Source organism: Acomys russatus, chromosome 26, assembly GCF_903995435.1.
Source record: "Acomys russatus chromosome 26, mAcoRus1.1, whole genome shotgun sequence".
Lineage (NCBI taxonomy): Eukaryota > Metazoa > Chordata > Mammalia > Rodentia > Muridae > Acomys > Acomys russatus.
This window is the reverse complement of record NC_067162.1, coordinates 44213453-44265548: the sequence shown is the minus strand read 5'-3', so window position 1 is coordinate 44265548 and position 52096 is coordinate 44213453. Positions and strand designations below refer to the sequence as shown.

Genomic DNA, 52096 nt, shown 5'->3' with positions numbered 1-52096 from the left:
AGGTAAGATTGTACAGAGGCTAGAAGCTTCCAGGATTAGGCCGAGGTGAGCAGAAGGAGGCAGTAAGCCTTGGAGGTGACAATTACATCAGGTGAATAAAAATTACTTTAACATAGCTACTGTGCCCAGACTAATTTTTTTTTTTTTTTTCATTTGAGGTAAGGTGCTGGGGAGAGAACCTAGGACATCACAGATGCTGACCACTGGGCCACACCCTCACGCCTAAGGGTTCCCCTGTCCATTGTACATTGTTCCTGGTCTTTTCAGTTTGGGTCTAGGATCTGTTTTAGTTAACAGGCCGAATCAACAATGGCCGCCTTTGATGTCTGCCTTTGCTTAAGCAGATCATTTCTGTTAAAGCGAAGGCTGACTGTGTTGTTCTTACCACGGGAAGAGAACCTTACTCTTGGAAGGGTTTTAGGGCTTGCCCCACGGTTTGGGACTGATAATTATACTAGGTGAAATTCCAGAGCTGGACCTCAGGGCCAGCTTTTCAATTGCCTGTAAGACAGACAGTGGATGAGGAGTGAATGAATGACTCAGTGATGGAGTTAAGGGTACCTCCCCCTCTGGCCCAGGACGGTGGTGCACACCTTTAATCCCAGCACTCAGGAGGCACAGGCAGGTGAATTGCTGTGAGTTCAAGGCCAGCTTGCTTTACAAAGTGAGGCCAGGACAGCCAATGCTACACAGGGAAAAGTAGTCTCGGGGGAAAAAAAAAAAAAAAAAAAAAAAAACAGGTGCCCCCTGTGACTTCAGATAGCCAGGATGCAAAGTCAACAGTGATTCCAAATGAAATGCTTCCTTCCTTCTTCCCAATTCCTCCACTCCGAATCCAAAGAGCAAACACTGGGTTTAGAGGCCAGCCTTGGCCGGAATGGCTCAATTGACTTGCTGACTTAAATTATCCTTCTGGGAGTGAGGGGGTGGCGAGCGCTGCAGCCCGGCTCACTGATGGAGGGCACGAGGGTGGAGGATGATTCAGGAGTAGAAAGAGAGGAAGAGGAAGGAGGCCTTAGGGAGGAGGAAGAAGGGGCTGGGGTGGGATAAACGGAAGAGATGAGAAGAGGGGAGAACACGGTAGAGGCAGAGAGAAGAGAGGGAGGGCAACGGGATGAGGCAAGCAGAAGATGGGAGAACACAGAGAAGGAAGGAAGGAGAGCGAGAGAGATTGGAGAACTCAGAAAGTGGTGGAAAAAGAGAGGGGTTGGGGGCCCACGGAGCGGGGAGGGAAGGAGGCGGAGGGAGGACGAAGAGGAAGAGCCCCTCCTCCAGCCCTCTGCGGAGTTGCGCAATTCGCACATGCTGGGATTGGTCGCTGCAAGTGCGAGACGCCCCGCCTCAGCCCCTCATGACCAATGGCGACGAAGGGGCGTGGCCTCCGTGGGAGTGGAGTACCGGCGCGCGCTCTAGCTCCGCAGTAGCCGCTGGCGCCCCTTGGAGTACCTTAGTTTGCAGCTCAGTGTTGCGGTCTTCTCCCGGCTCACTCTCCGCTCCCGCTGGACCCTCGCAGCCGATCAGGGGCGCGCTCACTGGCTCCGGTAGTGTTTCCGCGGCGGCCATGGCCACGAAGATCGACAAGGAGGCGTGTCGCGCGGCGTACAACCTAGTGCGGGACGACGGCTCGGAAGTGATCTGGTGAGCAAAGCTGCGGGGCCGGGGATGCCCGTAGTGACCTGCTTCGTGCTGCTCGCCGCCGCCACTCACCTATGTTTCTTTTGTTCCTCCAACCAAAAGGGTGACGTTTCAGATATGACGGCGCCACCATTGTCCCCGGCGATCAGGGAGCGGATTACCAGCACTTCATTCAGCAGTGCACAGGTAGGGCGCCCTGAGACCTTTTGGGAGAAGGTGGGCACCCTGGGCAGCGAAGTGATGGGCATCCGGGTTTTTTTTTGTTTGTGTTGTTTGTTTTTATTGTTGTTGTTGTGTTTTTTTTTTTTTTTTTTGAGACAGTGGCTCACTATATCCAGGGTGACCTCCAGTTGGCCACCCTCCTTCCACAAGCGTTTAGTACTGGTACTGGGATGGTGGGCGTGCACAGCCATGCCAGGCTCTGCTTTGAGCTTTCTAAAGTCCCGTGTGTGGCCCTCACCTGCCCCCCACCCCTCCAACTTCTGTGGACATCACCAGCAGCAAAAGTGACCCAGGTAGATTCCTCCCCGGGCAGTGTCCGACTGCTTCTTCCACCCCCTGTGGTTCACTGGGTTTCCAGGTCAGATGGGCAGTTCAAACTCCAGTGTCCAACCCTATCCATCATCCTCTCTGATTGGTCAGTGAACAATCACGGCGAAGCCTCTGGGGGCTGCAAGCTGAAGGCAGAACCCAGGGCCCCACCCTCCTTTCTTCTCCCATCTTTGTCCGTATCTGTTTCTGTATGAGCCTTTAATTTGAAGAGTACAGAACCTCGTATTAAGAACAGATGCCTGATGTTGCTATTACGAGGCCCGGAGAAAGTGAAGCTGACTTGTGAGGTCCAAGTGGCCAGTTTCCTTTGGAGTCAATGGCCACTGGCTCGGGTGGGACATGGCCAGGAAGCTCTAGGATCAGAAGTGGCCCGGGGTTTGGTATGAAGGAGTCCATGCACATGTGTGACTTAGTAAAAACATCATGCCAGAACCGTAAGGTTTGTATGTGTTCTGAGCTTCCCCTGGCATGTGTGAATCATGAAAGAACACGTGGCCTGAGTGGCCACAGTGCCGGGAAGATGATACAAATAAGCACAGTTGGTAATGAGATCTTTTAAGGAGCTGGTGTACAGTGCAGCTCAGCATTCTGGAAACAGAGGCAGGAGGATGGAGAGTTGGAGGCCAGCCTAGGCTGTGCACCTTCTTCTCCCCCTCTCCCCCCAAAAGAGCCTTTAAAGAGATTGTAAGTAGGAGGTCCCAGGTCCTCTGTCCCCTGTTGTCTTTAGCTTTGGAACTAATGTCAGACAAAGGCAGGCCACCTGGGGGCTAGGGTGTGGACTCCTGGCAGATGGCTGTGGGTTTGAATCCCACTGGGGCTGCTTCCCAGCTGGGTGGGTTGGGACAAGTCCCTGTGGGGGGCCACAGTTCCTTACCTGTCAGTCTCTTAGTGCTGCTGTGACATTGACCTACCTGTTTGGGGGGGGGGGCGGGATGGTCTGATGTATTTTGATGCTAATTACTGCTTGTTGTCTCTGTGACCCACCTTTTGATTAATAAAAAAAGCCACCCCACCTGGGCAGGGCAAAGGAGATAGGCGGGGCTTAGAGAAAGGGGAGTCCTGGGAAGGAGAAGAGAGATCGACCCCAGGAGGAAGGAGAACCAACCAGAGGAGAGGGTGGGTCCCAAGAAGGAAGAGAGGAAGGCCTCCATGGGTTAGATGGAGGAGAAGCACATGGCCGGTGTGGATGGAGAATCCAGCCCAGATAAAGAACATTAACAAGTATATGGGATTATGGATGGTAGGTAGCTTGATAGAAATTATTAGAAACAGATGGCATGGAATTGAGGCAGGGATCCCATACCTGCCCCACTATGGGAAGTAGTTTAGAGGATTAATGTCTGCCCTGCCCCAGGTTAACTAAGGCTATTTTTTTTTTTTTTAATATAACAAGTGTCTGTGTCTAAATTGATTGCTAGCCAGACCTACAGATAATACAAATAATTTAAAAACAATACCAATCTCCAACTTTAAGTGTTCAGTGCTTGTCAGCATTACTGGTGATGTACAGAAATAAAGCCAGGGTCATGTGACTTCTTTCCTTAACTGCCTTCTTTTTTTCTTATTCCTTTCTTTCTTTTCCCCCACCCTCACCCCATCCCCCACTGGTACTGGGTATGGAACATAGGGCACTGAATATGCTGGGCACATGTTCTACCTTTGAGGCACATCTTAGCCTTTAAAAAAAAGTTTAAACCATTTTATTCTGAGACAGGTTTATACTCAGTAGTCCAGGTAAGCCTTGAACTTGTGATGTTCCTGCTGCTTCTGCTTTCTGGTTTGTGCCACTTGACTCTTTAATCGCTTTCTGGCCTCAAAGTTGCTATGCAGCTGTGCGCCTGGAACTCCTGATCCTCCCATCTTGGCCTCCGAAGTGCTGGGATTGTAGGCTTGCAGCGCCATGCCCGACTGCATAGCTTTTTAAATTGACTCATCTCTTGCATTTAGTTCATTTCAAAAGGCATTTACTTTGTGCTGTGTGGTACTAAGATTAGTGTGCGGTTGTGTGTTCATGCGTGTAAGTGTTCTCCCAGCTAAAATGGCTTTTGGGAGTTGCATCTAGACCCTGTATTCATCGCTTATGTAAATAATTCACTTAAAACAACATCAGCATAAAGGGCACAGCTGGAGCCCGGGTGCAGGCTTCTGGCTCAGGGGCAGGATCTCAGCGGCTCAAACTGTAGTGCATGCTTCCAAAGCGGGCAAGTGTGGGCTTAACTTCCCCAGAAGTTAGTGCATCCGTCCGTCAGCAAGACTGGCCTCATAGTCTCTGGGGCTGGGTGCTACAGGCCCACTTCCCTTCTCACCAAACCCAGCTTTCCCCTCCTCACTGGGAGCCTGTCTCCAGCCATCCTGCCTCTGTGACTGTTTTCTTCACCAAGCTAGTGAAGGTGACAGAGGAAGGCCAAGCATCCTGCTGGCAGATTCCTAACTGATACTCCTGGCTGTTGGACATCCGGCCTGGATGGTGCTTGGGGAGACACTTCCTTCCTCTGGTGTGCTGTGCCTTTCTGTTCAGATCTCCCTTTGCTCACCCTCTATGTGGATGGGATGGCAAGCGTCTGGCACATGGTCTAAAAATGCTCTGCAGGCTGTTTGTTGGTCCTTGTGAATGGGCCGTGGAATCTGAGGCTTGCCTGCAGCAGCTGCAGTCTGCTTTCTCATCCCGGCCATCTGGTGGACAGTGTACAGATGGTTCAGCTTGCCACATCCGCTCTCCGTCCCTACCCTGCTGAGCCAGGGACCCCACCCTCAGCCACCATGTCCCACCCTCAACCACCATATCTGACCAGCCATGCTTTGCGTGGGTTGATTCCTCATGATTGCAAACCAAAGCCCAAAGAGCTTAAGAGACTTACCTGCCACCACACAGCGAGGAATGATACGGAGCTGGGACTGGGCTCTGGGACCGGATGCTCTTGGCCCTAAGGAAGAGGTTTAGGGTCTTGTTCTTTGTGGGATGGTTTGCAGATTAAACGGTCCCCGTCAGCAGTCCTGGCAGGCCCCAGAAAAGCTTTTTTCTTGTTTCCAAGCACTTCAGAGGTGTACAGAGTCCCACTCTGCCTTTCTTACAGAATTATTTCTTAATAATTGCATATTAATAACAGAACTATATAATATATAAATATTAGTTAACGAAGTTACTTTCATTCCTGTAGCTTCCATCCTGAGAGTCTCAGTGGGTGCTTAGCCCAGCACACAGTGGGTCCACCCACATCCAGTCTGCAATGGCCTCCTGTGGCACTAACCTTAGCCTGGAACTGTTTGCAGTAGCTGCTCAGTCCATGGGGAGAAGCGGTTGCCATGGTGCCGAGAGGCTCCGGCTGTGTCAATGTTCTGGGTTCAGATTCATGTTCCTGAAGCATGCAAGCTGCCCATCTGTTGACCCTTCTGCTACAGTGGAATCAGCAGGAACATATGCTTAGGGCACTGTAAGTTCTAAGTAAGTAGGACTGGCATTTTATTTGGGGATGAAAGTCATGCAGAAATGGGGTACAGGCTGAAAATGACAGAAAGGTGAGGGTGGTAAGATAGGGGAAGGAGTTGAGCTGGGCTAGGGGCTACAGGGACCCCTAGAGAGCCACGTGAAGTCAGACAGCATCACAGCTCAGCCCACAGAGGTGGAGGGACCATTTGCCAACCAAAGAGGATGTGCCATCTGCATGACATTTGTAAGGGAGGGGCTCATAAGTCTGGCATGGGTGACAAGGCAGAGACTGCAGGTGTCTGGAGTCACATTTTGGTTTTGTACTGTACAGATAGCTCAAGAGTCTTTGTGTGTGTGCACATGCATGGGTGAGTGCATATGTACGTGTGCCCATGCCTGTGTGCGGGTGCATGTGAATGTGTGTGGAGTCCAGAGGTCAGTGGTGTTTCCTTGATCGTTCTTTGTTTTAAAATGTCTCTGTGTGTGTGTGTGTGTGTGTGTGTGTGTGTGTGTGTGTTGGTCCCGTGCATCCACATGCCATAGTGCACAGTTCTTTCCTGCTACCTGGAATCCAGGGATCAAATTCAGGCCGTCAGTCAGTCAGTCAGCCTTGGGAATAGGCATTGTCATCCGCTGAGCCATTTTGCTCGCTTTAGTACCTTAGTGTTTGTGACAGGATCTTATATTGAACTTGGAGCTCGTGTCTGGATGGTCAGGGCACAGGGCTTATAGCATGCTCCCATACCCAGCTTTTACTTGAGCGCTGGGAATCCAGGCATAGGTGCTCAGGCTAGTACAACCACCCTCTTATCAACGGGGCCGCCCACCTGTAGAAGGTTTCTACAGTATTCAGAAAGCCAGTGCCAAGAAAGGAAGACCATTCAGAAATGTGCTCACCCTTTCATTTGTTCTGGCGTTGGTCTTCACGTTCATTCATCCTGTGCACCAGTGGCTACTCTGTAACTTGTGTTATGAGAACCGAGGGGAGGTGCAGCAGTAGAGACATTCCTACACTCAGCAGATGTTCCATAGTCTCTCAAGAGGACTGACCACATGATGGTGGACCTAGTTTTTTGTCTATATTCTTGAAATACTTCTCTCTCTATTTTCCCATCCAGAGTGGGATCCGCCTGTGGCTGTTGGGCCACCCACCTTCCCTGCTGGGGCTGTCCGGTGTTTTTTTCTCTGTGGCCCCTTTAAAACAGCTACATAATACTCTGTCAACTGCAACATTGTCTAACCAATCCTCTCCCGATGGACCCAAAGTCTTTGCTGCAAGCAGTTTCCTTTGGAAAGAACCCAGGCTTCTGGGAATGCATCCAGTGTTCTGGTGTAGATCTGGGAGCCTGTGGGGAAGGAACAGCACAGCATCCAGTCTTTCCTCTTAACTGAAGCCTGGCTGAGCCATGCGACCTTGGGCAGGTCTCCCAGATTCTCTGTTTCGGCCTCTATGAGCTGAGAATGAGCGTGGATGATAAAATGAGGGGATACAGAAGAGCTGCCCGGAATAAAGTACATGCTCAATATGTGTACAGGGCCAGCATAACAATCTCGGGAGGTGCCTGGCCAAGGCAGACTGAAGTAAACTGGATATGTGGCGTGTGGTCCCCGGAGAAGGGTACTCAGGGAGAGTGTCAGCAATGAAGCTTGTTTGGCAGAGGTGCTAGGTGAAGGCTAGGCTAGGTGATATTCCCATGATGCTCTCTGGTCAGCTCACAGCAGAGTAGCTTGAAGCCTCTTTGACTGAGGACACAGACCTGCATCCTGTTCTTTGCGGGAGAGGGTTGAACGGGGTGTGTGTGTGTCTGTGAATGGCTTTCAGGTGACATGTGACCCAGACTTGGCCAATCAGAACAAGCCATCACCACTGCACTGATTAGCTCAAGGTTGGGGCCTCACATGACTTCTCAAGCTGATCTGGCTTGCTCCTGGAACTGGGACTTTGGACAGGGCTGTTGGGAAAGAGTCCTTTAATCTTTCTCTGGGATTAAACCTGGAGAGAATAATGAAGGCTTGGAGTCACAGGACCCATTTGCCTCTGACAGAGAACCTGCCCGTGGCTCAGGCAAAGGTCAGAGTTGGAGACCAGTTGGCATGGCATGGTCCCTTAATCCAGCCATGCCGGAAGCTGTTCTATATAGTTTGTTCACTTCCCTGAGCCATTTGACTTCTTTTCTATCCTTCGGAGATTGTAGCCCAGGTTAGTCAGGAACTCACTGCGTAGTTCAGGCTGGCCTTATAGTCTTAAAATCACCCCTGAGTGCCATGATTAAGGTATGAGCCACCATACCTGGTGGATTATTATTTTATTTATCTTCAAGGGTGGTAAATATAGCTTGTGTTAGTTTTTTGGCTTTATAGCTTGGTGAAGTTTTTCTTGCCTTTGGCTTTGTGCCCGTGTTTGCAGGTATAGGCTGGCAGATGTCTATCTTCCTCAGGAGTAGTCGGTGCCCCCCTCTGTAGAACAGCACGTTTAATCTCTGCCCTCAGGAGTTGCTGCAGCCTTGGCAGCCTTCCCTCTGGGTTTCCTGGGTGTTACAAACACCCCTCCCCGCTTCTCCCTTTGCAGCTTTATTTTCCTTCTTGGGTTTGTTGTTTGTTTGTTTTTGTTTTTGACAGTCTCACTGTGGAGTCGTGGCCTGGAACTTGCTAAGTAGACCAGGCTGGCCTCAAAATCATGATAACTCACCTGCCTTTGTCTGCTGGCATTAAATGTATGAGCTGCCACTGTGCCCAGCCTCTTTGTCTTCTTTTCTTTTCTTTCTTTTTTTTTTTTTTTTTTGCATTTTACTTACCTCTTCTGGTGTTACCAGAAACCTTGTTTTTCAGAAAAAAAAACTCCCTGCCCTCTTCCCTCCACCCTGCCCCCTCCCTCCACCTGCCCCCTCCCTCCACTTGCCCTCTCCCTCCACCCTGCCCCCTCCTGCTGGTTGGAGCCTCTCTGCTCTTTCTTCTTCTGCCTCTTTCCTTCCTGCCTGTCAGCCTGAGAGTCCTTCATGGTGGCCTTGTCTCACAGCTACTAAATTCACTGAATAAGGCCTTTGGGCTGACTCCAGTCCTGTCCTTGACCCCGTGACCTGGTCCTTCAGCCAGGAGTGACTTTCTGAGTTCACTTTGAGATTCTCCCCCCAACTCACAACAGCATTTTTACATGGCTTTTGTCCAGAAGTTCCTTTTGCTGGGAATGACCTGGAAGACCTTCAGGGCAGGGTAGCTAGCTAGCACGCACACCTCTGGACTCACTGAGCAGAGATCCTGGTCATGTGGGGTCTTTTTCATAGATGTTGCTCTTCTAAAAGGGACTGTAAACACCAACACCTGGAGGCAGGGTTGTCTCGATATTTCGCCACTGAGGAGCCTGCCAGTTTCCTTTACCATGTGGGGTGGACAGTGGAAGACCTGAAGATCTGCAAGCAGAAGCATTGCGGCCCTCCCACTGCCTGCCCGCACCCCCCCCCCCCCCATGCTACCCTCCCCTTCTTCCTTAGATGTTGTGGGCAAGGGTTCCTACCTGGTGTGTTCTCTTCCATTTTGCTTTCCAGGGATACCCAGAGAGGCCCAGGGTAAATGTCCCCTCTACTCAGACACCATCTATCTTTATCCTCATGGTACTGACTATATATGTGTGTGTATATATATATATATATATAGGGTGGGGGGGGCAAGGTCCTGAAGAGATTTCCTGTTCTTGGTGATGTTTATGGTAGCCAGGGCTTAAGTTCTTCTCCCGTGAGTGTGTTGCTCCCTTGACAGGCCTTCTGTTTCTACTTTGAGAAGGAAATCTATAGCTTGGCCTCCAGTGTCATCTGTATTCCATGTGAGCCATGTGACCTCTGCAAGTCACCTAGCTTCTCTGTGTCCCACTGTGTGTTGAAAGAGCTAGCCTCTGATCAGGCAGGTCTAAACCACCGGGCTCAGCCATCCTCTGCCACCTGGGTATTGTTTTACCTTAGGGCCCTCCTGAAGCTGAACCTGGGACCAGGGCCTGAGTACAGCAAAACCCAAGGCCATGCTCACACATACCTTTCTGTCCCTGCTAGGATCTGAGCCTGGGACAGAGCCTGGTCTGTTTCACTCTGCTGTATTGGGAGCGCACAGGAGTGTGCGAACAGTACCACACCCCACTATTGTCTAAGTGGTCCCCAGCCACACCCGAGGGCTGAGTCTGCACAGGAAGTCCCACTGTCCTCTTCAGAAGCGCCGACTCAGTAATCAGCGCAGAGCAAATGGCCCCTGTCAGTAGTCTTGACCACATGGCTGCTTTGGCCTCACGCCAGGCATCTTCCTGCAACCCTGTGTCCCAGAGTGCCTCTCTCAGTGTGCTCTGCTCTCAGAGGCGGCCTCAGAGCGTTGGTCCCTAGAGGCCTTTTTCTGAGAGCAGGATTTTATATTGCCTTTTAATATTTATGTCATCGATGCACTTCAGAATTAACTTGCAGTGGATCTGCTGTGGGGGACGATACAGAGGACTGAACCCGGGAGCTCTTGCATGCTGGGAAGTGCCGCCATGGAGCTTGGGCCCCAGCCTTCTTCCTCTTTTCATTTTGAGATAAGAATTTTGCCAAGCTGCCCAGGATGTTTTTTTTTTTTTAGAGATTTATTTATTTCATTTATTGCATATGAGTGATTTATCCGCAGAAGAGGGCATCAGATCACATTATAGGTGGTTGTGAGCCAACATGTGGTTGCTGGGAATTGAACTCAGGACCTCTGGAAGAGCAGGTGGTGCTCTTAACCACTGAACCATCTCTCCAGCCCCCCAGGATGGTTTTGAACTTTACTCCTCCTGCCTCATCCTTCCTAGTGACTGGATTGACAGGCCTGCCCAAATGCCGCTTGTTCATTATTTATTTTGATTGAGGCAGGGTCTGGGCAGCCCTGGCTGGTCTAGGACTCACCATCCTTGCATCACCTGCCAGGCTCTGATGCTGTTTCCAGCTTTGCTGGTCTTTCATCTGGCCTGATGTACTTACTGTCATTTGATTTTGTATTCTATTGTTTCTACTCACCTGTGCCGACGATGTGCAAGTTGGTAGTGTTAATAAGAACAGTGGCTGATGGTGACCTTCATGTACCCTTGGCTTCTGTTTTCTCCTTCCACCTTCAAAGCCAGCAGTGTCTGTCTACCCCTTTCTCATGCCAGCTCCTGGTGCTAACTCTCCTACCTCCCTTTTCTCCATTTAGGACCTTGTTGTGGCGTTTGGCCAAGCCAGCAGTCCGGGCCATCCCCCATCCTGTCCTCCACCAAGTTATATCAGTGGAGGCTCCTTTGTCACAGTGAGGTCATTGTCACCAGCTCCAGGAATCAGAACATTGATGTTAGACTGACAAGAAATTTAATAAAATAAAATTTAAATTGTAAAGAAAGAGGGGAGCCATCCACCCTACCCCCCCAGATGACAAAGGATAGTAATAAAATGAGGCCATGTTGGAGGATGGTAAAGCCCAGCTAAAGGAGCCCATGCTATGATGGGAGACTGGGGTCCTTGGGTACACATTTACCCTTAAGATTTCCCTATGGGGGGCCAGGTGTGGTGGTGCACACCTTTAATCCCAGCACTCGGGAGGCACAGGCAGGTGGATTGCTATGAGTTCGAGGCCAGCCTGGTCTACAAAGTGAGGTCAGCCCAGCCAAGGCTACACAGAGAAACCCTGTCTTAAAAAACCATCCTCAGGGTGGGTTCTGCCTCCAGAGACCTGTGTCCCCCAGGACTGGCTGCTCTGTGGCTTTAGGTGAGCCTTCCAGCACCCAGCCTATTTTACTTTCCTGCCTGTTGCTCTGAAGTCTCTGTTAACAGTGTCCTGTGGTTACCATGGTTACCACAGGTGTTCTTGTCTTCCCTACCATCTCACCAGCTCCCTCCTTCCTTCTCTCCCTCCCTCTGTCTAACATAGTGTGTCCATGTAAGCACAGGCCAGCTTTAAGGCTACAATCCTCCTGCCTCAGTCACCGGAGTGCTGTGATGACAGGGTATGAAGGCCTTTATTGCTAAGCTGTCCAGTCACTTCCAAAACTTGCTATGTGTCAGGCCACTCCAAGAGCTTCTGTCGCCTGAGTCCGTGGAGGAGAACAAACTGTGTTACTGTCTGGAGAATGAGAGTCAAATTCTTTACATCCCCTTGGCTGAGGCAGCGTGTGATCCCCTCCTGTATGATTTTGCTGGGTGATATGTGTGAAGGAGGCATGGCCCCCACCTCACAGCCTCTCCCAGGCCAGCAGCTGGGTAAGGGCACTTGAACCTGTGCATGCGCACCTGTGTGCGAGCGTGCGTGCGTGCGTGCGTGCATGCGGTTAAAGTCCAGTGCGCAAATGCTGTCAGCTGCTAGGTGGCCCGTGAACTCCCTCTGCATCTCCTGCGTTTTCTCTGGGGGTGGCAGTCACACTGACCATGCCCAGGGGGAATGGCACCTCCCACTGCACTGAACAGCTGACACTGAGGAGGACCACAGAGGTGACTGTTGAAGGCTCTTTCTGGGAGTATGCCCTGTGCCAGGCACCATCTGTGTGCTAGGATTAATAGGAACAAGATGTAGTTTTCCAGGCTGGCTGTGGCTGTGATTCCGCTGGTAGAATGCTTGCCTAGCAGGGTGCGTGTGTGTGCATGCGTGCGCGTGTGCATGCGTGCATGCATGCGAGCCTGGATTCAGTTCTCATTGCAGCACAAACTGAAAATAGTGGGGCGTGTTAATGGCCTGTAATCCGATCATCCAATCACTTGAGAAGTGGAGGCAGGAAAATCCGGAGTTCAAGGTCATCTTTGGCTGCACAGTTCCAAGGCTAGCCTGGGCTACACGAGACCTTCTCTGGGCCAACTTACTATTTAAGACTTGGACCAAACACGATCTCATCCATTTAGCCCTTCCTTGATCACAACCTCCAGAAAGAGCTCACTTCCTTCTTTCTTTGATGTGCCAGTAACACCCAAGTAACAACTATTTGGGTGTTTTTGTGTCATTGAACTCACAGTTTGTCTGTCTATTTTTTGAGGGTAAGGATCTGTTTTAGCCCGCAGTCTCTGAATCACAGATTGGCTGTGTGCTTGTCCAGTGGCTGACTTATCAAAACTACATTGAGCAAATCTGTGCTTGCGGGGGCCTGCCAGCTCTCTAGCGGTCACGCCCCACACCCTATAGTGGCCCTAGGGTGTCTTGTCTAGATGGTGTTTCAGCACTTTGTCTTCCATTTAAGGGTGAGGGAGATGACTGATTAGCTCAAACACCTGTACTTCGCCCTGGGGCTCTCTGTGTAATTTAGTTCTCCGGGTCAATCTATTCCCTGGAGCTCCTGCAGTATTCTGCTTCCATTTCCTCTACCACATTTTCTCAGGAAAGCTTGGTCGCCTGTGTTTGAAGAGAACTCTCAGCCAGAATGGTTTGGGCTGCTGCGGGGGTCAGGGGGCGTTGCCTCTCAGAGTGTATGCAGTGTGACCACGGATACAAAACTGTGCACACAGATGCCCATGTGCTGAGTGAGATCACTCTGGAGACTCAGGCGCCCATCTTCTGAGAAAACAAGCCAGTGTAGACAGAGATGTCTTCTAGGCTTTATTTATTTAGTTCAAAATTATTGGCCTTATTATTCTATGGTTCTGGGGTTGACTTTAGGGCCTTGCTCACCTAGGCAAGACTCTACTGCTGAGCCGTATTCCAGGCTTGTTTTTCCTTTTTCCTTTTTTTTTTTTTTTTCCAAATAAGACACATTAGGTGAGCAGATGGGCACTGAACTTGCAAATCTTCCTGCCTGGCTTGGCCTCCCGAGTAGTTAGGGATGTAGCTCCGTTGGTAGAATAATTTCCTAGCATGCGCACAGCCTTAGTTTTTACTCCCAGCACCATATAAACCAGGTACGTGTCTTAATCCTGGCACTCAGGAGGTAGAGGTAAAAGGATCAAAGTTCGGGGGTCATCATAGGCTACAGATGAATTTGAGGCCAACCTGGGCTACATGAAACCCTGTCTTTAAAAAAGAGAGAGAGAGGCTGGGTGTGGTAGTACATGCCTTTGATTCCAGTTCTCTGGGAGTTCGAGGCCAGGCTGGTCTACAAAGCTAGTCCAGGATAGCCAAGGCTACACAGAGAAACCCTGACTGGAAGAAGAAAAACAAACAAACCAACAAAAGAACCTGGGTGAGGGGGTTGGGGACAAGAGGGTGCTGGTGCACTTTATATGTTTTGCTCTGGATAGCCAGGGCCTGTGGAGTCATGAACAGAGGCCATTTGTTACCTAGCTTTCAAATCAGCCTGAGACTCCCATCTTTTCCTTCATTTTCTGCTGCCTAGGCACGGAGTCCACAGAGTATAGTGAGGGCAGAGGGAGGAGAGGCTGTGCCTTCATCAGTAGTACAGTTTCTGTCATGGTATGCCTCCCTCCTTCCCCTGTGATGGAGAAGAGAGCCTTGGCCCCTCTGGGGCTGTGTTCCTCTGCTTGGTGCTGCAGGAGCCAGGCTGCAGTGTCCATGTCCAGCCTCCTCTGGGCTTTGGGAAAATGTCGAAGTTCTTTTCGATTCCTCCCAGCTTCCTGGAGTTGCAGCCCTCCCCTCCAGCCTCCAGCTCCTTCTTTAGTCTGTAGCCACCCCTCCAGCCTGCATCCCCCGCTCCAGCCTGCATCCCCCGCCCCCAGCCTGCAGGCCCCCCCTCCAGCCTGCAGCCATCCCTCCAGTCTTCAGCCCCCGCCCCCAGCCTGCAGGCCCCCCCTCCAGCCTGCAGCCACCCCTCCAGTCTGCAGCCCCCGCCCCCAGCCTGCAGCCCCCTGCTCTACATTGCAACCTCCTCCCCTTGGGAAAATGGCTGCTGAGCTCTTTGGTGTGGGGGAGTTTCCCCTTTCTGAGCTTTGTTTGCACAACTCTGAGCTTGAGAGGAAGGTCAGGAGCTGTCTGAGATGATCCTGGGCTTTCTCGCTTTCCTCGTTCTCCTTTTCTCTTACTCTGAGGTTCAGCTTCAGGGCACAAATAGCAAAAAATCGTTGTCTTTTTCTCCACTTTCTGTTGGCTCGCAGTCCATTTAGACACTGCCTGTGATGCCCCTTTGTTGTCACTCTGTTCCCCCCACATCCATCCCTATTGCTGTCCCTGCCCAGCATCCCCTACCTGGCCCCTGGGGGCTCTCTTCTTCCTTATTCTTGCTAGGGACTCCCTCCTTTCCTCAACTCTTAACTCCTTTGGGGTGGGCACCAGGCAGAGACAGGAGGGTCCAGGCAGTGCCCTGAGCATTCCCACTGGCCCCCCCACTATTATTTATGGGGTGCTCAGGAGATGGAGGCCTGGAGCCTTGCGAGCAAGCAGGAGCCTGTAGTGAGTGACCCACCTGCTCCCACGGCTTTCAAAGAAAGCAGCCTGCAAAAAGGCAGCAGATACACAGGTGAAGGATTTCTGGCTAGGGTCTAATTCAGCCTGTGGCTTTCATGAGAAGCTCTCTGGATGTGAGAAAGGTGTCACTGTTCCTAAATTGGAGATGGAGAGTACTGTGTCGTCAAGCCTGGGCCTGGTACACACATGGAAGGCGCAGAACTTTTGTCAACTCTTCAGCATGGGCCTGGCCTCATGTTACCCTTGGTGATGTCCCCTGTGGGGTTCAAGTGGGTTTGTAGTGCATGCCCCCAGTCTTCGGCCTCTTGACATATTAGGTGAGTGAGGAAGTAGACAGAAGCAAGTCTGATTTCCCTGTGACACTGCTCAGAGGCCTCTTCTGCTGTAGCTTTTGAGGGGTTTGCGGGGGGTGGTGGTGGTGGTGGTGGTGAGACTGAGGGACAGCCCTGTCACCTTTGATGGTTATGCCTCTGATCCTGCAGCGGGTCATGTGGAAAAGGGGGCCCAGACTCTTCAGGAAGCTTGGCCTGATCGCTTCCTTAAATGAAGGGGCGTAGGGCAGGAGGAAGGGGTGGGGTTGAACTCGGTACTTCCTCTTTCCTGTCCCCACTAGCTGTAAGGGCTCATCCCTGTGCTAGCACCCCAACATCCCCACCGTACCTTATTCGTTCCATAGTGGCTCTCAGAGTCAGAGCAGGGGCTTGTTCAAGTTCCACTCCTGAGGCGCCCCTGGAGTTCCCGGATCAGCAGAGCAAGCACATGTCCTTTGGGGTCCTGTGTACAGAAAGGCTAGGACAGGTCACTGATTGAGAACCATGCTCCTAGACTTCAGCAGGCTCCAACTCTAGTCCAGTGACTCTCAGCCTGTGGGTCACTACCCCTTTGGGGGTCGAATGACCATTTCACAGGGGTCACCTAAGACCATTGGAAAACACAGAGACTTAGATTATGATTCATAACTGTAGCAAAATCGCAGTTATTTGTTTGGTTTGGTTTGGTTTTTCAAGACAGGGTTTCTCTGTGTAGCTCTGGCTGTCCTGGACTCACTTTGTAGACCTGGCTGGCCTCGGACTCACAGCCATCCACCTGCCTCTGCCTCCCGAATGCTGGGATTAAAGGCATGCACCATCATGCCCGGCTGCAGAATTGCAGTTGTAAAGTAGCAACAAAGAGAATTTTCAGGTTAGAGATCACCACGTTATGAGGGGAGGTTGCAGCATTAGGGAAGGTGGAAAACCGCTGTTCTAGGTCCTTACCGCCCAAGTCCCACGGGGTCAGAGTGTTGTTGAGAGGAATGACAGCAGGCCCAGGTGCCCTGCCTTCTGCCTAGTTTGTCACCTTAGCGTGTACACACATGTGCATACATGGAGAACTTCCCTCTGCTTATCAGTCCCCCGTGTTTCCGTGCTCCCTTCCGCTGTCTTAGAAGGGGGTAGCTTAGGGTGTGTCCTCTGATGACTTCTGAGGAAAGGAACAATGAATGGGATTGGCCTTCCCAAAAGGGCCTCCTGCTCTCCTATGCTGCCGGGGTGGCAGTGACAGCCCAGGGCTTTGATGCTGTTTTAAAAATGCTGCAGAGACCCACAGGCCTTCCTGTCTGCCTTCAGCCGACGATCTGTCCGGCCAGATCTCCGGTGGCCAGCGTTCGTAAGTGCAGTGTCACTCTGGACTTCTGAAAATGTGTCTGTCAGCAGTGTTCTTGAGCAGACTGCTGCTAGATAAGCACCCAGCCAGTCACTCCATAAGTGGCCTCCCTCCCTCCCTCCCTCCCTCCCTCCCTCCCTCCTCCCCTCCCTCCCTCCCTCGCTCCCTCATGGTTGTTTAAATGAAGTCAGCATGAGGTTCTGGACGGTTCCCAATGCCTTTAGGAGTGTGTGTAACTTACTTTCTGCGCACGGGGTATTCCTTGTGTCCTAAACAAGTTTTACTGGAGACTCTTCAAAGGAAATCAAGGGGCTTGCTAGCTGGCTCAGTGGGTAAAGGTGATTGTCACGCAAGTCTGACTACCTAAGTTCAATCCCCGGAGCCTACATAACGGTGGAAGGAGGGAACTAACTCCGTAGATTTATCCTCTTGTATCCGAGGACACATCATTTATACTTACTCATAATAAAAAATATAATAAAAAATGTAAAAGAACCATGATGGCTGTAATGGGTGGTGATGTCCAGAGCACATAGAGGTGTCTGAAATGGATGGGGGGGGGGCTAGACTTCAAAGGACCACCTTGTGAAAGTCCCCTTGCATCACAGGAAAGCTGACTAACACTCAGGGAGGGTCACACAGAAGAAGCAGGCAGGGAGAGCCGACACCTCTGGCAGGCTCTGCACTTGGCTGAATGGAGGCTGAGGTCAGGGTCTCCAGCCACCTCCCCACAAAGAGCCTTTGGCAAGGACCCACAGTCACTAAGCCCAAGAGTCCACATTGACACTGTAGAACTGGGAAACCGTCACTGTGGAAACGGACACTGGGGGTCTTTTGTATGAAGCCTGGCAGGGAGGTGGCTGGAATGGGAGCCTGCCTCCCCTGCAGGTCAAGGGTGAAATCCAGTTAAACATTTCAGTGCTGGCTACTGGACACAGTACATAAAACACTGCCCACACCCAACACCCCTCTCGTGCTGGGGGTGAGGGTGGGGTGGGGTTGCGTGAGCGTGAGAGCTGCTGCTCTTGGGTCTGGGTTTTCCTTTTTGGATGGGGAGAATGTTCTGGAATTAGGCTGTGGTGATGGTTGCGCAGGCGTGTCCTTTAAAAATGATATGTGTGCGCGCGTGCTCGAGTGCACTTTTTTTTTTTTAATTTATTTATTTATTGTATATGAGTGCTTTATCTGCAGAAGAGGGTATCAGATCACATTATAGATGGTTGAGAGCCACCATGCAGTTGCTGGGAATTGAACTCAGAACCTTTGGAAGAGCAGGCAGTGCTCTTAACCACTGAGCCATCTCTCCAGCCCCTTCGAGTGCACTTTTTTACCAGTGACATTTTTATAAGTTTCCAACTGTCATAAACATTTAGATTTTGAAGAAAAAAATTAAAAATGTAGCAATCTCTGCAATACTGTCATGTGAGTGCAAACTGCTTGGGCTGGCAAGAGAGCTCAGTGGGTAGTGGTAGTGGATGGCTTTAATCCCAGCACTCGGGGAGGCAGAGGCAGGCAGATCCCTGTGAGTTTGAAGCCAGCCTTGTCTACAAAGTGAGTCCAGGACAGCCAAGGCTACAGAGAGAAGCCATGTCTCAAAAAAAAAAAAAAGAAAAGAAAAGAAAAAAGAAAGAAAGAAAGAAAGAATCAATCGAGGCGTTGGTGGCGCACACCTTTAATACCGCCACGTGGGAGGCAGAGGCAGGTGGATTGCTGTGAGTTTGAGGCCAGCCTGGTCTATGACAGCCGACGCTACACAGAGAAACCCTGTCTCAAAAAACCAAAAAGAAAGAAAGGAAGAAAAGAAGGAAGAAAGAAAGTGTGTAGGGATGCTTTGCTTGTCACAACTTGGGGCTGCTCTTGTGTCTAGCAGTAGAGGTCAGAGGTATTGTACAATGTCCTGTAATTCATAGACACTGGTACCCACTAGTTTCCACCTTCTGACTGCGCATGCCTGTGGCTCATGGCCTCTCCCAGGGTACATGGTGTCAGAGAGTCCTTACAGAGTGCCATACTCTCCTTTGTTTTGGCCACAGATGATGTCCGGCTGTTCGCCTTTGTACGCTTCACCACCGGTGATGCCATGAGCAAAAGGTCCAAGTTTGCCCTCATCACGTGGATCGGGGAGGATGTGAGTGGGCTGCAGCGTGCCAAGACGGGCACTGACAAGACGCTGGTGAAGGAAGTGGTCCAGGTAATGTGCCCTGCTTCATTTCAGCATGGGCCACCATCCTCAGGGTAGGGGGTATGGGATGGAGGGTGGGAAAGTTCTTAACGTTGTTTAGGGTGCCAGCTAGGGCCAGAACTCTGCCATCTTGACTGTCCCACCACAGAAACACAGCATCTGGTCATCCACAGACAAGACGACCAGAATGGAGACCAGTGCCCGTCCCATTGTGGATGGGTCCTAGTAGTAGCCATAAGGATCTAGGAGGGACGATGTGATCTTTCCCAGGACAGCACCTATCTTAGGGACACTGCTCACACTTGCTGGGTGCACGCTCACAACACCGTGGACTGTGTTGTCACAGTTTGGTCACTAAAGCATGACAGTAGTAATACCCATAGCACTATAGTGAGGTTGTGTGTTTAGGGGTTTGGGTGAGGGGCCACCCCAAAGGAGGAAATCTGAATTTATAATGGTGGCAAAGCTAGGTGAACATGCAGAAGGGGTCCCCAAAGCCTAGAAGCCAGAGCCCGTCCTTCTTTTATCTTATCCAAATTGTTGGTCAGCCTGGCGTGGTGACGCACACCTTTAATCCCAGCCCTCGGGAGGCAGAGGCGGCGGATCTCTGTGAGTTCGAGGCCAGCCTGGTCTACAAAGCGAGTCCAGGACAGCCAAGGCTACCAGAGAAACCCTGTCTCGAAAACAAACAAACAAACAAACAAAACCCCCCACCAGTTGTTGTTCATGTGACCAGAGTAGATGTGGCCAGTTCTCCAACGTAGCTGTTGCCCAGGACCTAGTGACGTGTGCAGAGAAAAAAAAACATGGGGCTGGAGAGATGGCTCAGTGATTAAGAGCACTGGCTGCATTTCCAGCGGGCCTGTGTTTGGTTCCCGTCACCCACATGGCAGCTCTCTGCAACTGCAGTGCCAGGGGATCTGATGCCCTCCCTCTTCTGGCCTCCATGGTGGGCACATGGTACACAGACCTAAATGTAGGCAACAAACAAAAAAAGGATGAGGTAAATTGCCATTGGCTCCCATCCGCTCCCTGGCTGACACACTGTCTGCCTTTAAAAACATTTTTTTTTTGAGTCAGTGTGTCTTAGTGAGATTACTGTTGCTATGATGAAACACTGTGACCAACAGCAAGTGAAGGAGGAACAAATTTAGCCAGGTGTGGTGGTGCATACCTTTAATCCCAGCCCTCGGTAGGCAGAGGCAGGTGGATTGCTGTGAGTTCAAGGCCTACAAAGTGAGTCTAGGACAGCGAGGGCTCTTGTTATACAGAGAAACCCTGTCTCGAAAAACCTACACTTCCGCATGATTCACTCTTCATCACTGGAGGAAATCGGGGTGGCGGGGGCGGGGGACTTAAACAGGGCAGGAACCTGGAGGCAGGAGCTGATGCAGAGGGCATGGAGGGGTGCTGCTTACTGGCTTGCTCCTCATGGCTTGCTCAGCCTGCATTCTTTTTTGTTTGTTTTTCAAGACAGGATTTCTCTGTAACAGAACCTGGCTGCCTAGACTCACTTTGTAGATCAGGCTGGCTTTGAATTCACAGAGATCCTCCTGCCTCTGCCTCCGAATGCTGGGATTAAAGGTGTGTGCCACCATGCCCAGCTCTCAGCCTGCTTTCTTACAGAACCCAGAACTACCAGCCCAGGAATTACATGACCCACAAGGGGCTGGGCCCTCCCCCATCAATCAGTAATTAAGGGAATGCCCTACAGGCACCCACAGGTGTGGGTGAGGCCTCAGTTGAGGCTCCCTCCTCTCTGGTGACTATAGCTTGTGTCAAGTTGTAAGAAAACTAGCCGCACACAGGGTCTCTCTCTTTTCCGTATCTCTAGCTGCCCTGGAACCTACTCTCTGTACACCAGGCTGACCTGGAACTCACAGAAATCCCCATCTCTGCCTTCCATGTTCTGGGATTGAAGGTAGAGCCTGGCCATAGCTGACTTTTTCTTTTTCCTTTGAGTCCCAAGGATTAAAGTGAGGTCTTTGCGCAAGTATTTTATTGCCTGTGTTCCTTGCAGCCCCTACTGGATGGTCTCTGTAGAAATCCTAGGAGGGTTCCATGGCTTACAAACATGATAAGTCAGCTTTATCGCATGTAATGTAGGTTTTTCGTTAATTCTGTCTCATTTGCGTGGAGTGTGTGTGTGTGTGTGTGTATGTGTATGTGTATATGTGTGTATGTGTACAGTCAGTTCTCTCCTTCCATCTTTCCTTGCCTTCCATCAGGGTTGCACCACAAGCACCGTCACCCACTGAGCCATCTGCAGCCCCATTGTGATCTTATTTTAACTTAACTTGGTTGAGATAGGGTCTCACTCTGTAGCCCAGTATGACCTCAGGCTCATGGTGATTCTCCTGCCTCCGTTTTTTTTTTCAAGTGCTAACAAGGAGCCACCAAACACGGCTAGACTGCTTATTTAGTTGTTTATTACAAGCTTGTGGTGTTGCGGTGCGGAGGGTCCTCGTGTATGCACTCTGCCACTGAAGCTGCAGGCCCAGCCGGGCTTTCTGTGAGCCTAGAACTTGCTGGGGTGGCAGAGTAGACCCGGGAGTAGGGGTAACTAGGGGACCTGGGGTCTCTGGCGTGTCGGGAATACTACTAGTTCCCCGTAATGGATTTGCAGGCTCAGAGAAGTTGGTTTTGGTTTTTGAAGATAGAGTTTCTTTGTGTAGCCTTGGCTGTCCTGGACTCACTTTGTAGACCAGGCTGGCCTCGAACTCACAGCGATCCGCCTGCCTCTGCCTCCCAAGTGCTGGCATTAAAGGCATGCGCCACCACCACCCGGCTAGAGAAGTTGAAATAAAGTAGAATTGGCTGGCTCTCCACAGGAAGAGGTGAGGGTAACAGGGAACCATGGCTGACCCAGGCTCATGTCTTCTCCTAACCTGTTTCATTCTGGATTTGGCCACCCTCTGTCCTGACCTGCCATCTTGGGGCAGGGGTGGGGCTTATGCCTTGCAGTTACAATGAGCTTCCAATTCAGAGGCCTGCTAGGATTACTCAGATGAGGAGCTGGGGTTTCTGGCCAGGTTGGGTGCCTGCCTGTAACTCCAGCACCCAAGTGTGGAGGCAGGAGGATTGGGGATTGAGGCCCGTGTGGAACTGGAGGTTAGAAAGGTCACTGAAGGGTCTGTGTCCATGGCTGTGAAAAGCAGACAAATGTCCCCTTCCCCACCGGCCTCGGAGCAACAGAAGCTGCAGGAAGCTGGACTGTTCTAGGGGAATGTGCTGAGCAGACAGCCTGCCTGCCTGAGGTCACCCTGCCACACTGTTGTGTGCTGGTGTCCAGACACCAGCTCATTGTTCTGGTGTCTCTCCCGGCTTGTGGGGACAATGTGGTGGCCAGCAGGGGAGACTACCCGGTGCCAGACCAGGCTGCCTCCCGTCAGAGCGGATCAGGCTGGCCTTGCAAAATGCCCTAACTTGCATGCTCTTTTATTTATTTGTATTAATTTATTATTGAGTTAAAAAATATTATGTATGTATGAGGTGTGTGGGTGCTTGTGGAGGTAAGAGAACAAAGTCTTGGGGTGTCTTTTCTATCACCACGTAGGTTCTGGGAATCGGGATCAAAATCTGGTTACAAGCTTGGCAGCCAGCTCCTTTACCTGCTGAGCCATCTTAACTTGCCCAAGGGAGGCCATTTTGAAAGTGGGGCTTCATCTGGGACACACGGAGGAGCCTGGCAAGGCTGTAAGCTGGGGAGCGGGACTGGCTTTGCTCAGGGAGAAGCCCAGCACATAAATGAAGCCGATCGTTCCGTGGCCAGCTGTGTCTTGTCACCCCTCACCAGACCCACTCCCACCCCATGGCCAGCCTGCCTGAGTGTGGCACTTGCCAGCTGCCTAGCAGCCATGTCCAACACAGAACCGTGGAGCACCCCCGCTGTTTGAGAGGGTGCAAGGCCTACCCGTGGTGGGCCAAGCATCCTGGGTGTGTGTACTGAGCGCTTTGCTCACCCCCTTTCTGGTGCCTTTCTTTTCTTCTGTCTCTATACAATACCTTTCAGAAGGAGCCTACACCGTTCACAGTTGTGCATGTGTGGCTCTTGGTCACAGCAGCCAGGCTGTTCCGTGAGTGCCCACCACAGACGTGAATCTGATGCTGGACATGTACAGGCTTTCTCCTGTGGACCTCAGCCAATCTTGGCCAGGAGCTCACACAGATCATGTCTCTGGCCCCTCCCCTTCCTGAATCTGTTTCCTTGTCTGAGCAGCGGGATATCATTGTAACACACAGCAGCATGTGCTGGTAAAGATGCACAGTTCCTTCTTTTTGAGAGAGGGTCTCATGTTGCCCAGGCTTGTTTTGAACTCACCAGATGTAGCTGAGGTAACCTTGAACCCCTGAAATTCCTGCTTTTACCTCCTAAGTGGCATTGATATAGTTATGTGCCCCTGAGTGCTGTTTATACGGTGCTGGGTGGAACCCAGGGCTTTGTACATGCTTGGCAAGCACTCTCCCAACTAAGCAAGCCCCCTTTTAACTTATGTATTCATTTTTTGTTGAATTATGGACACATCCTGGTATGTTGCTGACAGCGAACATCTTTGAGGCTAAGTGTTGTCATTTTAAAACAATTCTGTTTACCGATTCTTTGGAGGAAATTACCAAACATGCATGTGGCTGGGAACAAGAAAATCTGTGCCTATTTCCCTCTTCTGTCTCTCTCTCTCTCTCTGTCTCTCTCTCTGTCTTTCTGTCTCTGTCTTTCTCTCTGTGTGTATGTGTCTCTCTCTGTCTTTCTGTCTCTGTCTCTGTCTCTCTCTCTCTCTGTGATCCTGGAGATTAAATTTAAGGTCTCACACATACTGGGTAAGTGCTCTGTTATGTAGCTAGTTCCCCAGCTATAGGTAGTTTTGATTAGACAGAAGTTGAGGACCTAGCCTGGATATGACCTCTGACCCATCAGCTGACCAATTGGTAGGGACTGCTTGGAGCTCTCTGGTTAAGAATTCTGAGGTGGAAAAAAAAAAAAAAAAAAAAAAGAATTCTGAGGTGGAATCTTGACAGAGAAGGTGCCACGATCAATTTGTGATATCTGCCATGGGCACAGGAGTAAGAAGTGGAGTATGTTTCCTACTCCTTTGCCCTCCCTGAACTAGAGATGTTGGAGGTCAGGCCAGGTCGGGTCAGGGCCTTGGTGAACTTCTGGGAGGCGGAGAAGCAGGTCCTAAGCAGTTTCCCATACGCTAAGAGGGATAGCCGTGAAGGGGGTTGTTTTCCAGGTATGGGATCAACTGCTCTGAGCTGGTTTGGTCTACGCCTATTCACAGCAGGGTCTTGGGACATTTGTCTGCTTGAATCCTGTTCTGCGATATCACTATGTGCCCACCTGTGGTGTTCCCTTGCCTCTCTAACTAAGCAGGAGGGTGGCCTGTGCCTTTATCTGAATCTGTTAGACACGTGGCCTTCTAATCCGTTTGTTTCCTTCATCTTTCTTTGATGAGTCATGCCTGCTTTAAGAACCTGCTCTTTTTGAGTAAATTATACCTTCCCGGTAGGGTTTTAAGGACTTGGTTTTTCAGGCTCTGAATAGGTGTAGGAGGGCACAGGGGGGCGGCAGGGCTCACAGTGGCGTGCCACTGGCTGCTGTGCACTTCAGCCTCCTGTGAGGTTGTCCTTTCTCCTGTCAAGAAGGGCTGCTGGGGATTGATTGCTTTTATTCAGCACTCAGAGGTCTTTGGCTTAGAATTCTTGGGGAAGTCCAGGTGGGGAAAAGTACTTGACTGTGGTGAGCAGGTGACTTGTCCACTCCCTGCCCCAGCTCACGCGCGTGGGTGAGAGTCTACACCTTGTACCTCGGAGATGCTCATGGGTTCCAGATTCACCCAAAGCAAGCACGGAACCTTAACCGTGAACCATGCCATGGTCCTGTGTTGGTTTTTCATAGACTCTGGTGTCCATGCTGGGACATTGTCCAATTCTTTGTCTCTGTGCTCCAGGGACTTTGACAGGACCCTAGAATGGCTGGTGGGGATCCGTCTGGGGGAGCCCTTTTTTCTCCCTTTCCCCTTTCGCAGGAGCACCGAGCAGGACCAGAGCCACCGAATGGTGTCTTTGGGGACCCTTGGAATCTCTGCTCCTCTTCTCTTAGAGAAAAACCACAGCACTGGAATTTGGCCTCTCAGGGCATAGGCGAGTGGTGGCCTTGCTGAGTACTAAGCAAGTGCAGATTTCGGGGATCTCTTTGCAAGTCTTGGGTGTAGTGGAAGCCACCTCCTTTCCCCATCAGGCTTTTTTCTCTTTCCCCACAGCTCTCCCCTAGTCCAGCTTTAGGTGTTGCCCTGGGGATGCCCTTCATTGCAGATGGACACTGGGGGTGAGGAAGGGACCCAGGGCATTGAAGGCTAAGCTTCCCTGCAGTCTTGAGGCCAAAGGGAAAGCTACATCACTTACAAGAACCAGTCAGCACTCGCCCAGTGCTGGGCACACCCAGCAAGGGTGCAGGTTCTTTGCATGTTGCCAAGGCTCTCATTACAGCCCCAACGTGCATGCGGTTTCTATTCTTGTTTGCAGAGGAGGAACTGAGGCTAGGGAGGGACAGGCTGCTCGAGAGCATGGGCAGCTCAGACTAAACCCTATTACCAGCCTGGTGTAGCAAGAAAACTGGGCTTGAGCCATGCAGTCGAGAGCCCTTTTTAAAAAAGGAATCAGGGGCTAGGGATATTGCTCAGTGGGTCTGGAAGCCTGGCTCTGTCGAGTTTGCCTTAAGCACGGTACTGGAGAGGCGGAAGATCAGAAAGAAGTTCAGGGCCGAAGATTCTATCTAAAAAGGCGGGAGGGAACAATTTAAAATCAAGGATAGGAGATATTTATGCATACCTTAATCCGGCCCTGCAAATAGAGGCTGGTGTGTGTGTGTGTGTGTGTGTGTGTGTGTGTGTAGACCTACTTTCTAACCTCTCCTTTACTGGGATCCCTTTCTCAAGGAGAGCAATGTGGGGTCCACTTTGCATCTGAGAAAGGTTCTGGGGACAAAGTGTGTCAGCCACCTTTACAGGCCATTTTGATGGAAGCCTGAAGCCTCCAGAATTGGACATGGCTGAAGGGGCCTCTTCCTTTGAACAATCCCACTGGGGGAAAACATGCCAAGTCCTTGTCTTAGAAACCTTCAGAGTAGAGTTATACGAGGGTCCTGGACAAAACATCAAATGTCTAAGGTGACAGTGCCCAGACTGGCATTTTGTGCTTTGGACTCCTACAGGTAGCTTAGCAGCCTTGGGGCTGTAGCCTGGAGGAGGGGCAAGCAAGGAGGAAGGGCAGGCCCAACATGGGGCTCTTTGCTGTGTGACCTCAAATGACTCACTTCCCTCTCTGGTCCTCTGTCAAAAACAGAGGTGGTTGGTGGAGTTTAGTGGGGTTTGCACATTTGCTTCCATCCTCTTCTTTTGTCTTGAACCACAGGACAGTCACAGCTAGGTGACTTTTGAACTTGTCAGGCGTCCCTTGTGAGTACTTGGGAAGCCACCACCAGGGTAAAGCGAGGGACCCCTGCCAAGCCCTGCTGCCCCTGAGTGGGTCAGCTGCAGGGCTCTCTGATGGGAGCGTGTCCTCTGTGGCCCATTCTGCTTTCAGACTAGATGGTGTTCTTTCAGCTACCAGCACCTGCAGTGCGCTGGCCACTGCTGCCAATGACCTGTGACACTCACCTGATGGTCAAGCCGAGTGTCCGGGAATGTGAGTGCTGCTTGTGGGTGAGCTGGCAGCATTTCGAGAGCTGCTGCAATGGCACCTGCTTCTCTTTGTGTAAGGCTGCATGCGTGCCATCAAAACACTTCTCAGTAAGGTGTGGCCTGGGTCCTATTGCCTGCCTCTCCTTGTGGCTGTTAGATGGTGTGTGTGTGTGTGTGTGTGTGTGTATGTATGGTGTGAGAGGTGACCTGTTACCAGGGATGCAGGTGAACAGTTCCTTTCTGTCAGGCTTCATCTGCCTGGTGATGTCTCTTGGTTTCTGCCCTTTTTCTTACTAACATACCAGGAAGGTGACTCCTCTATAGCACTGGAGACTCAACTAGTGGCTCCCTTAGGTCTGAAACTGACTGCCAAGTAGGAGTGGAGGCAGAGGGCAGGGAGTCCTTCTAGGTAAGTTTTGAGGTTGGTAACTGTCATAGGGTTTCTATTACTGTGATGAAACACCATGACCAAAAATCCAGTTGAGGAGGAATGGGTTTATAGTCCATCATTGAAGGAAGTCAGAACAGGGACTCAAACAAGACAGGAACCTGGAGGCAGGAGCTGATGCTGAGCCCATGGAAAGGTGCTGCTTACTGGTTTGCTCAGCCTGCTTCCTTATAGAACCCAGGGGCTGGCATTACACACAATGAGCTAAGCCCTCCCCCCTGCAGTCACTAGCTAAGAAAATGGTTTACCTACAGACTGATCTTATGGGGCCATTTTCTCGGTTGAGGCTCCCTCTTCTCAGATGACTCTAGCTTGTGTCATGTTGACATCGAACCAGCCAGCATAGTGCCCAAGTCATGCATTTGGGGCTATTTTATAGAATCCATGCCCTAGATGGGAAGAGTACGCCACTTAATGTGCAGCCTTTTGTAGGGACCATGGCCCAATGGCCCACCATCGCAAGGTGCCTGCCTGCCTGCCTCTTCCACTTCCCCAGATGGGAAGAGACTGCCCTTGGAATAGCAGGGAAGGGGTCTCCTCAGCTTTGACTCCATGGCCTTGGATGGAAATGGGGAAGGGAAAGGCTGGATCATAAGACATGTGGAGACCTAGAAGGTTCCTGAAGGGCATGGGGCCGGTGGAGTGCGCTGTCAACCAAAGGCTGTGAGTGACTGCCGTTTGTCCAACCACATGAAGCCTCAGCTGTCCTCACTGTGGACAAGGGTGGGTTGGGAGGTGGGGGTGGGAGAACGATTCCCCAGGCTTTGCCACCTTCCAGTCTGCGACTGGGGCGGCAGGAGTCCTCAGATAGAGAGGAAGCGTCCGCTTCAAGATCGGCAGACATCTCTGACTTAGCTGGGCAGTGTGGGTGCGGGTTCAACCTCCCGGGCTCTTGTAGGATGAGGAGAGCAGAGCCAGATCCCTCATCCTCCACCCAGCCTCAAGGTGAGGCTGCTGCCTGGCTAACACCCATCAGCCCAAAGGTGTCAAGGCACCAGGATCTGTCTTGGTGCTGTGGGCGTGGCTTGAGCTCCGGTGGCTTCAGGAATGTTAAATGCCCACCTTGGTCACTAGAAGAGAAAGCCACTCAACCAAGACGCTGGACTCTTGATCCTGCTTTCTAACTCTGGAGTTCTCCCAGAACAGTAGGAGTGGAATGCCGTGGCAGGGTACTGAAACACGCGACCTGCACCCCACACTGCTTTTTCACAGTAATAGGTCCTCCAGGACCCGTCTGAGGCCTCCGCAGGCAGCAACAATCAAAACACATCTTCAGGCAAAGTTGTCTTCTGAGGCCACAGAGAAAGAGAGTATTCCGTGTAGCCAACCCAACAGGGCATCATGTGAGTGGTGACACGGCTGTTCTTCTGGAATCTTTGTAAACTTGGAAGCATTTGCTTCACGGCCATTTGGTTTTTAAACATGCCTCCAAGTTTGAGATTGCTGTTGTTGTTGTTGTCTTTTTAAAGATTTATTTATTATGTATACAGTATGCATCAGATCACATTATAGATGGTTGTGAGCCACCATATGGTTGCTGGGAATTGAACTCGGGACCCCTGGAAGTGCAGTCAGTGCTCTTAACCACTGAGCCATCTCTCCAGCCCCCGCTGTTGTTGTTGTTGTTTTTAATAGTTCAGGACAATGTAAATGTGTGCATGTGTGGCTATGTGTATGTCATATATGTGGCGGAGCGTAGGTGAGTTAGCCCACTCATATTTATTGCTATGTATGGCTCATTAGTCTCATCTCCTGTTTGAGACTGAGTCATATTTGTTAACTTTGTGTGTGGATTTCTGCACACCACAGCGGCATGTGGAGTCCACATAACATGCCGGGGCTGGTCTCTCCTTCCTCTGTGTGGGGATAGATCTGAGATCATCCGGCAGGCAAGCACCTTTTTTACCTGCTGAGCCATCTCCCCACCCAGTCTTGAACTTCGTGCCTCTACCTGGGATTACAAACCTGCACCAACACGCCTGGTTTATATGCAGTGCTGGGGCTTGAACCCAGGGCTCTGTGCATGCTAGGCAATCATTCTGCTGCCTGAGCCGCATGCCCAGCCCCTGTTTGTTTTGTTGAGACAGGGTTTTGCTATGTAAGACAAACTGGCTTCAAACTCATGGGCAGTCTCCAGCCCTCTGAGGTTACCACACTGCCTGATTGTAACATGACAGACACCTCAGCTGGAGCTGCACCCCGCCTCTAACGCCTCCCTTTAGATTTCTTAGCCCTTATCAGTCTTCCTAAACTCCTGTTCCTGACACAGACTTCTCCTTCTTCTTTAGATTGCCATATATGGCTGTCAACAGGCAGAGGACTTTGAACTTCCTCTTCTAGGCTTCTTGGCCCATTGACTTCCTTGCTGGGGCACCCTTGCCCCTCCCCTGTGCCTATGGGCTGGAAGTTGAGACACAAGTCAGCTCTCTATTCTCTTTTTCTGACCAAGGTCCCCTGCCTTCCTCTGTCTGGGTCACATGCATACATTTAGCTTTGCTGGTGGGAAGGGGCTTTAAATTTGGGGCTGCACAAGCCTCTCCCACCCCCATCCCTCGCCAGGCCTTATCTTAACCAGGCAACAAGCCTTACGTAGTGAGAGTGGATTCCGTCAGAGTGTGTAAGGCTGTCCCTCTTGGCAAGTGTTAACCCCTCCTCCATAGCCCTTCATGTCTTGGTGGCCTTGTGCATGGTTTCTAGAAAACTGAGACCTTCATCTTTTTGGTGCGATGGTGACTTTGTTTACTTTGTTTTTTATTAATGTGAAATTCACCTAATATACAATTAACCATTTTAACCACCCCTCTTTGGTTCCAAAGATTTTGGCCTCCCTTTCTTTATAAATAGTAAGGGGGATGGTGCCAGAGATTGAACCCAGGCCCCAGGCCTGCTAACGTAAGCACTCTACCTCTGAGACAGTAGTCATAGGTCCATGGCCTTGGGCAGACATTGCAGCCTTAAGCCTCTGTCTTGTCTGTAAAATGAAAGCAATCTTGATTGTGTTTTGAGATTTTTTTTTTTAACTTTTTGGTTTTTAAGACAGGATTTTTCTCTGTGTAGCGCTGGCTGTCCTAGAACTTGCTGTGTAGACCAGACTGGCCTGGAACTCACAGGGATCCACCTGCCCCTGCCTCCCAAGTGCTGGGGTTAAAGGCGTGCACTACCACACCTGGGGTTTTTTGGGATTTTAAAAGTTGCCATCGGATGATTTGGGGCAAGCTATCCTCCACATGTGGAGAGAACTGGCCCTTCTGACCCTTCCTGGTTTGCAGTCACCTCCAAGAGCTGGGCAGTTTTACCACATGCAATTTTAGATGCCCTCTATCATTTCCTGTTCTGTCTCCCACCCCTGGTCACCTCTGGTCTGCTTTCTCTGTAGATTTGCCTTTTTTTGGACATTTCCTGTCAGCGGAAGCAAACACTGGGTGGCTTTTCACGTCTGCCTGCTTTTGCTCATGTTTAGAGGTTCACCCATTCCTTTTCATTGCTGACTAATTAATGCTTCACCACGTGGGGCGTCCATGCTGTGTATATCATCTCACCCCGTCTATTGGCTTGCTATCTGGGGGTGCTTGGCTGTCGGTGAATCACGTTGCTATGAGATCTGGGTGCGTTCTTACCTGCCCAGGTGATTTCATTTTTCTCAAGTAGATCTACAGCCCCAGGGTCATAGTTGGGGTTTCACATCGGTCCCAGGACCCACAGCACAGTGTGTGTGTGTTTACAGAAGTACTGATAACGCAGCCACAGGCCTGGGGATGTTGCTCTGTGGTAGAGCGCTTAAGTAACAAGACTAGGCCCTGGCTTTCTCCCCAAGTACTGGTACAGGTGTGGGGGTACGGTGTGTAGTATTGATGCACATGCTCTGTGTGTGTGTGTGTGTGTGTGTGTGTGTGTGTGTGTGTGTGTGTGTTTGCACCTCTTATCATATAGACTCCAATGGCCTTGAACGTCTGTGTATCTGAAGCTGGCCTTGAACTCCCATGCCTCCTGCCTCCACCCCCAATGGTGGTTTTACAGGTGTGCACTGCCACCCCCAGCTCCTTATGTGGAGAGTTTCCAACCTTTGGACATGTGCTTCCAGTAGCCGCAGCTTTCTCTGGCTTCCCTTGAGATTTTCTTGGTTTATTGTAGCCTATAATCTACATATAAAATAAAGCAATCCTCATGGTTCGGTGTTATCTGATAAGATGTCACCTGTTGGTGGACTCAGGCCTAGTAGTGGCTGAGCCGTCTCACATTTCCTTCCCTCTGGCCAGCTCCCCACTTGCTTGTCCTACTCCACACAGACGGAGAAGTTGACGGTTGGAAGGGACTTGCCCAAGGTGACACAGCCAGGAGAAGACAGTCCCAAGAGTCATGTGTGGGTCCAGCCCACAGCCTAGAGGACATGGCATCACTGCCCATCTGATCTGGGCTTCTGGCACAGGCTTTGTTGGCATGATTTCATTGCAATTCGCTGCGACTGTCTGGGGGTGCCAGGGCTTCCTGCTGCGTTGCCAGGGCAACCCTGGACCGACAGACTCTGAGCTCTTCTTTGTCCTTGCAGAATTTTGCAAAGGAGTTTGTGATCAGTGATCGGAAGGAGCTAGAGGAAGACTTCATCAGGAGTGAGCTAAAGAAAGCTGGAGGAGCCAATTACGACGCTCAGACAGAGTAGCCTCAGCCCTGCACCCCAGAGCCATCTGCCTGCTCCACCAAGGAGGAGACGGCCACCTCGAGTCACCAGCCCACCAGGGAGGAGAAGCCATGAGAGGCGCCGGCGCTACCAGTGTGTGCAGCCCCCCCAACCTCCTCACCCCCCCCCCACCCGCTCAAGCTCACCAAGTATCATTCTTTGGGACCCGCCCCCTTTTGGTTTTAAAGAAAAATCATTTTGGTACCAGGGCCATGCACACCGTCATATCCCAGGTGCCTCTCTGCCAGTGGCCCTTGGCCTGGCATTTGCCTGGTCTGAGCTACCCTGGCCTCAAATTGCTGGGGCCCAGTCTGGGTGCCATCGCAGCTTGCCCTGGCTGTTTCTTGCTAGCCCTATGCCGGCCACCATGCCAGGAGCTGTTCATACCCTAAAGCCGCCATGAGCTCACACACGCTCCTCAGAGCCCCTGGACTTGGCTCCAGGCCTCACCCCTACCCTGTGCAACATGGCCTAAGCTGTAAATTTAGTAGATGCTGCTCAGCAGTGACAAGTTTGGGTCGGGTGTGTACCGAGTGACAATTTGCCTTAAATCTTGCCTGGCAGTGGCTCTGCCTCATGGTCTAAACCACCCTTTTGGCAAAGTCCTTGTGAGAGGTCTGAGTCCAGCTGTGGTGGGAGTTCACGGTCAACCTCAGGGCCTCCCAGGGTGACAAGGATGGAAAGGTCCCCTGCAAACAGGAAGGCTGGCACCTGGAAGGTGGCAGTTGGAATCTGCACCACAAATTCCAAAGATGGCTTTGTTTGCTTTGAAAGAAAGCTGAGGTGGGCTTGGCTCCTCGCGGGTGTGCGAAGGTGGTTCTTTTCCTTTCTCCTTGCGCTTTTCATTTTGGGGAAGTATACTGCACCGGACTGGGCTGTGAGGACCATCTCTGGCATTCCAACAGTTTACAGAAATAAATGTGTTTTTCAAGAAAAATGAATTGGGTTGTCTGCTCTGTGTGTGTATGATTGTAGGAATTCAGTGAAGGAGCTACTGGGCCCTGGGCACATGGATTCTTCAAGATGTTCTCATGTGAGGCTGGAGAGAGATGGCTCAGACCCTAACCCTGAGCACTGAATGTTCTTCCAAAGGTCCTGAGTTCAATTCCCAGCAACCACATGGTGGTTCACAACCATCTATAATGTGATCTGATGCCCTCTTCTGGCAGGCAGGTGTACATGCAGGCAGAGCACTGTATAATCAACAAACAAACATAAATCTTTTAAAAAATGTTCTCATGTAGCTCAGGCTGGCCTCAGACTTTGGATGTAGGAGGATGGACTTGAACTAATTCTCATGTGGCCATCTTTCAAAGGTTGAAGTCACAGATGTATACCACCTGGTCCTGTTTCAGTAGCTTTTTAGTCCTTCCTATTCTTGCAAGGGACCCAGATTCGGTTTCCAGCACCCATGTTGGGCAGCTCACAATTGCTTGTAACTCAAGCCCAGGGCGTCCAGGTTGTCCCTGACCTCACTCTGTAGCCCAGGGAGGCCTTGACACTGTAATCCTCCTGCCTCCTCCCAAGAAGCTGGGTTCATAGGTCTGAGTCACCACAGGTTTTATTTCTAGTGAGACCTGGGCCTCGCTGTAGCCTAGGTTGGCCTTGAGTTTGTGGCAATCCCCCTGCCATAGCCTTCTGAACACTGAGATTACAGGTGTATCCCACCACTCCTGGTTTAGATTTTAAAATTCTTTTTTTTTTTTTTTTTTTTTTTTGAGACAGGGTTTCTCTATGTTATCTTGGCTGTCCTGGACTCGCTTTGTAGACCAGGCTGGCCTTGAACTCACAGTGATCCGCCTGCCTCTGCCTCCCGAGTGCTGGGATTAAAGACGTGTGCCACCACACCTGGCTTAGATTTTAAAATTCTTAACCAGAGAAGTTGATATTTATCTTCATTTTATAAAAGCAAAACCAGATTAATCCCCTCCCCTGTCACAAGCTCATGACCAAGCTGCCTGGCAGCACGAAGCCAGAGGTGACCCTATCCGTGCACATTCGTGTTTCCTAACACCTCCTGTGTTTATAGCTGTGTGTCTTTAGGGAGGTTAATCTGGGCTTTGAATTCCTCCCAGCAGAATGGACAGCACTGCATACACTGGGTAGGACGGAAAATCCCAGCACTTGAGAGGAGGTCGAGGGTAAGAAGTTCAAAGTCATCCTTTGCTACATACTGAGTTCACAAGGCCAGCCTGGGCCACATGAGACCCTCTGCCCCTCCATCCCTGCCCCCCTCCCCCAAAAAAAGAAAGGCAGAGACTTGACTACAGCTGCAAGTCTTCCCTGTCCTCTACTCTATCCTGCCCTTACTTGAGGCCTTCCATTATGTAGGTTGGAGTGGGGTGGGTGCCAGAGGCAGGGGAGCTGAGGGAGGAAGCTAGCTTGTGACTGTGGTGTATATATTTGCTCTATTGCTGATTGGTCTCTGGGAGACTTGTCTGTTTCACAACTTCAGCCCTCCTGTGGGACCCTGGCTTGTACTCCAGGGGTTATCTGAGGCTAGAAGAGGGAGCCCCACCTCAGGTCCCAGGGCGCCATTCAGGCTGGGGAAAAGGTTTCTTCCCTGAGGGTGGAGAGCCTGGATTTTTGTCTGATTTAATCTTGTTCCCCATTCCTAGAGAACCGCAGTAGAGATTAAAATGTGGCAGAGTGAGGTTAGCCTGGGTGACTAAGGAAGAGGAGGTGCCATGTAGCAACTCAGGACTCAAAAGTCTCAGGTAGAGCCGGGCGTGGTGGCACATGCCTTTAATCCCAGCACTCGGGAGGCAGAGGCAGGCGGATCCCTGTGAGTTCGAGGCCAGCCTGGTCTACAAAGTGAGTCCAGGATGGCCAAGGCTACACAGAGAAACCCTGTCTCAAAAAAAAAAAAAAAAAAAAAAAAAAAAGTCTCAGGTAGCCCAGGCTGGCCTTGAATTCAACATATAGCTGAGGATAGCCTTGTATCCCTTATCCTCCTGCCTCTACTTCTAGTGTGCTGGGACATGTCACTGCACCCAGGTTTGTGTAATTTTGGAAAGCACTCTACCATCTGAGCTTCCATCCCAGGCCCATGGTTGTTCCAGGGTTCTTCTAGAGTTTTCCCTAGACCCTGTGAAGTCTGAACAGTGGTTCCCATATGTCCATTCCCAGACTGGACCTCCATTGGGAAGTGCCTTTAAGGGAGATGCAGTTAAAGATGACACTGAGCAAGGAACATGATGGTGTCAGAGGGAGAGAGAGGGGGTGTGGGGAGAGGAGGAGGAGGAAGAAGAAGAAGAAGGAGAAGGATACCCTATGAGCATATACAGGGGGAGGAAGTCCCCCTCAGTCACAGTCATAGGGGAGAGGAGTAAGGGGAAAATGGGAGGGAGGGAGGAATGGGAGGATACAAAGGATGGGATAACAATTGAGATGTAAATATAAATAAATTATTAAAATATATTTTAAAAAAGAAAGGAGGGAGGAGGAGAAGAAGAAGAGGAAGAGGAGGAGGAGGAGAGTATGAAAAGGGGTCAGCCACAAGCTAAGGAACTCCCAAGGCCTTGCAAAGCTGGAAGAGGCTGGAGTATGGCCTCCAGCAGTGGCGTGGAGGCAGGGCTCCCTCTCCCTGAGGCCCTGATCCTGCTACTGTGGCAAACTTTAGTTCAACCCTTTCTTCTCATTGCCCACCCCGACCTCTCCAGGGTGGGACTGTGTCCCTGTGCCTGGAGTGGTCCTTGCACAAGGCAGGCGTTTGAGCAGTGGTTGGCAGTTTGGCTTAGCTGACCTGCCCCTGGCTAAAACAGGAATCCTGCTGGACTACCAAGCCACACTCTCAAACCAGGACAGAACTGCGCCAGGCAGAACCAGGGACTTCCTGCTTGTCTTCTGCGTGCTGGCTCTGCCCTGAGTCCCATCTTAGGAAAGCTGCCCTTGTGTTCACCCCTCTGACCAGCAAGCCAGCACCACCACCACCACCACCAGGGGCCTAAGCCCAGCCAACCCTCTTTGACTCTGTATTGGTCACAGGGGGCTGAGGTCATGTGAGGGAGCCCTGGCTGCTGAGGTGCCCAGACTGGGCTCCCGGCATTCTCCTGGGAGGCAGATGATGGCAGATTCTTGTTCTCTGGGTGGGTCAGGAGAGGCAGATATTACCCTGAGGTTCATGGAGGATCTGAGGTGAGAAAGCACTGGGCTTGCAGAGCCTAGGGAGCCCTTCCTGCCCTGTGTTAGGTCTGGTTGGGGGTGCTGCCTGCAGGCAGGGGTTGGGCATCAAGAGTGGAAGGAGGCCCCTGGGAATGAGGGGAAACAGTTCACCCCAGAGTTTGTGGCAAACCCACTCAAGCAGATGCTAATGTGTCTTTTTGCTCCTTGGCTCATCCCCAGCAGTTCCCATGGCTGATGTCACTCTTGGAGACTTGCCAAGGCATGGTGGCACGCACAGGGGAGGCACACAGTGAATCTTCCTATAAATCTTCAAGCATAAAGGTGAGCACCCCAGGAGATTTTCAGCACCATTCAGGCACAGCAGTAACAAGATCTGTGTGTGTGTGTGTGTGTGTGTGTGTGTGTGTGTGTGTGTGTGTGTGTGTGAGAGAGAGAGAGAGAAACCTGTGCTGGTAGACAAATGACTGCAGGAAAACAATAGTGTCTGCCTAATGGGTGGGTAGACATCTGTGAGGTGAGTCCTTTTTCTGTTTGGAGTGAAGATTAGAGATGCTGCAGCCCAGGCTGGCCTCCCACTCACCCCTCTCCTGCTTTAGCTTTCGAAGTGCTGGAATTACAGGCACGTACCACCGCTCTTGGCTTTATATCTGCTTTTAATTTGTGAAAAGAAAAGAAAAAAAAAAATCTTGTTTCTTGGAGCCCTATAGCACAGGGTGGCCTCAAACTCAAATTCCTATGTTAGGCTCCCTGGTACTTGGATTACAGGTGTACACCAATGTGCTAGGCCTTATAGTACTTTGTGTGTGTGTGTGTGTGTGTGTGTGTGTGTGTGTGTGTGTGTGTGTGTGTGCGCATGAGTAAGTGTGCAATGTATGCATGTGCATTTGTGCACCATGGGGGTGCATGTATAAGGGGGTGAGTGTGCAATGTGTGCATGTGCGTGTAGAGGCCAAAGGACAGTGTTCAGCATCTTTCTCACTCAACCACCCTCTCATTTTTATTATTTTAAATTTAATTTAGTTCTGTTATATGTGGGTGGATGGTGGGGGCGGTGGGCATGCACACATATGCCATGACACTTATGTGAAGGTCAGAGGACAACGGAGAGGAGTCTGCTCCCTTCTTTGGCTGTGGACTCCAGGAATCTAACTCAGCTCGCCAGGCGTGTCAGCAAGCACCTTTACCTACCGAGCCATCTCCCTGGCTCCCCACCTGACTTTCTGTGGCGGCAGGCTCTCTCTCACTGAACCTCATGCTGTCCAGAGAGTCTGATGCATCTCCCGTCTCTGCCTCCTGAGCACTAGGACTTAGGCATGTACCACATGCTGGAGTTTTTACAGTGTGGGTGCAGGTGCCGGGGATCTGTGCTCAGGTCCAGCAGCGTGTGCAGCCAGCAGTTAATGAGCCAAGCCGTCTCCCGGGCCCCTAATTGTGCTTTTCCAAACAAAGGTTCCCAGGGACACCCAGCAGCCTGTGGGATCCATGTTGCCTACAACAGGTGACCTGGTTCAAAGTCCACCTGGAGGAAGAAAAGCCAGCAGAGAGCTAGGGAACAGGGCAACTTGCAGGGGTGCAGTGGGGAGGGACAGGAGGACTGGCTGGGCTGGAGGTGGAGTTCGGTGACAGAGCCGTTGCCTGATGTGCACAGCGAGTTTGAAACCCAGAACTGTTCAAAAATAAAAACAAACTGAAAAAAAAAATCCCTCCAAATGGAGGCTGAAGTGTCCTGCTGTCCCAAAATGAGGCCGGCTCTGTTGAGAGGCAAACTCTTAGTCTGAAAGATCTAGAAAAGCAGTTGTCAGCCCGTGGGGTCGAGATCCCATTGGGCAGGGGGGGTCACATATGAGACATCCTGGATATCAGATCTTTACAATTCGTAACAGTAGCAAAATTACAGTTATGGAGTAGCAATGATGTCATCGTTGTGGGGGTCACCACAGCATGAGGAACTGTATTAAAGTGTCCCAGCATCAGGAAGGTTGAGAACCACTCACGGCTGTAGATGGAAAGCCTGTCCTCAGGTGCTTTTAGGACTGTCCAGATGGTGCCTCCTCCAAAACCCTGAACAGCCTGCCTTCCCCCAGCTCCCCAGCAGCCTGCTTTGGATGCTTGCTGCCAAGGACCACACCTCTCTATATGCCCCAGATTCCTCCAGCCCCCAGCAGCCCGGAGCCTGTAAATAATAGGTGAACCATTTGGTTCTACCAATGAAAAAATGCAACTCTCACATCCGAGGGAGTAAGAGATGTTTATTCTGGAGTGACCATGGCCAGGGAGGACAGATTCAGGTTCCTCCCAATTCCGTATGCCAACCTGGAATCTGCTTCAGGAAGATTTTACCGCAACTCAACAAAGGAAGTCACAAGTCAAGGTGGTTATAAAAGAGGGAGGGAGGTCCTGGGTGCCAGCTGAGACACTCAGCCTTTGAGCTGGTGGGAACGTGGCTTGATTAATACATTCCAAAAGATTTTTATCTGCTAGTCCCAGGATGGTAGGTCTGAGAGTCCAAGATAAAGTGGAATTAGGCTCTGGACTTCACCACCCCAACCTCTCTGCAGACGTTGAAGTTCTCATCAAATAACCAGCCTTGTGGAAGGTTCGGGAATGTGTGATGTCCTTCTGGGACTCTTGTTCACAGCTCATAATAGGTGTTACCTAGCTGGGTGAGCACACAGAGGCTAGCAGCCTGCAATTCCATTTTACTTTCAGAGTGAATCTCTTTTGGGCCTGTGGGGATATATGCCAGCCCTGTAGCCCTTGGACCACTGCCAGATGAGACTCAGGTCCTTTTTCTTTTTTAATTCATTTATTTATTTATCTTTATTACATTGGTGTTCTGCTTGCGTGTATGCATGTCTGTGTGACGGGTATCAGATTCTCTGGGACTGGAATTCAGAAAGTTGTTAGCTGCTATGTGGATGCTGAGAATTGAACCCAGATCCTTTGGAAGAACAGCTAGTGTTCTTAACTGCTGAGCCATCTCTACAGTCGGCTGCCACAAAAGCGAAGAAGGCAAAACACCCATATGTTGCCTCCCAGGGGTCACCGTCATCACGTTTAGGGGTACAGCCCTTGAGACCTTCGTCTTCAAATTGGGATCGTGTGTGTGTGTGTGTGTGTGTGTGTGTGTGTGTCTTAGTATGAGTGGGTGGACTCTAGAAATCAACATTGGGATGTCTTTCCTCGATCACTCTCTACCTCTATTTTATCTTATTTTTAATTGTTTTTAGGCTGGTGAGATGCCTCAATGGGTAAAGGTACTTGCTCCCTAACCTGGCAACCAGAGTTCAATCCCCAGGGTCCACAGGGTACCAGGAAAACTCCAAACCTGTGGGTTGCCTTTTGACCTCTGCACATTCATAACTCCGCCCCCCCCAAAAAAGAGAGAAAATGTTTTTATTCATTTATTTTTATTTTATGTGTGTATTTGCCTACATATATGTTCATGCGCCGTGTGCATGTGGTGCTCATGGACTCCCAAAGAGGGCATCCCATCTCTTGGAACTGGAGATGGTTGTGCGCCACCATGTGGGTGCTAGGAATGGAACCTGGGTCCTCTGGAAGAGCAGCCAGTGCTCTTAACTGCCAAGTCAGGTATCTCTTTAGCCTCGTGATGTTTTATTACAAACGTGATTCACGTGTGCGAGCGCATGATGCAAGAGGTCAGAGGGCAACTTACCGCAGTTGGTTCTCTCACAACACCACGAGGGACCTGGCAATTGCAATCAGCCGGGGCTTGGCAGTAGTTGCCCCTGCTGAACCTTCTTCCTGGCCGCTCCACCTTTAGTTTTTGAATCAGGGTCTCTCATTTAACCTGAAGCTCCTGCATTTAGCCAACGTGCTAGATAATGCGCTTCAGGGACCCCCCTGTCTTTACCATGCCACTTCCCCCTCTCCCCCCAACTCCCTCCACAGTGTTCAGATTACACACACGATACACTGTGCTATTTTTTGTTGTTTGTTTGTTTGTTTTTTCTGAGACAGGGTTTCTCTGTGTAGCCTTGGCTATCCTGGACTCACTTTGTAGACCAGGCTGTCCTCAAACTCACAGTGATCCACCTGTCTCTGCCTCTCGTGTGCTAGGAGGATTAAAGGCGTGCACCACCGCTGGCCGCCCAGCTTGTTTTGTTTTTGTTTGCTTGTTTGTTTGTTTTTTAATGCGGGTGCTGGGAACTCAAGTCCTGCGGCTTGAACGGCATGTTCACCACTGGAGCAGTTCCTCCAGCTCTGGCACTCTCTGACGGGCTCTTTTCGTTTGTGTTCTGCAGGGCTGTCTTTTGAGCTCAACTGCAGCCATCTTTATGAGTTCAGCCGTGCCTGCTTAAAGAAACCTCACAGCCGACCATGTTGAGTATTGCCCTCCCTCATTGAGGGAGGGGCAGGGAAGGTCGGGGAACCCTCATCTAAGCATCCAGTCACTCCTTCCAACAAGTACCCACAATTCTGCCCTAATTGCAGGTGGCCTTAAGGAAGAGTTAGCAGACATAGGTGGGAAAGGACTCAGGGCGGGGGTGTGTGGGGTGTGTGATGATTCTGTGTGGCCATGTCAGGTTCACCCATGCCGGCTTTAGACCTTCCAGTGCCTGCTTTAAAGAGCCCCTCACCCACTGCTCTATAAACTCTCTGTTTCCCCAGAGTGATGGAATGGTTCCTGAGTTTGTTGCTAGAACTTAGGAGGAAGATTGGGTGTTGCTTTTATCTCCCTTGGGAAAGGACTTTTATCAATAACTTGTGTTTCATCCTGGCACTTTCTCACACCCACAAGCACCAGCCGTCATTTTCTTTCTTCGGGGACAAGGTGTGGCTATCTAGCCTAGCCTGGCCTTGAGTTTACAATTTCTCCTGCCTCGCCCTCGTAGGTGCTGGGAATGACAGGCATGTGTCCCCAGACTCGGCTCGTTGTTTTTCCAGTGGCTTGGGTTAGTAGCTGCATGATAGCTGGCTCTGTAGCTGGAGCTGGGAGGGGCAAGCTGCTGACCCACAAGCTAGACCCCTGGTGTGACAACTCAGCTCACGCACACACAGCAGAGCAGAGCTCCTAGAGTACTGTGTCCTGGCCTAACACAGTCACTGTCCCCAGACTGTGCAGTGTGCAGCTTGTATAACAGTACCCAGAGGCTCCCTCCTCAAATTCTGAATTCGAGAGATTTCCCATCAAAGTCCAGCTTTCAGCTTTTCTTAGCACACCTGAAGATGTGTGCTCATACCCCTGTAACTTAGGCTAAAACCCAGTCAAGGCCGCTTCCTGGCTAGGACCATCTGGGGAGAAGGAATCTTAATTGAGAAAATGCCTCCGCAGGCTGCTTGGCCCGTAGGTGAGTCTGAGGAGGCATTTTCTGAGCTGATGATGCTTGATGTCAGAGGACTCAGCTCACTGTGGACCACGCCAGGTCTGGGCGGGTGGTTCTGAGCGATACGGAACAGCAGGCTGAGCAATCCATGATGAGCAAGGCAGTAAGCAGCACCCCTCCAGGGCCTCCGCACCAACAGGTGGAGACCTCTGGGTTTCTGTGAATTCCCCAGGTGATGGACTACAGGCTGTGAGTTGCTTTTGGTCATGACGTTTATCACAGCAATAGAAACCCTCACTAAGACAGGCTGTCTGTGCAGGAGGAGGGTGGGGAGGGTGTGCTCTCTGCCACCCCCTCCTCTTTCTCATCTTTTCTTCAGCTCCTTTACCTTAGCTTTTGGATGGAAGGTGTCTGCCTGGCCTGGCACTTTTAAATGTTTGTTGAGCGAGACACGGAATCACTTTCTCAAGCTACAATAGTCTAGACTCAGAAGCCTCTTATCCACACTTGGTGTAAACAGCCCAGATGAGGGTTGCCATGGCAACTCTGGGACTATCTCTTAGACAGCTTCAGGGATGATGGCAGAGCCTCCTCCAGGAAGTGGCCCCCTCCCTGCTGCAGCCTAGATCCAGCTGGCCCTGGGGCCATCATCACCTTAGGTTTCCTCTACTTCCTTGCTGTTAACCCCACATTGTGCAACCACCTTAAACCACAAACATCTTTGGGCCTTCGTTTTACCCCACCCCACCCCTTTTTGAGACAGCGTCTCTCTGGATTGCCCAGGCTAGCCTGAAACTGTTTATGTAAACCAGACCGGGCCTTCAACTCACAGAGATACATCTGCCTCTGCCTCTGCCTCCCTGGTGCTTGGATTAAAGGTGTGTGACAGCATCCTTGATCCTTACAGCCTTTTAAATAAGAATACAGCGACAGTCTTTGTCTTTTAATTTTTTTTATTTAATTTAATTTTTTTTTTTTTTTTTTTTTTTTTTTTTTTTTTTTTTTTTTTGAGACAGGATTTCTCTGTGTAGCCTTGATTGTCCTGGATTCACTTTGTAGACCAGGCTGGCCTCGAACTCACAGTCAGCTGCCTGCCTGTGCCTCCCCAAGTGCTGGGATTAGAGGTGTGCGCCACCATGCCTGGCTGACAGTCTTCATCTTAAAGATTGCTATAAAGTACATGGCACAGGTTGGTGGGTTATGGATGAAGGACTTAGCACGGTGCATGGCAAACGGTAGTTACTCAGTGCAGGATAGCTATTGAGGTTGCAATTTGCAAACTGAATTCAGTGGCTCTCATCTGCAATCTCAGCACTCAGGATCAGGAGTTCAAGACTGGTCTCTGGTACAAAGTGGCTGCACTTATTATCTGTATGGCTGCTATGAGGTCAGAGTAGAAAAGCTTAACCCCACCATGGCAGAGGTCACCTAAGGAACCTGGATGGGGATGTCAAGGCCCCTATGCTACTAGAACTGAGACGTTGTCCTGGGACCAGTGTGGCTCCTGCCCATCCCCAAGTGTCCATGTCCTCCGATGGCTTTTGCTGTTCCTGACGTTGGTCTCCTGCTTCTGCTCACTTCCTTTCTTCCTTCCTTCCTTCCTTCCTTCCTTTCTTTTATTTTATTTTTTGATTTTGTTTTTTGTTTTTTGTTTTTGTTTTGGTTTTGGTTTTTTGAGACACAGTTTCTCTGTCCTAGACTCACTTTGTAGACCAGGCTGGCCTCAAACTCACAGCGATCTGCCTGCTTCTGCCTTCCAAGTGCTGGCGTTAAAGGCATGAGCCACCAAGCCTGCCCCCCTCTCCACCCTCATTCCCCACTTCTGCTCCTAACTCCTTGGTGCACTGTGGGTGGTGAGGAATGGCCTGGGCTGGGAGAATGTTTGCCCAGTGTCTACAAAGCTCTGGACTCTCCTCCTGGACCACAAAACCCAAAGCAAAGACCACCACTATCAACAAAATGGAACCACACAAATGCTCTTAGAGCCAGGATCTGGGTGCAGACTTGATTGTGCCAGGTACCTGCCTTCATGTGAGCCTGGAAGCCAGGAAGGAGGTGGAAGCCATGAGCGCAGCCTGTCAGGATGCTGTGTCTTGCCCCACATTTGCCAGTCTCTAGGTGTGACAGCAGGGTGCAGCGCCAACCCCTGGACTCCAGTCAGTGCCCGAGGCTGCTCGGTCACTCCTTACCCCTTCGTTTTGTCCTCCCTGGGGCCCTGGGTGAGGATGTCACGGGACTGTTACACAGCTGAGCCTGGAGCTGGCTCCCAAAGCAGCCCTCCATCTCTGTGACGTACCAAGACTTGAATCAAACTGTTTTGTGTTTGAGCTACTTATGTGGGGAACATGTTGTTTTCTTCTTTCTCTTCTCCTTCAAGATTCCTTGGCAGGCACGTGCGCGCCATAGAGAAGGGCTTGGGATGGGAGCGAATGCTTACAGGAATGAAGAGCAGCTAGTCTGAGAAGATGGAAGACGAGAGAAAGGACTTTGTGTTTCATTGGGATGGACACCCAACTCCCTCTATACTGATGGCATGCTCATGTGGCTGTGAACACCTAGGTCTCCTGGTTTCCTTCCTTCCTTCCTTTTTTTTTTTTTAATGTTATATGAGGTTTATTAAATGAGCATGGAGGGAAAAAGAAAGGGAGAGGGGTACCCCAGAGAGGGAGACAGAGACAGGAAGAGTAAGAAGAAGAGAGAAAGGAGAGAGAGAGACAGAGACAGAGACAAAGACAGACAGACAGACAGACAGACAGGGAGTAGAGAGGAAGAGAAAGAAGAGAACGGGGCTGTTTGTCCTTTTATATGACCCTGGGCAAGGCCACGCCCCCGTGGCAGGTTCTTTTTTTCTTTTTTGTTGTTGTTTTTTAGAGACAGGGTTTCTCTGTGTAGCCCTGGCTATCTTGGACTCTCTTTGTAGACCAGGCTGGCCTCAGACTCATAGAGATCTACCTGCCTCTGCCTTTCCAGTGCTAGAATTGCAGATGTGTGCCATCACACCCGGCTCTTTTTTTTCTTTCTTTTTCTTCTGTCTGTCTGTCTTCCTTTTTTGGACAGGGTTTCTCTATAGCCCTGGCTGTCCTAAAATTCACTCTATAGACTGGCCTCCCAGGCTGCCTCTGCTTCCTCGGTGCAGAAATTAAAGGCATGTGGCATTTTCCGTGCCTCCAACACCTAACTTTCCAAATAACCCTAACTAGGATATTTAAGTGATTGGCATCTCTCCCAAGCACACCTGAATTGCTTTGGCCAATGGAGAGGTCTTGGGGAGCATGGAGGCACTGCTCCCACACTGTCCTGTTTAGCATCAGAACAAGGGGTGTGGGGACAGCGGGGCTCCAGGTGGTGGGAGGCCTATAAAGCTTGAGACGGATTACCCAGCTTTGTCTCCGGGTTTCACATGCTCCCGCCAGGCCTTTCACAGATTCTAGAACATTCTCTTCTGCTGCCTGATTCCCTGTGCCTGTTTCCATGGCACTGTGTGGGGCTGAGCAAGCCTGTGTGTTGTTTTCTTTGGAGTGTCTGGAGCCTAACCTCTTCAGCTCAGCGCCCCATCCTGTGTGACATGGAGGCACCTGGGCCTGAGTGTTCCTGTGCATTTATGAGGCCCTGAGCAGATGCTGTAGGAGAGGTCCTGACCTCTCCTGACCGCTCCTGCCTGGGATCTGTGCTGAGACAGTGTTGGGGTTTGGGTTGCTGTTGAGCCGAGAGGAAGGGAGAGGAAGAAAACACCAAGCCCAAAGTCCTGTTCAGAAGCAGGTTGGTGAGCCAGATCTCAGGGTAACTGTGGTGCCAGGGGCCTCAGGTGGAGGGAAAGCTCACCCTAACTTTGGGGCTTCATATCAGGCCTGTGCATGCTGTGCCCAGAGTCAACTCGACAATGCCATCAGGCCCAAAGGTTGGCGGCCACATGAATGACAGCCTGTATCTTCACTGACAGGCTGAAGGTGCCTGCCCTGGGCTGCCTGAGGGACCCTGTGCCTCTGAGATGCAGCTGAGAAGTCAGATAATGGTTTGATGAGGACAGCAAGAGACTCCCCTGTCAGGGCTATCTGGCAAAGTGAAGAAGAAGGTATCAAGTGACAAGTGATTTGGGGTGTTAGGTGACATCGTTGCCTCAGGGACTGAGTGGCAGATAGAGTGGAAGCAATCTATAGAAGAGGAATCTGAGGCATAGAGAGGTGGACTTGCTGGTTGAAGGAGGTGGGACTGGGGTTTGAACCTGGGCCTTCTGGCTCATCAAGGCTTCTGGCCCATTTCTCTCCCTGCTTCCCTCCTTTTCTTCCTCCTGAGATTGCTGCAACCTTCCATCAAGGCTTCAGCACATTTCTAGTGGCTCCTTCATCAACCAACCATGTCAGCTTGACAGGTAAAGATGGTCAAGTGACTGCCGTCTCCAGAGAGAAGACATTTACTGCCCATGTCAGACAACACCCTCCCCCCCATACCCCTGTGCTCCCCAACCCCGCTTTTACTGCCCAGGGTCCTATCTGACTCCCAGGTCTACAGAATAGAAAAAAGTTGACACTGCTTAGGGACAGTGATAATCACTGTTCTGACTGCCAGAGGCGTCCCCTCCCTCTCCCCCACCCTGGTCGCCTGGTTGCCACAGGGGCCTCCTCAATAGGCTGCAACTTGCACAGGGCATTTCTGATTCCTGCTCTTCTTCACGTCTCCATCCCCTGCCTGGACCAAGTTGGAACTTTTATGCTTTTCTCCACACAGATCTCTGCCACATCACCTCAGTTAGGGTTTTTTTTTCCCCAGACGCTTTTCTAGAATATTACCTTGTGTCCTGCTGCAGACTTGGAGCCCAGTTGTTTATTGTTATTTTGAGACTGGGTCTCATGTAGCGCAACTCGCGATGCTATCAAGGCCGATCCTGCTGTCCCTACCTTCCCAAGTGTTAGGATTATAGGAGTGTACACCACACTTGGTTTGTGTGGCGTGGTGGCTCTCCTCTTGCTTATCAGCTTGGCTGCATCTGGAATCAGCACAAATGCAAGCCACTGGGCCCTCCTGTGAGGGATTTTCTTGATCAAATTATCTGAAGTGAGGAGACCAGCCCTGAATGTGGTGGCCCCTTCTCACAGCCACCCAGATTATAGGGAGATAGATGAAGGAAACTTTGCTTTTTTGCCTGCTTGCCTTCCCTCTTGCAGGCAAGTTCATCTACTCTGTTGTTGCTGCTGCATCCCTTCAGCACCTTCCAGCTTCCAATGTAGACTGAAGTCCAGCAGTTCTCCAACAGTCCCCCAGTCCTCCTGTGCCAGATTGGGACTGAGGAGACATCCGGCTCTGTGGACTGAGCAACTACTGGATTCCTCATTTCTCTGGTGTGAGGCAGCTATTTGCAGAATACAGGACCATATCATGTCAGCCAATCTTTCTGTGCCATCCACTAGCTGTGCCTGATCAATTCCGTTGCCCCATTGTGCCTACCCCTCCCCATGTCAATGTCAGTGGGTTGGAGTTGACAGTACACCCTCAGCTCAAAGACTCCTGGGAGAGTACGTGAACATCTGCCCCAGCCCCGTGGCCTGCTGGGTAGCCCTAGGCATGGGCTGCTGCACAGTATTTCTTTCCAGAGCCTTTCACTGGCTTATAATGCCAAAAGCTGGAGTCACAAGCCGGAACTCCTGGCTTTCCTCTTACTTAAGCGTTGTTAACTGATCCCCCTATTCCAGGTCGCTGCTCAGCCTCAGGAGACAGGCTGGGAGGGGCAGTGAAGCTTGGAGGCTGCTGTGCCAGAAGGACAATTGTCCTCAAGGGACCTGGGAGGAGTTTCTTCCCACCTCGAAAGCAGATGGCTCAGTCAGAAATCAGGTTTCTCTCTCTCTCTCTCTCTTTCTGTGTTGGGAATGGAACCCAGAGCATCAGACAAGCCAGACTATAAATGCTACCAATATCCCTATATTCCTATACCTGTGTTTGTTATTTGTTTGCTTTTGAGACAACGGACAAGTCATCGGCTGAGGAGACTTTTCTGACATAAAAGCCAAGGAAACAAGGATGGGTTTTGTTGGTTTCTGCAAAGGTTGACTTGATGATGCCAACAACTCACTGTTTATACGACAGCACAAAAGGGATCCTAAAAGGGAAGGTGGTGGCCGGGCTAGGGTTCAGACTCAAGACGAAACAGTTGTAAATGCTAGTTGACTTAAACCACCCTCTTGTGTGTGCTGAGTGGTGTTCCAAAGCACCTGTAGTAGGGATGCCTGGCAAAGGGGACACCTGGCAGTGGGGAGCCAAAGTCCTTGGGACACTTGCAGAGGGGGCACCAGTAGCGAGGAGACATATTTCTTTTCCTCTTTTTAAAAAGACACTTTAAGCCGGGTGTGGTGGCACTCAGGAGGCAGAGGCCGGCGGATCAGTGTGAGTTCGAGGCTAGCCTGGTCTACAAAGTGAGTCTAGGACAGCCAAGGCTATCCAGAGAAACCCTGTCTTGAAAGAAAGAAAGAAAGAAAGAAAGAAAGAAAGAAAGAAAGAAAGAAAGAAAGAAAGAAAAAAAGACAGAGTTTCTCTGTGTAGCCCTGGATGTCCTGAAACTTGCTCTGTAGACCAGGCTGGCCTTGATCTCAAAGAGATCCGCTTGCCTCTGCCTCCCAAGTATGGGGATCAAAGGTGTGCCCCAATACTGCCTGGCTAAGGACAGCTGCAGGGGTGGCCCATGCCTGTACATGTGTGATACTCTGGGGACACCATAAGGAAGGACAAGATGGTGACCTCATTATTCACGATTCTTAGTTTTCAAAGTGAAGCCAGTAGTCAGGTGCCTCAGATTTCACTCTGAGCTGAAGCATCTGGGCCTGGGCTAGAGTTTCTGGTTTCACCCTCGGGCTGACCTTATGGCCGCTTAGCATTGCTGGGTGGCAGATGTGGGCCTGACCTTATGTGTTGGTCACTCCATTATAATCACTGGATTATTTTTTTCCCTCAAGATCACACATTGCGAGTGGTTAGCAGCCTGAGGCCACATCACCAATCAGACAGCTCTTGAAAGATGGGTGTGGTATGGTGTATGCCTGTAATCCCAGCACCTGGGAGACTCCCACTAGAAGGATCAGGACTTCATAGTGAGTTTGAGGTCTGCTTGTGCTACATACTAACTTACAGAGCTTTGGGCAAAGAGTGAGCCTCAAAACAAAGCAAGAGCTGGGCACATGTGAACTGATAGTCAGTGCTCAGCCTCACGGTTGAGAAGGCACGGGAGTCTGGGAGAGGCAGGAGGCCTCCCACCTCCACTACAAGGCCCTTGAGGTGCCCCGAGATATGATGACATTTAACCAAAATCTAAGTCTGAGGTGAAATTATCCAAAGACAATCTGGGGGCTTTCTAGAAAGAACAATGGTAAACTGAGCAATGGCTTCTTAGTCTAATCCCAGGGACACCAGGGCTGCTGTATGTGGCCACAGCAGCATTGAAGAATTAGCCTGCTGTGGGTGGTAGCCACCAGTGCAGGATACCTAGAACTTCAGAGAAGTATGTGGGTGGCACTACTGGCACTCTCCTCACCTTCCCCACAGTAAGTTCTCAGGAAAGATATGAGGGTTTTAATTTACTTACTTATTTAATGTGTATGAGTTTTTTTGCTCTTATGTATGTATGTATGTATGTATGTATGTATGCATGCATATGTATGTACCATGTGTGTGCCTGGTGACCACAGAAGTCAGAAGAGGGCACTGAAGCCTTAGGAACTAGAGTTATAAGTGTAAACCATCATTTGGGCCCCGGGAATAGAAGCCTGGTTCTCTGTGACAGTGCTTTAAACCACTGAGACATTTCTCCAGCCGCCTCGTCTTTACTTTGTCTGTCTGTCTGTCCGCCTATTTATCATGTGTGCATACCCAACAAATCTATTCTCTCTTTTCACCAAGTGGCTCCCAAGTTTTGGTGACCAAACTCAGGTCACATCAGGTTTGGCAGCAAGCACCTTTATTCACTGAGCCATCTCTCTGGCCCCATGCTTTTAATGAGATCCAACATGACAGAAGGGGACTGGCCACCAAGACTGTCAGCCTGACTCCCAAAAGTTGTCCTCTGACCTTCCTACACAAACATGAGTGCCCCCTACGAATGAAATAAGTAAGTACATAAGATATAATAATTTTAAAAAATTAAAAAATAAATGACAGAGCTGGAGTGGTCTGATGGGGGCTGGGTGAGTCCTCACACTCCTGGCTGGCAGTCAAGGCCAAGAGCAAAGCATCAGTGTTCCACTGCCACTTTGTGTCCTTTGAATGAGCTCTCTGAAGTCCCAGCTTGTCTGCTTGGCAGCATTTGAGGTCCCACATGCTGCCACGCTGCGTCCTTGCTTGTACCTGGCTTGCCAGGCTCCCTGTCTTCCTGGGACTTTGGTGAGCGGTTATGCTACGGTGTGTGGTGGCGGTAGGCCACTTTTCTCCCATGTGTTGTCGATCAGACACAGCTTTGGATCACATTACTGTGGATAGGTATGAACGATTCCCAGAGGGTGGTGATGATAACGGAGCTGCTAAGAATGCTCTAGAACAAGTCCTTGCACACGGACGCGTCTCTGCTAGGAGGCTGGCGGGCGGGCTGGCGCCAGCTTTAGGAAAGGCTTGCTGACTGACTCCCCAGCTGAAGAATCAGAAGAGTTAAGTTGGTACAACTTTAGTCAGCACTGGCTACCAGGCAGTCGTCCATAGGACAGTGACTGGGCCCTCTGCTTAGAAGAGCCTGTGGTCAGGATCCAGGCTCTGCTTCTTTCCTTCTTTCTTTCTTTCTTCCTTCCTTCTTTCTCCTTTTTTCTTTTCCTCTTTCTCTTTCCCTTGTCCTCCTCCTCTTCCCCCTCCTCCTCCCCCTCCTTCCCCTCCTCCCTCCTCCTCTTCCCCTTCTCCCCCTCCTCCTCCACCTCCTCCTTCCCCCTTCTCTTCCTCCTCCCCCTCCTCCTCCTCTTTTTCCTCCCCCCCCTTCTCCTCCCCCTCCTCTTCCTCCTTCTTCACAGGGGTCTCATGGAGGCCAGCCTCAAACTTGTTATATAAGCACGGAAGACCTTGAAATTTTGACCCTCCTTGAATCACAGACAACATGTCCTCTATTCCCCAGTTTTATCGAGTGTCCTCAGCCTGCGACTGCTTCCTAAATGCCATTCCTAGTCATTTAACTGTGGGGACAAGGGAGTGTGGAGCCTTGTCCTTCCATACTTGTCTTGCATTCCCCAGTGACATCAGCAAAAGGCCTGCCTAGCTGGTGTTCATGATTGGGAGCTGGCAGTCCCCTTGGTCTGGTGTGCAGGGCTGGAGTGACCCGGCAGGGGCAGGGGACAGCAGGAGGATGGGACAGTAGCCCGGAGGCGCAGGCAGTTCAGAGATGGAGCTTGCGAACTGATCACGAGGTCACCATTCATAACGCATGAGAAGGTCAGCGGGGCACTGTGGACACAGGGCCTTTGTTTCTCATAAGGAAGACAAGGTTTTTTTTTTTCTCGACGTCACCTCGGGCAGAAGGATGCAAAAGAGATGAGGAACTGCCTTCAGGAGGGGCCTCTATCTCTCAGAGTTCGGAAAGCCTCAGAGAATTCCTTGTAACAAGCTGCAAAGGGTCAAACAAAGCAAGCAGCTTGCTTGCAGCGTTTGGAAACGCCAGGAGGGGCAGCCTATGTGAGCAAAGCCTAGCAGTGTGCCGACTTCTGCCCCCAACCCACCCCCACCTCCCCCACCCCTGCCTGGCATCCTTGTGCGGAGATTTGAGCTTGTTTGCTACTGTTTGTTTTCCAACAGGAAGAGAGAGGAAGTGACCAGAGGGGTCAGGGCTTCCATAAGCCCACAGCCCAGAGCAGCTCTGCCAGCCATGGCAAGAGGCCAAAGGTCAATCTGTCAGTCAAACCAGCTCAGAATGGGAGAGCAGCTGGGGGGCAGGGAGTAAGGCTGGAGTGGGGACTGGCTGCCTGGGTTGTGACTAGGCTTCCCAGCTAAAGGCTGACTGCTTCCTGCTGCCACACAGGGGTCAGGCTTGTGCAGTTGGGACTGCGCCAGAACCAACTGACCAGGCTGAATACTGACCCAAGTTGGACCAATCAGGTTCTGTGTTGGGCGGTATTGCAGTGGGACTGGGGTTTGGAATAATCAGGGGTAAACAGCAATTCTCTGAGAGAGAGAGAGAGAGAGAGAGAGAGAGAGAGAGAGAGAGAGAGAGAGAGAGAGAGAGAGAGAGAGAGAGAAGTGCTGGGGTAAAGACATGAAGGCTCAAGGGGAGGGGAAGACAGAAGGAGGGAGGGCAGAGGAGCAAGGAGAGAGAGTGAGTGAGAGGAGTGAGAAGGAGAGAAAAAGATGGCTAGCAGCAGAAAGAGCGAGTGAGAGAGAAGAAGCAATTCCTCTATTGGCTAAAATGCCTCGCTTGCCCTCGCGTTTTTCATGTTGAGACAAAGTCTCTCCAAGTTGTCCAAATTCATCTTGAACTTCTAGTCCTCCTGTCTCCACCTATTACGTCAGTTCTCAACCGTTGTGGGGATCGGGGGCAGGGCAGGTGAACCGACCTTTTTGCTATCGGAAAACACAGATATTTGTGTTACAACTCATAACAGTAACAAAATTACAGTTATGAGGTAGCACTGAAAGTAATTGTATGGTTGGGGGCCACCACAGCATGAGGAGCTGTATTAAAGGGTCGCAGCCTTAGGAACTCCTGACCTACTGGATTCTGGGATTACAGGTACGCACGGCCACTCTATTTATGTGGTACCGAGGATCGAGTCCGGGGTTCCAGGCAAGCACTCTCATCAACCAAGCCACATTCCCAGCTGGTTTTTGTTTTTGTTTTTGTTTTTTAATACGGTGTCTATAGTTTCCAAAGGTCAGAACTTTCTTGGGAATTCCCCTCACCATGTCATGGGACAGCCTGCCGAATAGCCTGATCCCTGAAGGGTCAGGAGCCCTCATCTGCACCCTGGCCCTGCCCATTGTCCCATACCTGTGCTTATGGGTCACACAGCTATGTGCGGTGGTCAAGTTACTAGAGCCTGGTGAGACTGGACTTCATATCATGAAATGAGGTGTCCTTTGAGGTTGTTGGGGGGGGGGGGGAGAATCCTGGTTCAAATACAATGATCTGGAGCAAGGTCTTTGTAACCGGTTAACGGAGATTCACACAAGCAAAGGCAACGTCAGGG

General features: G+C 50.8%; 1 protein-coding gene across 1 annotated transcript; it reads left to right on the top strand.

The window, feature by feature from the left end:
- The first annotated feature begins 1414 nt into the window (after window positions 1-1414).
- Window positions 1415-31663, top strand: Cotl1 (coactosin like F-actin binding protein 1). Its single transcript, XM_051168889.1, is given in 5 exon segments — window positions 1415-1638; window positions 1738-1744; window positions 1746-1821; window positions 18595-18752; window positions 31417-31663. Coding segments are annotated over 5 exon segments (429 nt in total). The 5' UTR covers window positions 1415-1561; the 3' UTR covers window positions 31528-31663.
- The last annotated feature ends 20433 nt before the right edge of the window (window positions 31664-52096 follow it).